The sequence below is a fragment of the Eleutherodactylus coqui genome, chromosome 3 (assembly GCF_035609145.1).
Source record: "Eleutherodactylus coqui strain aEleCoq1 chromosome 3, aEleCoq1.hap1, whole genome shotgun sequence".
NCBI classification, from domain to species: domain Eukaryota; kingdom Metazoa; phylum Chordata; class Amphibia; order Anura; family Eleutherodactylidae; genus Eleutherodactylus; species Eleutherodactylus coqui.
In genome coordinates this window covers 35,968,573-36,040,661 of record NC_089839.1, presented here as the reverse complement: position 1 = coordinate 36,040,661, position 72,089 = coordinate 35,968,573, and the positions used below count along the sequence as shown (strand labels likewise).

The window sequence follows — 72,089 nt, the reverse complement described above, 5'->3', positions numbered from 1 at the left end:
TAAATATGAAAGACATTCTGGGTATTAGTGTATCTTGACGCCACCGGAAGCTAAGGGTTTGACAGGAGGAACACCCCTCTCACACCCCCAGCTCCCGATAGGTAAAGAGACAAAGGTCCTAGAAGCACAGTGTGCCTTGTATCTTGCCAGCAGTTGTGGCTTAGGGTGCAGGTTAGTTTTCCATGTAGGCTTACATTTGCTGCTTTCAAAAAAAAAACTAACCCTCACCGTAAGCTACCAAATGTCGAGGGTGCACACCGCTGATTGTCAGTGATGGCTCCCATCCGCAGGGAGGATGAGGACTGATTCACGGACGCCAGCTATCTGTTCCCTTCCGGCTCCGAAGATCGTAGCCCCTGTGTGCTCCCTGTGTGCACACCTACTGCCCATGTGTCGGTGCTGCCGCTGAACATCCTGCTGCGGCCCCACAGCACACTGCCATCCCTGCTCTGCTGGTGCACAGTGCGTCCGCCTGGGTGTCACATTGCCTTTTCACCGCCGCGTGGCCGTCATCACTAAGGTAAGATAGCCGAGAACTGCTACAATGTGCCGGCGCTCACCATCCTGCTGCCGTCCCACGGCACACTCCCATCCGTCTGGTTGTGACAGTGCCTCCCGCAGGCGCCATGCCCTCCCAGCTGCGGCCAACATCAGTAAGTTAACAGCTGTACTGCTGCGCAATCCCATCTGGCTGGTTTGGACAGCGCCTGCCACGGTGCCCTCCCTGCTGCGGCCGACATCAGTAAGTTTCATGGGGGGAGATGCAATAGTGGCCTGCAGGATACGACGCCATAGTTATTAGTAGCCCAAGCAGTGGCCACCACTCTATGCCTTTTTTACAACTTTCATCACCTTCCAGGACCTACTGCCTGCCACCCCCCTGTCAATCTTGACTCCACCATGACTTCCTGGAGGCGTCAAGATACACTAATACCGACATTCTGAAGTGGCCTATAGGTCTGGGCCACTGCACTTCCATCCTTAGGTGAGAAGATGCCTTAACTTCTTCTATCCTTGGGTGAGAGGATGCCTGAACTCCTTCCATCCTTAGATTAGAGAACGCATGAACCCCTTCCATCCTTAGGTGAGAAGATGCCTGAACCCCTTCTGTCCTTAGGTGAGAGGACGCCTGAACCCCTTCCATCCTTAGGTGAGAGGACGCCTGTAACCCATGCGTCCTTAGGTGAGAGGGCGCCTGTAACCATTCCGTCTTGAGTAAGAGGACACCTGTACCCCTTCCGCCCTTAGTTGAGAGAGCCTCTGATAACCTCTTCCATCCTTAGGTGAGAGGGCTGCCGTACCCCTTCCGTCCTTAAGTAAGAGGATGACTGTGCCCATTCTGTCTTTAGGTGAGAGGACGCCTGTACCCCTTCCTTCTTTGGGTGAGAGGACGCCTGTACCCCTTCCATCCTTAAGGGGGTTCTCTCAGCAAAATAAAAAAATCTATACTCACCTGTGCCTTACCGAGCCGTTTACCAGGAAGCTGCTGCTCTTTCGATGTCCCTCCTGCAGGCTGTCTATCTGCAGGCTGTCTATCGCAGTGCAAAAGGTGGCAAAGTGCCAGCTTCCGCCACTGCTTGGACTACTGCCGGACGGCAAGTACTGCCGCCCGGGTCAGTGGTTGACGCGTCACAAGTGACATGTCACCCACTGAATGGCCTGGCCACGTTTAACCTCTGACATCCTCGGAGAGTCAATGGCGAGTGCACATGCATCCCCCTTCCCGGTGGCTTGCGTACTCACTGTCAACTCTCCGAGGACATCAGAGGTTAGACACAGCCAGGTCAGCGTCAGCACACAGGAGCCGTTGGGAGATGACCCCTCACCTGACAGGTAAACAAGGGAGGGAACACATACAATGGGACTAGGTGAGTTTACTTTGTTTTTTTAACTCTTTTCTTTCAACAGGTTAGATTGTACAGGGATGCAGGACCCAACCTAAAAAGTGATTTAGCTGACAGAACCCCTTTAAGTAAGAGGATAACTGTATCCCTTCTGTCCCTAGGTGAGAGGACGCCTGATTTTCCTCTCCATCTGTAGGTGTGCAGATGTCTGGTGTGAACTATGTCCTGTTTGAAGCTGTGTTTGTATTTGTTCTGTCTTTATTTGGTGTTCCCTGTCTCTTTCCCTATTTTCTTCTAGGGCGAGTCAGGTTTCTTAGATTCCTGTGTGGGGCTGTCCTTTTTGGGACGATTGCCCCGCTTTTAGGCAGGGTTCCCCGACTTTGGTGGTATAGGGTCAGACTCCCCCTTTCCCTTAGTTTGTTTCACATTTAGTCTGGTGATCTCTATGTCAGGATTTGAGTGAATAGTCTTCTCTTTCAGCCTTAAATATTCGTGTAGGTCACTGTTCACGGTCGCTGGCCTGTACGAATGTAACGCTCATAACATAGTTACAGTAGCAGAACTAAGCAATTGAGTTGTGGGGGTGCAATTAGGCTGGCAGTGGCATTTTGCAATATCAGAGGGGAAGAGATAGAAGTCACAAGAGTACAGAAAGCTAAAGTCGTCCACGATTGAAATCATCTGCAGAGATATAGCAGAATCTTCTGGTCCCCCACTTCTATACAGATATATCCCCCATGCCTATTTGTCATTCTTGTGTATGTTACATATCCCACTCCATCTGTACCGGCCTTCCTACAAAGAATCAGGAGTACCTGCAAGTATTTTGGGACATAGAAATGAAACCCCTATGCTTTTCTAGATCCAACATGTGATGCGTACTACTGACAGTTAATGGACCCTAACGAAATCTAATAAGGTCCACTTGGTTCTGCCATTCTGCTTGCCTTTTTGACAGAAAAAAAGGTAAGCCTCTAACACAGTTAGGGCCAAAGGAGCGTCACTAAATATTATCATATGGAAATAAATACTACTTTTGATTCTTAGGGCCCATTTACACGGAAAGATGATGGCTCAAGCGGCAGTTTGAGTGACAGTTTTGAGCGATCACTTTGCATAAGCTCTTAAGTAGCTAATTAGCTACTTAAGAGTTTATTAGTGTGTAAATGAAGGTGACCACTGTATGCAGAAGGCAGCGGGAGTGCTGTTATCTGCATATAGCTGCTTTATTCTCGGAGCTAGCAGCTGGTATCCTGCTAAGCTGATAGTTCCGAGAACAGCAGGAGCTCTGCCAGCTGCTTTGTTCTCGGAGCTATCACTGAGAGCTCCGAGTGGGATACCAGCTGAAAGAATAGTATCAGCATTATCCCGCTGAGAACTTAGTGCGCGGGTGAGTGTGCAGTAAGATGTTAGTTGTCATGACACAAGCCTGTATATGGGTAGGGACTAGAGATGAGCGAACCTACTCGTTTCGAGTAATTACTCGATCGAGCACCGTGATTTTCGAGTACTTCAGTACTTGGGTGAAAAGATTCGGGGGGCGTCGGGGGGCGGGGGAAGGCGTGGCGGAGCGGGGGTAGCAGCGAGGAACAGGGGGGAGCCCTCTCTCTCTCCCTCTCCCACCCACTCCCTGCTGCAACCCCCACTCACCCACGGCGCCCCCCGAATCTTTTCGCCCGAGTACAGAAGTACTCGAAAATCGCGGTGCTCGGGCAAAAAAGGGGCGTGGCCGAGTAGGTTCACTCATCTCTAGTAGGGACCCATTCCAGACAAAAATAATAACCATAAAAATTTGGAGAAATAAACAATAATGGGGTAGAAGTCCTTGCCCACCTGTAGTGTCATGTGGTACCTCAGTGCAGTTGTTGTAAGTGATGGGAAGCACGTCAGAAAGCAGACTTTAGATTAAAAACAATTCCGACTTTATTGGAGAAGTACTTCAGCTCCAGAGCGGTGACACAATTCCCATTACAAATACATTATTGGGATCACAAAGTCCATGTGCATCATTCACTATGGATTCCGTTAGCTGACGTGTACTGACAAAGAGCTAACCGATGACTGTCTTTTTCTTACTTTACCTTTCTGCTTCATTCTCTCTCTCCTCTGAACGCTCTGCTTCTCTCTCCGCTAACCATTTCTTAGTATTTGTGTACTCACAGTTAGATATTCTGGCTTCCCACTGCACTGTCTATTAGTAAAGATGCTCTTCTTGGTACTCCCTGGTCTCTATCTCAGCTTCCTTTGGACTACAGTTTCTCCAGGCCTGGACTAGACTGCCTAACCCTGCCCTTTCTCTGTTTTTTATACTCTCCCTACTAACCAATCCTGAGCTAGGGGAAATCTGACTATCCAATTCGAGGCTAGCTAGTGGTGACTGACAAATGTGAGATCAGTTTAGGTGTATGCACAAGCATGCAGTGTTAGGTAGCATAAACACATCCAATTAACACTTTCTTATCAATTTAAAGTCACATAATTACACACATTTTCCATATTTACAGATACATATACACGATTTACATGAGGTAGCAGATGGTAATACTGTGGGACCCCAACTCGGGGGCACTACAGCTACAGAGTGCACCCTTAGTAGTTGTCCTAATATATAGGGGGTTCGGACATGGCTAGACAGTGCACCCTTAGTACTTGTCCTAATATATAGGGACCCAGAGATGGCTACATAGTGCATCCTTAGTACTTGTCCTAATATATAGGGGACCCAGACTTGGCTACACAGCGCACCCTTAGTATTTGTTCCAATATATAGGGGACCAGGCATGGCTGCATAGTGCATCCTTAGTACTTGTCCTAATATATAGGGGACCCAGACATGGCTGCATGGTGCATCCTTAGTACTTGTCCTAATATATAGGGGACCCAGACTTGGCTACACAGCGCACCCTTAGTATTTGTTCTAATATATAGGGGACCAGACATGGCTACACAGTGCACACTTAGTACTTGTCCTAATATATAGGGACCCAGACATGGCTGCATAGTGCATCCTTAGTACTTCTCCTAATATATGGGGGACCCAGACATGACTACACAGTGCACCCTTAGTACTTGTCCTAATATATAGCGGACACAGACATGGCTACACAGTGCACCCTTAGTACTAGTCCTAATATATAGGAGACCCAAGCATGGCTACACAGTGCACCCTTAGTACTTGTCCTAATATATAGGCGACCCAGACATGGCTACACAGTGCACCCTTAGTACTTGTCCTAATATATAGGGGACTCAGACATGGCTACACAGTGCACCCTTAGTACCTGTCTTAATATATAGGGGACCCAGACATGGCTACACAGTGCACCCTTAGTACTTGTGCTAATGTATAAGGGACCCAGACATGGCTACACAGTGCACCCTTAGTACTTGTCCTAATATATAGGGAGCCAGACATGGCTACACAGTGTACCCTTAGTACCTGTCTTAATATATAGGTGACCCAGACATGACTACACAGTGCTCCCTTAGTACTTGTCCTAATATATAGGGGACCCAGACATGGCTACACAGTACATCCTTAGTATTTGTCCTAATATATAGGGGACCCAGACATGACTACACAGTACACCCTTAGTACTTGTGCTAATGTATAAGGGACCCAGACATGGCTACACAGTGCACCCTTAGTACCTGTCTTAATATATAGGTGACCCAGACATGACTACACAGTGCACCCTTAGTACTTATCCTAATATATAGGAGACCAGACATGGCTACACAGCGCACCCTTAGTACTTGTCCTAATATATAGGGGACCCAGACATGGCTACACAGTGCACCCTTAGTACTTGTCCTAATATATAGGGGACCAGACATGACTACACAGTGCACCCTTACTACTTGTCCTAATATATAGGGCCCAGACATGGCTACACAGTGCACCCTTAGTACTTGTCCTAATATATAGGGACCCAGACATGACTACACAGTGCACCCTTAGTACTTGTCCTAATATATAGAAGACCAGACATGACTACACAGTGCACCCTTAGTACTTGTCCTAATATATAGGGGACCCAGACATGGCTGCACAGTGCACCCTTAGTACTTGTGCTAATGTATAGGGACCCAGACATGGCTACACAGTGCACCCTTAGTACTTGTGCTAATGTATAGGGACCCAGACATGGCTACACAGTGTACCCTTAGTACTTGTCCTAATGTATAGGGGACCCAGACATCACGTAGGCTGCTCACAAATTTTCTGGTGTAAAACAGGCTGCATGTATGTATTAAGAAAAATTAAAGCAGATGCCAAAACTGGGGGAAAAAAAGTCTGATGCACAAAAAGGAGCTTTTATTATGGGCCCTCAAAATATATTAGGATACGTAAACTAATAACATTGCATTCGAGAATTGTTTTATAAGGGCATCTGTAGGGGCATTTGAGGACTTGGATGGGAAAAAGTAGCTGTGCTGCAGATGGACGTAAATATGTTATTTAACCAGACAGAGATAGCAGAGTTTACACAGATCTATGTCCTTACTGGAAATGTAAAAGCAGCTGTTACACAGGAGTACGGGGCCAGCCTTAACTACATGCAACCCACGTCGTTGCACATGGTACTGGCTGCCAGCTTGTGGGGGGGAATGGCACCAGGTGGATGTTGGCTGGGGACAATCACGCCTCTTATGCCCACCTGGCCAGATGATCTTCCTCCATGCAGCAATGTCTTGTGGGGCTGCATGAATCATCCTTTTCCTGACTCTGTCTCCTTTCTGATGTTCCAAGCCACCACTTTTAGCCCATCGGTTCCCCCACAACACAATTGCTTAGTTGTGCTACTGTATAAATGTTATGAGCTTAGTTCTGGTGCTGTATTTATGAGTTTGGTTGTGGTGCTGTATTTATATGCTGAGCTTGGTTCTGGCGCTATATTTATGATATCAGCTTGTTTCTAGTTCTGTTTCTATGTTTGTTCATTTTGTATTTGTTATGAACTTGGTTCTGGTGTTGTATTTATATACTGAGTTTAGTTCTGGTGCTGTATTTATGTTATGAGCTTGGTTCTGGTGCTGTATTTATATACTGATCTTAGTTCTGATTCTGTATTTATGTTATGAGCTTGGTTCTGGTGCTGTATTTATGTTATGAGCTTAGTTCTGGTGCTGTATTTATATACTGATCTTAGTTGTGGTACTGTATTTATGTTATGAGCTTGGTTCTGGTGCTGTATTTATATACTGATCTTAGTTCTGGTACTGTATTTATGTTATGAGCTGTTCTGGTGTGTGTAAGCTACTATCTAGATGCCTTCTGCACAAGCTGAATACAGGCTGCTTATCAGTATCAGTGCAATGTGTATTGTTTTTTTTCTCCTGACGGGGGGACATCAAACAAATTCCGCACGGAGTGCCATCTACCCTAAGGTTGCCAATGTAGGGGTATGCTTTGAACTATGACTTACAGTATTATTAATGGTAGTGTCATTTCTTCACTGCCTGTTCTGTGACAGCAAATCAGGGGAGAATCTATAGGGAGTGCAAAGGTTGCAGTTGCACCTGGAATCTGAGGGGTCACAAAACATACAACTGCCCCAATTCTGAGGACATCAGTACTATAAATGGCCGGGATATTTTGGGACTATACTTAAGATTTTGTATGGTGGCCCAGAGGTTTTAAATTACCCCTCTGGGCAGTATGTCGTCCCTCTTCTTATGTCACTTAGCAATCTGTTATTGATGCGGGATTAGCAGCCATAGGAATTTTGGAGTTGTGATTCAAAGCATATCTGACCCATTAATCATGAGTCCCGCTGACTGTGTGTTATAGAGCTGTCACTGACTGACCACTTTATTAGAGACATTAGACCTTTCACCATTCACAATGGACAAGTGACAAGTTTTCCACTGATCAGTTTCAGTGTGAATCCACAATAGATCGGAAAATCCAGCGATCTCCATGCCTTCCAATAAGTCCTGGTCATCGCTGCCAGACTAGACGGGCCAGGACTTCAATGCCAGCCTTGTGGGGTTTCTCGTGAAATGGTGTCAGTAGTAAACCAAGAATAGTTGATTAACCCTTTCCAATCCAATTTTGAATTCAGGGTCTCCTAAATGGCTTTCTCTTCTTGCTGTTATACAATGGTGCCATCTGCTGGCTAAAGCCAGTGTGTGTCTGTCAGAGAGGCTCCGATAGTGGAGTGGCTGGCAATAGATGGTGAGAATACCCTGTCGGACGTCTTCTGACATTGGAGCTGTACAAGCTTCAATCAGGATGTAGCAAGACGTCAGACAGTGGATTGGAAAGGGTTAAGGAAAAACATCCAGTGAGGGGGGATCTTGTGGACATAGGACGGCTTCTCTCGGGTGTATGCGTATTTGCACGAGCCTGAGCGCTGCATTTTTGCAGAATGAATATACCTTTTTGCACGCATATTGGCGTATTTTCGCGTACTTTTTGCGCACACAAAACATGTTCATTTGCGTGCGGCACACAAAGGCGACTAATCAGCCGATTGAAATGGCTGATTAGTCTTAATGAGTTCCAGATGTGTTCTTTTTCCAGCGGACTTAAGCAGTGTTTCACACATCTCCTTACATTTGCGCCCTACCCGTTGACTTCTATAGGAAGCTTTGTTGTGCAAATATACAGAAAAATAGAGCATGTTCTACATATTTATGCAAGACCGAAATACACGTGCAAAAAAACGGAAATGTGGACAAACCTATTTAAATCAATGGGTTCTATTCTCTGCGTATGTGCAAATCCTGCGCATGCATATATGCTCGTGTGAAGGTTGTCAGAAGTGGTTGTCAAGAATCGTTTGGATGAACGTAGTCAAGCAAATTACAGCTAAATACTCTAACGTGTCCGAATGTACAACTCGTTATATCTTAGTGCGGATGGGTTATAATAGCAGACAACCAATTTTAATGCCATTACTGTCTAAAGGCCCATTTAGACACAACGATCTTTTGAGCAATAATCGTTGCGTCTAACTGCACTGGACATTGTGCAGTTTTCATTAAGCCGTTGCTGATCGTTGTGTTTCTGCATGCTGAAAGACAACCATAAGCCTTATCAGGAGTTCACAGCGGGATACAGCTGATACTATTGTTTCAGCTGTATCCTGCTCCCTGAACACAGCCGGGGTATGAAGAACAGAGTTCTTTGTTCTTCATACCCCGCTCGGAGCGCTCGGCTGTATAACAGCCAGGCGCTCCGAGCAGAGAACAGCTGGAAGTGGCCCCACTTGTCTTTTGCATCCCCCGCTCAGAGCGCAAGATGATCGCTCAACATCTTTTGAGCGATAATCGTTGTGTCTAAATGGGCCTTAAGACAGAGAGGCGAGACTCCAATGGGCCTATGGATCCGTTTCACATATACTCCGGGAGCCTTCTCCTTGCTTATGTCAAATGGATCACTAAAACACTGTGTGAAAGAAATTGAATTGTGTTAGTTGAGCAGATATTGTGACTTATCAATATAGATATCCAGGCTGTAATCTGTGGGAAAGTTGGAATGCAACACAAAAGTCAGATAGCCAAGACCTTGAGCGTTCGGATCTGCCTACGCCTGACATAGAGTCTTCAAGCAGATGACACCGTTCACATGGACTTCTCATGAATAAGCATTATACAGGTATATATCATGCTGGAGAACAAAGCTGGTTCATTCCAGCTAGGAAACTGCAAGCAGCATCCAGGTCCAGTACTGTGCATGGTGGAGTTTCTGTATCTGTGGTTTGTTAACTCAAAGAGGTTATCCAGGAAGCAGCTGCCTAAATACAATGGGGTCGGAGGAGTAGCACTGCTCCAACCCCTGTGTAGCAGGCGGCACTCGTAATTGCAAGAGCACCTCTCATTGAAATGAATGGGAGCCGCTCCTGCATTCACGAGCACCGACCACAACACAAGAGCAGTGGCTCCAGTCCCATCCTGGTAGCCACTTCTGGACAGCCCCTTTAGGGCGACTTCGGACGAACGTGTTACGCAGCTATTTTGCATCTTGGAACATTCCACCCGCAAACCGTGGAAAATAGAACCCATTGATTTCAATAGGTTCATTCGCACTTTTTTTCTAACCTATCTTTCGGAGTTTTGCGGATACCCACACCTCTTAGGCTAGTTAGCCTTTTAAATACGCTCAGTATTTGCACAGAATCGCATGCAAATACACTCATTCACTTTGCAAAAAATTGCGTAAGAGTGAGCATATTACATACCATGTTTATCTGACGCCGCCCTTAAAGTTGAGTGATTGCGTATATCCAAATGTCTATTCACATTGCTGTTCTCAGTCGGCTGTATTATGCATGAAGGGTTGGATCAATACAATAAAGCGGATTTATCAAATTAAATAGACCGGAAAAAGTGGAGTAACACGCATTACAAAACGTTACTGAACCAATTGCAATGGTGCCGCCAAATTCTCGTAGGCTGATGTTAATGTTGAATGCTGCAGAGGAAGAATTTCCTTTATGTATACTACCCTATTTATATAAGAGATGGCCGGACCGTTATACAGAACAAGCACTTGTGCCTCTTGTGTCACCCCAATTTCCTCATAGACTGTAAGCTCTTGTGAACAGGGCCCTCACTCCTTTTGTTTGAGTTGTTTCTTAGTTTATAACTATATGTAAAGTCTGATTTTGTCTGTACATGAACCCTCTGATTTGTAAATATCTGCAGAATATAAAGATTGTGTAGGTAACATAGGGAACACAGACTTGAGCCACGAGGTGAAGTTACAGAAGTTGCATGTTGGAGGCCCAAGCTAAACTTTTGCGCCAGGACCCATGGGCCTTTAGTTATACCCAGGGACATAACTATAGAGGATGCAGGGGATGCAGTTGCACCCGGGCCCAGGAGCCTTAGGGAGCCCATAAGGCCTCTCTTCTCCAAATAGGGAACCCAGTACTATGAATAAAGCATTATAGTTAGGGGCCCCGTTCCAGGTTTTGCATTGGGGCCCAGAAGCTTCAAGTTACGCCTCTGGTTATACCCCTATTTCTCTGCTCACAGTTGAAGGAAACAGTTGGGTTTAATGATTGTTAGGGTATCAGCAGACAAAACCCCACAACTCAAATGTCTGTCATGCCACTATGACATATCAAAAGTTTGTTCAAAGGTTTAGTAACACATTAACAAAATTATCAAACTATATAAAACTGATGGGAGAACTACAGCTGGCACTAATGTGACCATGTCACTGATCCTGATAGGGACACTATGTTTGGTACCTGTTTGGGCACTATACCCCCTTATAGTAGCACCAATGTATGGCATTTACTCTACACTTTTTGAATCCAGTACTATTTGACATAATGTAACCGGAACAAAGCAACATACTTTGTAAGACTAAAAAGACTCATACGCCCATCTAGTTCTGTCTATTATCCTGAAATGTTGATCCAGAGGAAGACAAACAGAACTTATGAGATAGAAGCCAATTTTCCTCATTTTAGGGAAAAAAGTTCCTTCCTGACTCCAATCTGGCAATAAGAATAATGCCGGGATCACCAACCCTTCTGAAGTAATCAGTGATATAACATGTCATATTGTATCACTCAAGAAAGGCATCCAGGACCCTCTTGTACTCTATTAGTGAGTTCACCATCACCTCATCCTCAGGCAGAGTGTTTCATAGTCTCACTGCTCTTCCATTAAAGAACCTCCTTCTATGTCGGTGTAGAAACTTCCATTCCTCTAAAAGAAGAGGATGGCCCCTTGTTACAGTCACAGTCCTGGGTATAAACAGATGATGGGAAAGATCTCTGTATTGTCCCCTGATATATTTATACATAGTTATTAGAGCGCCCCCTTGTTACAGTCCTGGGTATAAATAGATGATGGGAGAGATCTCTGTATAGTCCCCTGATATATTTATACATGGTTATTAGGTTGCCCCCCAGCCGTCTTCTTTCTAAACCAAATAATCCCAATTTTGATATCATCTCTGGGTATCGTAGTCCGCCCATTCCATTTATTACTTTAGTTGCCCAAGCTCTGATATGTCTTCCTTGAGTATCAGTGTCCAAAACTGTTAATACTCCATGTGTGGTCGGACCAGTGACTTTTAAAGAAGTGATAATTGATGGTCACTTCTTTGCAGTCTCAGGAAAAGGCAGAAAACTGTTAGGTTTTTTTTTTTTATTGGGAAATATGGAGGAAGGTTAGGGAAAGTTTGAGCAAAGGGAAAACTTTGTGAAAGTTTTCCCAGGATTAGGAGAGATTTTGTGTTGGTGTTGCCATCATGCAATCGTCATCGCTGTCACTAATGAGCACTGAAGATCGTCACGGCTTAGAGACATCGACAGCTTCTGTATTAGAAGTCCTGAGAATAACACATAACAGTAGAGAGGAGTAAGCAATATACTATGTCCAATACCAGAAATCTGGGTTGTGTCTATAAAACTTGGCTAATTACTCTTTACTTTGCGAATTGATGTTTCCTCGCTTGTAGAATCATCATAATCAGAAATCACAATGACATCGTTGGATCTGTGAAAACAGTTAAAGACACATAAATCAGTGGATAAAACCGTAATAGTGAAACCTGCCAAGTCTTATTAACTAGATGGAATCATTGATATCAGTAGATGAGAGAAGATGAAATAATCCAGAGCCCGGGACCCAGCAGGATCCTATATGATAATAGACGCTGATGGACCTGAGCTCAGCACCGAGAAGATGTCATTCATCTCACCTGTAGAGGTCATCGCTGGATGATGGAATAGGTTAATCTATCTGATAAAGAGGGAAAAATGAATGTATTAGCTAAATATTAACATGTGGATGAGGCAGTTTACATACTGGACCATTGAATATTGTTCACAGTATCAAGTAATTGTTATTTATGCAGTTATCCAATATACCCTGTTTCCCTGAAAATAAGACATACCCTAAAAATAGGACATAGCATGAATTTCCAAAATTTTTGAGGATGCAAAATGATTTTTCAGGCTTTTTGAGGATGCTTGAAATATAAGCCCTACTCCAAAATTAAGCCCTGCTAACAGTTAATTTAAAAAGTCAATTAAAATAGTGTCCAGGCAGCTATACATGTAAAAAAGTTAAACCTTTTTGAACAAAAATTAATATAAAACCCTGTCTTATTTCGGGGAAACACGGTAGTTTCTCGTATCAGTTCCTCTTGCTCTTCATGATCTCTACTTGCTGTCATTCAGGATCTTTACTTCTATCCTTGATGGTATTCTGTGAACTGTGATAATTAGCATGAATTCTAAATCACATATAACATTTCTATTTTACATATTTACTACATGAATACATTGCAGGAGATCATTTTAGGATAAACTATGACATTTTAAGACAGAATAAACTATAAAAATGATCAGAAAGCCTCCAATGCTGGCCAGTGCCGGGCCAGGAGATGCAGCCTTAGATTATCCAGGTAACCAACGCTTGTGTTTTACGGAACAGCCAGGATTCAGTCTCATCCTGCATTTTGGTTGGCTTGTTCCAGATGTTGATCTTCTAGTTGGACCGCAGTTCTCTGTGTACATGGATGACTAGTGGATGGTCCGTCCTCGCTGTCCTCATCGTGGCTGAGCAGTGGACTCCTACATATCTGGCAATGTGTTGTCTCATCAGCAAGACTTGTGAAGGATCCATATCTACAGAGACAAAAAGAACAGTGATTAGTAGGCAGGTATTGGCCAAGAAGACCAATTAGTGGAGGAAGAACTTAGTTTTAGACTATAACAATATAAAGCTATTTCATGGAATTTTTAGTGTGATTTTGTTATGCCTAACATTTACTATACTCATTTATATAGTACATACATATCCTGGAGCGTTATACATTGACTGTCGTCACTTACAATGGGACCTCAATGGGGACATCTTGATCTAGATTAGCTTATTGGTTTGTCTTTGGAGTGTAGGAAACCCAAGCAAACACAAAGGAGAACATACAAACTCAATGTGGATATTGTCCTTGGTCGGATTTCAACCTAAAGCCCCAGTGATGCAAGTCAAACATGGGGCTTCAATTGGGTGTTTTTGCTAGAAATCCCCCTCTCTTTACAAGTACATAGAAATAAAATATCCCTATATCTTTTTTAGACACCATGTGTACATGTAGTTGAATGTGTAATTGGTATGATAATTGTGATACTTGGTCACTGGTGGTAGCTCAGGATGGACAAGGGTGACCTTTTGAGCATAGGACGTCCACAGTTGATCATGTCCATCTAGTTGCACTCCATCGATGTGCCAGCAGGCTGCATGACACATCTTGTGTGCTAATGTATCTCTCACAGGGTCTAAAGATAAAAATATGCACAGTAATAAGGATACAATATATCACAATATAAGTATCATTAATGTAAACCTCAAAGCAGCACCGGCAGAGTCACAGATGATTTCAGAGATCTCAATAATGGAATAGCAACCCCCATCATCCTATACATTACGACTAGAGATGAGCGAGTATACTTGCCAAGGCACATTACTCGAGCGAGTAGTGCCTTAGCCGAGTATCTCCCCGCTCGTCTCTAAAGATTCGGGGGGCGGGGAGCGGCGGGGGAGAGCGGGGAGGAACGGAGGGGAGATCTCTCTCTTGCTCTCTCCTCCCCCCCCCCCCCCCCCCGCTCTCCGCCGCAACTCACCTGTCACCTGCGCCGGCCCCCGAATCTTTAGAGACGAGCGGGGAGATACTCGGCTAAGGCACTACTCGCTCAAGTAATGTGCCTTAGTGAGTATACTCGCTCATCTCTTATTACGACATAAACCAGATGCTGTCATCAGACTTGTCTTCCACGTTACTTGTGGGGGAGCTAAAGAAGCAGGTGAAAAAAGTCCATTAAATCTGCATTTCCATCACCACAGAGATAAATGCAGTTGCATCATCCCAGAGAGGCGTAAATGTCTCTTTTTTCCTATCTGTTATTTCCAACCACTCAAAACTGAAGCTACATGATGACTTTATAATTTTACATAAAGTGGTAATTCAAGTTAATTTTAAAGACCTTTTTCACCACAAATCAAGAACATGTAGTTAAAGCTTGGCAACCTCATTATTGGGCCTAGCTATAGGGATGCAGAGGTCGCAGACACAACCCGGGCCCTGGTGCCTGTGAGGGCACAAAACCATTGTGTCGCATGTCAAGATACCAGAATTATAATGGGCACAGGGTAGGTAAAAAGCTCTAATACAGATTTTGCATTAGGGCCCAGGAATTCCAAGTTCTATGTCTGATCCCATTTAAAGTTGATTTGGAGCCACCAATTGCTGCTAGAATTAAATCCAAACTTTCGCAAATTATGACTATATGACTAGAGTTTAAAATGAGAAGATGGACATCAAGACGTGGAACCCAGAGATTAAATACTGTATAGGGTACCTTGTTCTCAAACACGGTTTGGCTATATAGGTTGAAGAGTCATGTCACCAGATCCCATTTGTTCTCCTGGAAATGTGGGGCATATGGGGATGTCACTGCAGTAATGTCATTGATGAAGCAGTTACACGTAGCTCTCCTGGAAATAAATTTAAAAAAAACATTTCAATCAGTCCTTGATTATATCACAATCTAATTCCAAGGAAGGGGCGATATAATGAAAGGGTGGACCTGCCATTGGGATAATATCAGTAAGAAGTGGATCTGCCATTGGGGCAATATCAGTAAGAGGTTGACCTGCCGTAGGGGTATTATCAGTAAGAGGTGGGCTTACCATAGGGGCATGAAGCAGCAGCTATAGGTTACGGACAGATGGAGACAGGAAAGTCCACCTTCCACAAGGCTAATTACAGGAACATGAAACTTCATATAACTTACCTTTAGGGTGAAGTCACACGAACGTATATCGGCTCGGTTTTCACGCCAAGCCGATATACGTTGTCCTCGTGTGCAGGGGGGGGGGGATGGAAGAGCCAAGTGCAGGAACTGAGCTCCCGCCCCCCTCTCTGCCTCCTCTCCGCCCCTCTGCACTATTTGCAATGGGAAAAGGTGGGACGGGGGCGTGGCTAATTCTCGGAACTTAGCCCCGCCCCGCCTCTTCCCATTACAAATAGTGCAGAGGGGCAGCGAGGAGGCGGAGAGGGGGCCGGGAGCTCAGTTCCTGCTTCTGGCTCTTCCATCCTCCCCCCTCTGCACACAAGGACAACGTATATCGGCTCGGCGTGAAAACCGAGCCGATATACGTTCGTGTGACTTCACCCTTACTCTGAGGTGGGTTCATCTCTACATTCAATTGCTTCATTATCTGTATATTAATATAAAGCGGTGAAAATCTTCCACTATGATACAATCAGTACGGGAAGGTTTATATTAACGAGACCTTATGATTCAATAAGACAAATGCATTATAGTGTGCACAGCTAATAATGTATATTGGAAGGGCAGCTACATACAGGACTGTCCATCAATAACTGGTTATCAGCCAGTATGATGGACCAGTTTATGAGGTTATTGATGGGAAGCTGTAAAACAGATGAGCAGGTGGATGCACTTGTACCCACCAGTGTCAATCTGGGGGCTGTAATCTCACTCATGTATGGTGCATACCACCATCAGAAGTATTGTCAGGCCTAAGTGTAGTTCTATCCTAACCAGGGAAACTTTTTGTCACTGCAGTGAATTTTTGCCTGATCAGAACTTTAGGAGAACATTTTAGCTTCTCTGCATTCAGACACCCTGAAGAGGACCTACTATTAGATGTGTCCTAGTGACTAACTCCATGTTATGTTCCAGGCAAGAGATATTAATTATGTCTGGATTTAGCAGAAGAAACATCATGAGAAGATAATATTTTGAGCTCCTATTGGTGTCCGGTACAGTTTAAAATATATAAAGTCTAATTGAACTTTGATTAAAGTCATCTCTAAAGTTTCAAAAAACTTTGAAACAGTTTTGGAAACTGACCAGTGATATCCGTTTATGGTGTTATTACGGTGCGATCGTCATCATTGTCACTAATGACCACTGGAGATCCGCTCGGCTTATAGTCATCGACCTCTTCTGTATCAGAGGTCCTGTGAATAATATGTAACAGTAGGGAGGAGTGACCAATGTACTATGTCCAATACCAGACAATTTGGGTTGTATCTATAAAACTCAGCTAATTAGTCCTTACTTTTGCGAATTGATGTTTCCTCGCTTGTAGAATCATCATCAGAAATCACAATGACACATTAATCAGTGGATGAATTTGTAATAGTGAAACCTGCCAAGTCTTATTAATTGGGTGAGATCATTGATATCAGTAGATGAGAGAAGATGAAATAATCCAGAGCCCGGGAACCAGCAGGATCCTATATGATAATAGACGCTGATGGACCTGAGCTCAGCACTGAGAAGATGTCATTCATCTCACCTGTAGATGTCATCGCTGGATGGTGGAATAGGTGAATCTATCTGACAAAGAGGGGAAAATGAATGCATTAGCTAAATAATAGCATTAATCAAAAGAAAGCAAATAGTTTCAAACATCTTATCTACCAGGAGAATTTGGACCTGAACTCAGATGTCGACCAAATCTGCTAAACCCGGATCATGCTGCTATTGTCTTACATCCAGATATTGTAAAGGCATAGAGCAGCGTAATAGAAACCTTATTATATAGGAGATCAGTACTTGGTTCTCCGGGTGTTAACCTGGCTGGGAAACCTCCTTTTTGTTCTTCATCTGGAAGTTTTGTTTTCTTGCTGTTTGAGACTAGAAGATAAGAAGATGAAGTGTTCAACATCATAACTAGTATTACCCAACTATTTGTAACTAATAGGCAAAAATAAGAAAATGTTCTATAATAAGATTTACTTATTATAGGGGGTCGGATTATACATCAGGTTGGGTAGAAGAAGAACCTGGAGAAGGACACTTAGCCATATTCAGAGTAATGAGACTATAAAGAAGTAAGGCTCACCTGATGGAAATCCTCATCCCCGCTGCTGTCGCCCGAGTTGGACAATACAATAATATGTTTAAAACGCTTTTTTTCGCCATTTCTGTAACCGCAGAATAGCGCGATCCTCTCTTTATAACCCAGAATTATCCGTTACATGGCATTCAGAACCACCCGATATATTGTGGCATCCTAATAGTAACATCACCAGTTGTGTGACAACTAAGTTTTGTGGCATCATTAGTCATGTGACATTGATGTTGTAATGTCATTGGTCGAATATTTATATATGAAACAGATGTATAAGTATGAAAATAAAAATATACATAAAAAAAACGCGACATGCTCTATTTTGGTGCGCAGTTGCGCAAGTCCCGTCTGCACAAAATCGCGCACTGAAATACGCGATTTTGCATGCAGAAATGAAAACACCAGGGACCTAGTTGGCTGGCCTGCCTACTCAAACTTGGCGCTACTGAGACCGCCCTGATGTGACAGTCCCGACAGCGCAAAACAGTACAGTTAAAAGCGCTGATAGATGGCACAATAGCACGTGGCGTAAATTCACAAAAATTGACAACTTTCCACGATCAAGTCCCAAGCTTAACCCCATTTCCGCTCCAGGACGTAAGGGTACGTCATGGAGCGTCGGGGTATGTACGAAGAGAGGTCGCGGGGTGACCTCTCTTCATACAGCGCGGGGGCGTCAGCTGTTTATTACAGCTGACACCCACGGGCAATAGCCGCGATCGTCCGTTCGCGGCTATTAACCCTTCAAATGCCGCTGTCAATTCTGTCAGCGGCATTTAAATCCCCTGAACATCGTTCAAGGGTCCCGTAGACCCCACCCCTCCGCGGTGAGATCGAGGGAGCCGTGCAGGTGTCATGGCAGCAGGGGGCCTAATGAAAGGCCCCAGGGTTGCCTTAGACTGCCTGTCAAATGGCAGTATTACATAATGCTATAGCATTACGTCATACTGCAGGAGCGATCAAAGCATCGCTGGTTGTAGTCCTCCAGGGGGACTTCAAAGTAATGTAAAAAAAATCAATAAAGTTTTATTAATTGTAAAGGAAAAAAAAAATTTTATAAAACTTTAAATCACCCCCTTTTTGCCATATCTATTATTAAAAAATCTAATTCATAAAATAAAAATATGTATTTGGTATCGCCGCGTCCATAAAAGTCTGATCTATCAAAGTAGTGCATTATTTTTCCCGTACGGTGAACGTTGCCCGAAAAAAAAAAAAAAAGAACGCCAGAAATGCACTTTTTTAGTTACCCTGTCTCCCAGAAAAAACGCAATAAAAAGCGATCAAAAAGTCGTATGTATTCCGAATTGGTACTATCGGAAACTACAGAACATCCCGCAAAAATGAGCCCCCGCACAACTACGTCGACGGAAAAATAAAAAAGTTATTGTGCGCACAAAATGACCGCAGAAAATAATTGAAAAAAATTAAATGTCTTTGAAAAAAAAAAGAAGAGTATAGTAAAAAAAAAACTATACAAATTTGGTATCGTAGTAATCGTACCGACCCATAGAATAAAGTTATCATGTCATTTTTGTTGCAGTTTTTGCGCCGTAGAAACAAGACGCACTGAAAGATGGCGGAATGTCGTTTTTTTTTCCCTTTTACTCCACTTAGAATTTTTTTAAAGTTTTTCAGTACATTATCTGGTACTTTAAATAGCACGATTGAAAAATACAACTCGTCCCACAAAAAACAAGCCCTCATACAGCGACGTCGATGGATAAATAAAGGAGTTACGATTTTTTTGAAGAGGGGAAGAAAAAACGAAAATGGAAAAAGAAAAAGGGGCCGCGTCATTAATGGGTTAATTAGCGTTTTCTCGTCCATTCACACGGCTGGGTACAATGATTTAGCAAAAAAAATATGTCACAGCCCGGAAATCCTTTGCTCGGCTTACATCCTCGGAATGACTTCAAATGCCTAAATAGAGGCACCTGTAAGCTTTCCGCAGTGTTGAACGCTGCAAAACTGCCTCCCCCTCTCTTTTGTTCCCAGCTCCTATAGGAGTCTATGGGAGCAGCCAGCGTATATCGGTCGAAACATAGAAGCAGAACTATCTTTTTACCCAGTATATAATAGCAGGTGCAGATTTCAGTCGCGTATGTGCTATTTTTTTACAGTGCATCATTTTTACACGCTGCAAATTCACCCATGTAAACGGAGGCATTGCAATCCAATGCCTCAGGTGGTCGCGTTGATCGGGCAGGCGTGAAAACGCGGCTACATAGCTGCGTATATACGCTCTTGTGAATAAAGCCTGAGAAAGAAACGGCAGTATCTATCTATCCGGGGTTTTTTTGTTTTTTTTCAAACATGCGCGCAATAACGCGGCGTTTGAATAGTCAGGAAAAAAAACCAAACCCCGGTTTATGCGCTAAAATGCTCCATAGTGGCGAGAGTACTAGCGCATGTGTCCATGTGTTTAAGCCCTAAGAATGCATTCTTGCAGAGAAGACAAGAATGATTTTGATCTACTGTAGAGACATCTTCAATGGGGTCGTTATTCATGTTTGCACTATGCAGAAAGCGATCTAGTAAGCGCACTTTTTTTCGTATATATTGCAGTTGTCGTGTGCATTTATGATCATTTATTAGGTATTTTTCTTCTTCTTTCTATGTTCTACTCTACATATCCCATCCTTTGTGCGATATAGCTGTATTTGCCATGCTCATGCATCCCGTTACTTGGCTTATTGTCACCAGACGGTGCATACAGATTAAAGGGTTGGTGGGGAGGACTTGGCACAGCCGTAGAGCAGGAGGGAGGGATATTCAGATAGAGATGGGTGGGAGGGAGAGGAGGAAGCTCTGTTGCATCAGCTGCAGCTCTTTTAGTGGTTGCGAGAGCTTCATGAGTAGACCAGATCGAGTCTGGAGCTCACAAAACCCTGACAGCCGTATACGCTGCCATTGTGCGGACCTTCATACACTCAACTGTGGCACAGCCAGACCTGCCGAACCACCGTGCATCATCACCGCTACCCCACCATCTAATTATGGAGAAGTCCTGTGAAACCAATGGCCACATTGACAAATACCCTGACTACACCGCGTGCCAGGTGGAAGATGCTGACAAACCTAGCAAGAGGAAGACAGGACAAAAATGTGGCCAGTTCTTGAGAAAGAATGCCATAGTCATCCTCACTGTGTCTGGGGTGCTGGTAGGAGTTGGGCTTGGCACAGCGGTGAGGAAGATGAACTTGACCAAAGCTCAGATGACCTATTTTGCCTTCCCCGGAGAATTATTACTGAGGATGCTGAAGATGATCATCCTTCCGCTGGTCGTGTGCAGTTTGATCTCTGGCGCCGCCAGTTTGGACACTAGATCATTGGGCAAGTTGGGTGGTATCGCTGTAGCCTACTTTCTTGTCACTACTCTTATGGCATCGGGCTTGGCAATTGCCTTGGGATTCATCATTAAACCAGGAGCTGGGGCAGGTGCCCTAAACTCCAATGCACTGGGCATTGAAACCACCATCACTACTAATAAGGAAACGGTGGACTCTTTCCTGGACCTTGCCAGGTAACTTTTTTTCTCCTTCTAGTGGCGTGCGGTACCATGTGTAGTTTGATGTGTCAGCCCTGAGCAGGGAGCAATGTTTTCTATATCTAGTCAGCATATAAATACTAGCAAGGCATGCTGGACCTTAAGGTACCTTTACAAGGAGCATCTATCTTCAGATATCGTTGATATCGATGATGTCTCATTAGTTGTTTGCAGAGATATCGTACATAGAGGGGATCTTCACGCAAATTTGTTCGCAAGTCGTTCAGATATGAGCGACTGTGACTTTACACCAAATGACTTTTGAACAACAGCGACTATTTTTTTTTTTTGGTAAGCTGAAACGAAATGACTAGCAACTTATCTCTTGCCCCCCCCATTGGTGGTCATGTATACACTGTACGACTGTTATTTGAATTCGCTCTTTCGAGCAATTACTCGGCTGATAGTCATCCCCTGTAAAGGTACCTTTATAATTCGTCAATGCCTAGTCAAATACAGACTGTTTCTACTTACTTAAAGGGGTTGTACCAAGATTAGAAGTTATTACCTATCCACAGGATAGGGGACAACTTGCTAATTGGTGGTGGTCTCATAGCTGAGACCGCCGTCGATCTCGAGAATAGGGATCGAGTATCCCTGTCCCCCTCATTGGTTAGTAGGGAGGAGACTGAGTGCAGCGCTGGTCGCACAAGAGTGCTAGCACTCCATTGACTTTGAATGGGACTGGGGAGATGCACCCGTTCAGGTATCTCCGATTGCCCCCTGAAATGAATAGAGCGCCGACCGCATGTGCTCGGCCAGCGCTCCATTCCCAGTGACGTCACTGTAGAAGCAACCCCGCAGTGAAAGGCAGAGCAGGACTCGGAAGTCCCGTTCTTCAGATCAGCGGTCAGACCCCCATGATCAGCCAGTTATCCCCTATTCCATGGATAGGGAATAACTGGAAATTCTGGTAAAACCCCTTTAAGAAAATGGTATATTATTTTTTTTCTGTCTTACGCTAATGTAACGGTGAGTTTCGCCATATGACACACCCAACACTGCTAGATACATCTATTCAAGTACCAGCTTCCATCCTTTGCCTATTCCTTCATAGACTTTCCAAGAAATCATATAGTTTGTTAGCTGTAATTAATGTAAAATCTATTTTTTCATTATGGATATAGTTTCCCTTATAACAATTAACCCTTCACCATTCTTCTTCATGTAATATAGGATATAGCATATAAGGAGGCAGTTTAAATATACAGTATGACCTTATAGAGCAGTGCGGTCCGGCACATGGAGCTGCACGCTACTGCATTTAGTGCTACTATATAAAGAACATTATTATGGTAGCTGGCATGTGCAGTCCCTCTCACATGATGCAACACCACCGGAGATTTACATGCCCACCGTGCGGGCAATGCCTCATTGGTATCTCAGGAAATAGCTGCTATCATCTAGTGGTTCTAGGTAGTTTCCATACATCCTCTGCTGGTATCGAGATACAACATGAAACGTTTGGAATAACTATAAAGAAGAATTGCAAACAAACTAAATCTGCCCATAAACAGAGCAATAAATGGTAATGGCAGGAGCAGCGTTATTTCCGTGCAGCTAGAAGGGGGCCCATGCAAAAGAAATCCGGACAAGTATTCGACCTAATCAATGATTTGTTTTACAAACGCCGCATTCGAGCGATGGTCTGCAAGGTCCCATTCAAATCAATGGCGGCGTTGTACCGCGTCTTGTTGGTGCTCAGGACTCTGCGCTAATTGAAGTAAAAAGCGGCAAGTGTGAGAGCGGTCTAATGGTGGGAATGATTTTCCATTCCTCTGCATGGATGCCCTTAATGGGCATCAGTAGAGATGAGCAAAGTTTTTAAAAGTTTGTTTCGGCCGCGTCACTGAAATTCCAAAAAAAACTTCAGTTCGAAACTTCAAATAATGATGATGGCCAAATGGTGGTGGCTCAGTGGTTAGCACTGTTACCTTGCAGTGCTGGGGCCATAAGTTCAAATCTGAGTAAGGACAACATCTGCATGGAGTTTGTATGTTCTCTCTGTACCTGTGTTGGCTTCTTCACAATAATAATTTGCACATTCCAAAAAATGTGAAGAACGACCTATGTATTTGCTGAGCAAATATGCAGTGAATACGTGTTCACTGCGTACGTGCGCCGGCCCATTCTCCTCAATAGCCTATTGCAGTATGTGATACACACCAAAATAAGACGCGCTTGTTTCATGCGATAGAAGATCACATGAAAAATACGCTCATGTGAACAAACCCATTAAAATTGGTCATGTAAAGAAGCCCAAATAATGTATACATTTATTTACGGAGAAGGCAGAAGAAGCATGGTGGCTCAGTGGTTAGCACTGTTGCCTTGCTGGGGTCTGAGGTTCAAATCTGACCAAGGGCAATATCTGCATGGAGTTTGTATGTTCTCCCTGTGTTTGTTTTGGTTTCTTCCCACAGTGCAGAAATATACTAATAGGTGAATATAGATTCTAAGCCCAATGGAGACAGAAAGTAATGTAAAGCGCTGTATAATATGCACATGCTATATAAATAAAGGGGATTATTATGAAACACAGTGAGAACATATGAACTCCATGCAGATGTTGTCACATTCGAATTTGGGACTCCAGCAAGGCAACAGTGTTAACCACTGAGCAACAGGACCGCCATCACCTTTTTTTTTCTTCTTCTGTGGAGGGGGTCGAAACGAACTGCTTGAGGTTCGGGTTTGTCGCAAACCAAACTTTTAGTAATCTGATACAGGATTCGGCCAGTTCGGATCGCTGAACACTAAGTATCAGTAATATAGGATCGTCACCTGTGATGGGCCAATCTTACTGTATAAGGGCTCAGTCACACGGGCGTTTTTACTGCGTGCATCAAAAAAAATTCTCACCTACAAAAAGATAGAACATATGGGTTGCAATGGACATGGTCACATGTTTTTTTAACACGCGCAGTGACTAAACCCTAAAGCAGCCTTATAATAGCCATTAACTCTTCATTGGATTAGTGACTTTTCACCACCCACATGGTGGGATAAGAACTTTCTAATATTCTGAATGTAGATTAAATATGATTGCCCTCCAACCTGCAGATGATGACAGTATGATGTTTGTCATTGACTCACTTTTTTGCTATTTCCCAGCAATATTATTAATGTTGCAAATCGCTTATTTCAGCTCTAAACTAAAGACAACCCTGTGTTAAAATTAATTGATCCAAACTGAAAAAACACAGTACCAGAAATATAAACACAGCACCAGAACCAAGTTCCATACATAGATGTGCAGCGTCCCGTAGGGTAACTCAGAACACGGGCATACGCTGAGGTGCTGGGAGGGTAGAGTGGTCACTTGTCACGATGGCAATTACCAGGCTCCCACACGTAGCCTCGGCCAGAGCAGCACTGGGCCTCTTCCAGACACCCCTAGGAGTGAAATGGCCAATTTAGATGGAACAGGAATACATCTTTGTCACGCGTGACGCCACCGTTCCTTTTACCCACCAGAATGACCCTCGGCGGTAATAAAGAGAACTCACACACAATGTAAGGTTGAAGTACCTCAGTCCCTGGGAACGGTCAGGGCCTGGCAAAACTTTACTTGAAAACTTCAATGTCACACAAATCAGGAACACACTAGTGCAGGTAAGAACAGGCGGTAGAGGACAAAGAGGAAACTCAGGATGACACTGATCCTGCAGGTCTGCATTATCTGTCAGGTCCTGCTCCTAGAAGAGGAACTCTCCAGAGAAGGATAGGGGTAGGGTGACTCCACAGACACTCTTGTAACACCGTACCTCTGCACGGTGGTCTTGGACTTTCTTTTCTCCTCACGCTTTCTCTCTCTCACTCTCTCTCTCTCTTTTAATGGTTCCTGGCATTAGGGTCCTAAGGAAACCTTTCTTTCTCTTCCATTCTTTACCACATGAGGGTTGAAGGTACCCTCATGTGGCTGGCACTCTCTCTTAGGAACCCAGAAGAACTGCTCCTTGCTCTCGGTCACTCATACTTATAGAATCTAGCATACCACATGACTGGACATAAATTGATACATTTGCAGACATCTCCCAGTCTTATGCAGACATTAACCTCTCAATTGCTGCAGCTGTGCAATACATATAACAAGAGAATAGACAATTTGCACAGTACATCTACACAAAAGACATTACATGTATGACACTTATGGAGGGGCCAGGAATAGACGTTCTGGGCCACTACAGATGCAATACCAGAACCAAGCTCATAACATAATTACAGCACTGGAACAAAACTCAGTACATCAATACAGTATGAATCAACCTTAGTATACAGATACAATACCAGAACCAAGCTCAGTACATACAAAACAGCACAGGAACCAAGCTCATAACATAAATACAGCAGGAACCAAACCCAATACATATACAATAGCAGAACAAAGCTCATGACATAAATACTGCACCGGAACCAAGCGTACATAAATACAACACCAAAACCAAACTTATAACATAAATACAGCACCAGAGAGAAGTTCAAAAAAACATAAATGCAGCCCCAGAACCAAACTCTTTACACAAATACAGCCTGAGTAACCAATTCATAACATAAACACAGCACCAGAACCAAGCTCATAATATAAATACTGCTTCAGAAGAAAGCTCAGTAGAAGAACTAAGTGATTGTGTTGCAGGTCTGCTGATGGGCTGACAGAAGGGTTTAGGAACATCAGAAGGGGGGAGACAAAGCCAGGAGGAGGAAGGTTCATGTAACATAGTATGCTAGGCTGAAAAAAAGACAATTGTCCATCCAGTTCAGCCTGTTGCCATCCTCCATGTTGATCCAGAGGAAGGCAAAAAGTTAGGCTAAGCTTCAGAAGACACTGCTGCACAGAGGAAGAGGATCAACTGGTTGGGCTGACCTTGGGGGGGGGGGGGCATAACTTTCAGCCTACATCCAACTGTGCCCCTCTACAAGCTTGCGGTCAGTGCCCTGTGCAACCACATGGGTCCCACATCACTAAGGCCAACCATACCTGTAATATGTTAATGTGAAACTGTCCTAACGGCCTTGGTAGGGCATGTGGAAAGAGGTTAGATGCAGACGGGAAGATCCCCTTTATAAACTACTGTAAAATGCTGATTGCTGTAGTTTCCGTTACAGCTCTGATATGTGATATTCCTGTTTGTTTCTAAGTAATAAGAAAAATCTGTCCTCTATGGGAACCATTACCTTTAAAGGAACCTCTTTTTGGAACATTGCTTTAGATATGGTTATGTTAGGAGCCCTTGAAGACATGATAAAGATTTTGTCATATGTTGAAAGAGCTCAGGAAATGAAGCTTTATGTAGATAATAACGGACGTTTCTAAAACTCTGATCACGTGATGCCAGTTTCACAGACATTTTTAAAGCAGAACAGAACTTCTAGAAAACAGATAGAAAAGCTGAGTGATAGGTACAAGATCTCAGCATCGGGATTGGGAAGTAGTAATATAGGTCACCCAGTACATCGTCCTTGAATCCAAGGAGGGTACTGACTAAAGGGGTTCTTCCCTTTGGATGATCCCTACTTCTAAACAGAATCACTTGATAACAAGGTGATCACAAAGTGACACCTGCGATCAGCTAAAAAATCTGTGGGGAAGCCTGCTATTAAATTTCCCTGCAGTGCCCCCATAGGACAAAGGACAGGCCAAGTCTTCAAGAACAAAAGATGCTCTTTGTAACCACTCTTCAAAAAATGAAGATTCTCAACAGAGGATCCCCTTCTATTAACTCAGAATTCTCTAATATGGTATATGAAAAATGTTTTTTAGCCACCATAGAGGAGTTCTCTGGGACTTTTACTATTGATGACCTATCTTTAGATTAGGTGATCAAAAGTTGATTGATGGGGATCTACCTTTTGGGATGCTACCAATGAGCTGTTTGCTGGGGGTACTGTCAGTGCTAATAGCACTGGAAGCAGACAGCGCTGCTGTATTGCATAAGCCCTGGTTGGTAGGGTAGGCACAGCTTCTATTTAGCCCAGCTTGCAGTACCAACCTGGGCTGTTACAATATTGTTAGCAGTATCTGTTTCCAGGACTGTCCACACTGACTGCGGCCCAATGAACAGGTTGATCAGCTGGGATCCCAAGCAACGGACCCTTGCCGATCAAGTATTGAACACCTATCTTAAAGATAGGTTATCAATAGTAACAGTTCTGAACCCCTTATATTAATAAAGGCCCTTTTAGACACAACAAGAATCGCTCAAAAATCGCTCAGAGCCGTCTTTTGAGCGATTCTCGTTCTGTCTAAATGCAGGGGCATCGTGCAGTTTTTGTGCATGAGTCGCTAATTGCTGAATTCTAGCTTGCTAGAATTCAGCGATCAGCTGTTATCAGCGGAGCAGGCTGTTATCAGCCTGCTGCACTGATAAGATTCTCTGTGCCTGTGTCCTGCTGTGAATTCACAGCGGGGCACGAACTGTAAGCACAGAGAACACTACAGCTATTTGCATATGCAAAGCAGCTGTAGTGTTCTATTAGCGACCGTGGCAGTGTCCCACTCCGGCTGCATATTCTATAGTAGCTAATTAGCTACTATAAAGTACGCAAAGGTGATCGCTCAAAACTGTCACTAAAACTGTGTAAATGGGGCTTTAGTCCCATCCTATTGTGCCTTTCTGCCTGAATGTTATTGCTATTTCAACGTCCCAGTTTCCTTTCTCTGAAAGCCTTTCTCTTGGAGTATCTTAAGCTCATGTATGGGGGCACACCCCGGGCTCAAACTTTCTGATATACTGTCTTTATATATTTGGCACCTGATCACTCATCTATAGAGGAATCCTGCAGTGAGTTCTAGGGTTGTTTGTCTATATAGATTGTCTATGGACAGGGAATAAAGTCCTTGTGTGCGTTCCTCGCCCACGACGTATGTAAATAAGCCTTGTCCCCATCAGCTGAGGGCACGACCGTTAGCCGCTAAAGCGTAAAAGACAATACATTACTAAAGCACATCTTGTATTCTTGTTCAATGAGTCCCTTTTGAGCCCGTCTTACAGCGTTATGTAGTAAAACAAATGGTTCCCAAGATGTTCCTAATGTGGAAACACAAGCCTGCGATCACCTTCATGTATCTGATTCTACTTTGCTGATATATAAGCATATGGTGTCAGGCTGTTCTTCAATTGCGTCATCCAATCAATGCTTCTATAATACAAATGCTCCCCACCACCTATGGTATAGTTGTTGACATGGGCAAGGCATATGTCTAAGGCCAGGCTCACACGAGCGGGTCGGATTCCACGTTAATTACATATGGGCTGTGGGTTGGACGGCCTCCATTGACTTCAATGGGGGCAGTCTGCGGCAAAATAGAGTATGCTGCAATTTTTCTTCCACTTGCGGAATACGGAGTCTGTGCGTGTGAGACCCCCTTAGTATGTAGAGCTTGGGGAACAGTCAATATCTTCTTGTTTTTTTTAAACTTTTAAGTCTTACTAACCTCCTATTAGAACAATGGAAGGAGCATACATTCAGTAGTACAGGGTGCAAGCTGCAAGCTTGTAAGGGGTACTATGATGATCCAGGTCAGCCCGGCCAGAGGATCTTCTTCCTCCATATGGTAGCATCTTGTGGAGCTACATGAATTTTCCTCCTTCTGCCTGTCTTCTTATCTCTGATATTCTGAGGCACTGCTGTCAGCCCATCGGCATCCCCACAACATAATCACTTAGTTCTGCTACCGTATGCATGGTACCAGCTTGGTCCTAGTATTGCATCTGTGTACTGAAGTTAGTTCATGCTGTATTTACGTACTGAGCTTGGTTGTAGGGCTGTATCTATGTCATGAACTTGGTTCTCGTGCTATATTTGTGTAAGGAGCTTGGTTCTGGTGCTGTATTTATGTGCTGAGCTTGGTCCTAGTATTGCATCTGTGTACTGAAGTTAGTTCATGTTGCACTTACGTACTGAGCTTGGTTGTAGGGCTGTATCTATGTCATGAACTTGGTTCTTGTGCAATATTTGTGTAAGGAGCTTGGTTCTGGTGCTGTATTTATGCACTGTGTTTCGTCCGGGGGCTGTATTTATGTTATGAACTTGGTTCTGGGGTTGTATTTATGTACTGTACCTAGTTCTGATGCTGGATTTGATTATGAGTAGAGATGAGCGAGCGTACTCGGAAAAGCACTACTCGCTCGAGTAATTTGCTTTATCCGAGTATCGCTGTGCTCGTCCCTGAAGATTCTGGTGCCGGCACGGAGCGGGGAGCTGCAGGGGAGAGCGGGGAGTAACGGAGGGGAGATCTTTCTCTCCCTCTCTCCCGCCCGCTCTCCCCTGTTCCCCGCTGCGACTCACCTGTCAGCCGCAGCGGCACCCGAATCTTCAGACCCGAGCACAGCGATACTCGGATAAAGCACATTACTCGAGCGAGTAGTGCTTTTCTGAGTACGCTCGCTCATCTCTAATTATGAGCTTAGTCCTGGTGATGTAGCTATGAACCAAGGTTGGTTTTGGTGCTGTGTTTATGTATTGGGTTTGATTCTGATGATGTAACTGTGCACTAAGGTTGGTTCTGGTGCTGTATTTATGTAATGAGCTAGGTTTTGGTACTGTATTTATTCACTGAGCTGTTTTAGTATGGGTACACTGCTATCCTACTGCCTTCCGCAGAAGCACAATACAGACAAACTGCCTATCAATGCAATATATGTCCTTTTTTTTTCTTTATGACCGAGAGAGGGTGCCATCTAACCTGACTGAAGTGCCATGGATTCCCACGCTGTTGCTGGTCTTAATAAAATACCTCTCCACCTTCCCCTAGCCTTACAAGAATATTCCTTATTGTACTACATTGTCTTATTTATGACACCTTGGTCAATATTATATGGAGTTAAGCATTAAATTCAAGGAAAAGTAAATCCACCAAGTAGCCCTTCCCTACCCGTCCTCAACACAAAGCTGCTGGCCAGATACTTGAACACAGGGTGCAGAACTACGAGGGCACATTATACTTTATGATTTACATCCCAGCTGTCTGCAAAGGAGAGGAAGGAGCTTCACTGAACTCCTCAAGGTCTCCTCTCCCCTACAGAATTCTGAAGCAGCTGGTGTCACTATGTTGTGGGACCGCAGGCTGCTGCAGAAACTCTTTGAGAAGAAAGGAGCAGTTTCATGTCAGTTAATTAGTGATTGATCTAAAGCTTCCCTTGCCTTTTCCAAATTTGCTCATTAAGTGATACATTGTTTTTAGCTGCTACAAAAATAACAGTAGCAGGAAGACATCCTCTGATTTTGGTTGCAGCACTAATTGGTGGGTTCTTAGCTGTTCCTGGGATTCACTGCCCGAGCTGTGGCCCGCAGACCCGAGATCTACATCTATAAGCTTGGCTGAACTGGTGTAGAACCCTCCGCAGAGAAGCAGACACTCTCTCGGGGGTCTCTTCGCCATCCTGCAGTCTCCTAATCTGAAGTGATGATCTGGAGACGACTATTTCTTGGAGCTGATAGAGTTAAACGTTCCAAACTCTGCAGATGTATAGAGCCGTTACTGAGCTTCGTAATCCTCAGTAAGGGCTTATTCACACGAACGCATCTGCACTGCATATTATGTTACCAGCTAGCCCATGTTAAACGTAATTGGCCATTGAAATCAAAGGGAGCATACCTACATACACACGCAAAAAATACAGTAAAGTACACAGACACGTGCAAAAATGCAACACCCATCGCGCAAATATGCTGTGTAAAAGAGTGGAGAGAAAGTATAAATGGAAAGATTTGTAGTTCTTCCATATTTTGGACCAGCACTTCATTCTCTTTCAACGGGCCACTTCAAAGGCTCCATAGAAAAAGAGTGGCAAGGAAAAAAAGGCTTATAGCAGCAAGATAGCACATGCTGCAATTTTTTTTTCACGCCACTTTGCATGAGGGCTTATTTACACAAGCGTATATTGGTCAGGTTTTCACGGCAGGCCGATATATACGCCCCTCCCCACCCCTTGTTTCTAGCCAGCAATGGGAGTTGGCGGGACAGAGCGGGAGCTCTGCCCCTTCCCCGCCCCCTCCCATTGCAAACGGCAGAGTGGAGGAGAGAGGCAGAGAGCTGGTGAGGGGGAGAGAAGGTGGGAACTGCTTAGATTGAAGCATAGATCAGCCGGGCGTGAAAACGCTGGCCGATACACGCTCGTGTAAGCAAGCCCTGAGTGACAACATCGCACATGTGAAGGAAGAGAGATGATACCCCTCCCGACCCATGTTACAGGTCTCTCACCAGCCGAGCAGAAACCTACTACACACTGATGAGGGGCAAACACCCCGAAACAGCTGTCTGTGAGTAGTTTTTCTGGCTTGGTTTCCTATTCCCAACCACTGTTTTACAGACTTGGTAAAAAGTTGTACATTGATTTGAAGGAATGCTGCCATCCAATAGGTGGCGCTGCAGAGGTATCGTTTCAGTTTCCTTATTTGCAAGGAAGACTCTTACATTGCCTGTGTTAAACCGGCCTAAGTTCAGTGTGGCAACTAAAGTAGCTCCAAATCATGCACACTAGTGCCTTAGGGCTCACTCACACTAATGCATTTGTGCAATACACAGTGAATAGAGATATTATTGTATCTTGACGCCACCGGAATCTAGGAGTTTGACAGGGCTTCTATGGAGGAACGCCCCTGTCACAGCCCTAGCTCCTGATTGGGTCAAGCCTTAAAGCGTGGGGATTTACTTCATGCTGGGATGGAGGCTTACGTTTAAGGCTTATTTCAGTATTAACCCCAACACTGAAACAAACACTCACCCTAACCCTTCACCTCAGCCACACTGTCACCCAGCGCTGTCCCCGGAGTTTGATTGCAGTGTTCCCGCTCCCCTCCAGCCTTCGCGTCCCCCTCCCTCCCTGACTCACTGTCACCCAGCGCTGTGCTAGCGTCGCCGCAGGTCCCCCGCTCCCTCAGTGTCCCCGCCGCTGGGCAGTTCAGGGAGTCTGTCGGGGAAGCCGCTCTGCCTCCGCTGCTCCCTCAGTGGCGGCCACCGCTGCCCAGTGGTGGGAGGCCGCCAGGGAAGGCGGTCTTCCACCGCTGCTCCCTCAGTGTCCGGCACCGCTGTTCAGTGCAGGCAGGCCATCAGGGAAGCCGCTCTGCCGCCACCGCTTCCTCATTAGCTGCCGCCGCTGGCCAGTGCAAGCAGGCCGCTGGGGTAGATGCTCTGCCGCCGCAGCTCCCTCACTGTCCATCGCTGTTGCCCACTGCAGGGAATCTGCGCCAGGAAAGCCGCTGGAGCACTAGGTAAGCCGCTGTTAGTGACTGCCAGGACCTGAGAGGTCAAGCAGCCTGTATCTTGTCACCCCCCACACTTCCGGTGGCGACAAGATACAAGAATACCGTGAATAGAACCCATTGATTTCAATAAAGTTGTGACATGAGCATATTTTCCTTGCGCATTTTGTTCCTGCAAAAAAATATGCATGTTCTATTTTTGCACGTATTGCGCACAAACACCACATATTAAATCATTTACTTCATTGACGATTTAAATGAATGGGAGCATAGTTATGTGTTTTTTTGTGCACCCAAATACGCATGACATGCATACTTAAAAAGTACATTAAAACATGCACAGACACACGCAAAAATGCAAGCCCATCATGCAATTACACAGCACATATGCATATACGTAAATGCAGCCAGATTTCCGCTAACATATTTTTGCAGCACAAAACAATTGTCACACACAGTATGCCGTAAATAGAACCCATTGATTTCATTGGCTCGTTCACATAAGTAGTCTGCGCGCGCATTTTGTTTGTGCCAAAAAATACGCAGCATGCTCTATTTTCCTGCACAGGGAAAGAGCGGATATGGAACTAATTCCACTAATTGCCCACTTCATTGAATGGGAGCGCGCTTGTGTGTTTTTTGCGCATGCAAAAAGTATAGTAAAACACGCAAGCACGCAACGCCTTCATACGGTCGAGAATTTGGGCCAAGGATACATAGCAACATGCAGCTGCTGCTGCGGAGATCTGCACCAAGATTCGCACACCTACATGCAGACTTTGATGCAGAATTGCTGGCAGAATTAATCCATTCTCATTCTGCATTAAAATCCTGCGACGAGCCATGTGGATTTTGATGCAGAATTATCTGCCATGTGTCCTGTGACCAAATTCTGTCCGTGTGAAAGTCCTGGAGGCATTTCTTGTATCAGCCTTGTAATGCCAAGTATTGAAGAACATATCAGACAGAACTCTGGAACCCAAGCAATGAGTTGTGGAGTGCTATAGTGCAGGGGATGTGTAACCCATTCTTCATCTATAAGGTCACCTGTACACGGGCGGATTTGCATTGCGGAATCTGGAGTGGTTGTCCGCCTCCAGATTCCCCAGCAAATTCTGCCCATAGCATGCTATGAAAAACATGTTTTCCTCTACACAAATCAATTGCGAGAAAAAATCGCAGCATGCTCTATTTCTGTACGGATTCGGCATGGAAGGCTTGCATTGAAGTCAACGGAAGCAGTCCGACCTGCGGCCGTTTCACAATGACATTGCGGAAAGGTCGCAGGTACCTGCATCAAAACTATCCTGGGGATGTCCGGGGCTCGCCATGCGGACCATCCGCAGTACAGTTAGAAGAAATGTCATGTACACGTGCATGCCGGCTGCTGCCAGGGCTGGATTCTGCAGCGGGATGTTCTCCTGGATTAACCCGTTTAGGACCAGCCACAGTAAATTTACGGCGGCTGGTCCTGGGCTTAGAGCACCGCCGATAGTAAAATTACGAGGGTGCTCTAAGTCTCCTGGCTCTGCAATCAGTCAGAGGCAAGAACGGGTTATCAGCTGTTAGTGACAGCTGATAACCCGGAGCAGAAGGCAGGAGGGGTTTTTAACCCTTCCTGCCTTCTGCTTCCCCGATATACAGTGCTCAATGATCACTGTATGGGGAAAGTGAAAGTAACATGTACTTTCACTACGGGAGCCTCGGGGGGTCATGTGACGTCCTGGGATTCCCTGCTACTGCAGAGCTGGAGGGTCAGACTAGACCCTGGCAGCTCTGCAGGTGACTAATGTCACCACAGGGGTTGCTTTCCCCAGTAACTAGGGCTCCAAAAAATATGTGAATGTCCCCCAGAGGGATGACGTCATAGGGGACATAGATAGTAAAAAACACAATTACATAAATAAGTAAAACAAAACAACAGAATAAAACAACAATACATACAAAAGAAGACGCCAACCAAAACCATCGCCGTATGCGCCCAATAAACCAAAACCATACATACTATATATCAAAATGTCCGAAACAAATAGAGGAACCCGTTCCCATACTTTATTTTAGTGTAAATATAAAAATCATTTTTTTTTAAATTATAAATGTTAAAAAAATGATTTTTTTAGCTTCTTACCCCCAATAAAACTAAAAAACGGGAAAAAAAAGTCAGTGAAAAAGATATAAAAAAATAGTCCTATATGTCACGGGAAAAAAAACGCAGCAAAAATAATTTTGGTAGCTGAAGGAAAAAAATAGAGCAGTAAAACCCCCACATGGGTAAAATCCCTAAAAAGTGTCTGGTCCTTAAGGTACAAAACAGCTTGGTCCTTAAGGGGTTAAACAACATATAAATGTAAATATAGATGGGCAATATTCATACTGATCATATATAATCCACTCCTTCTCGTCTCACTGACCATTAGAATAACGTAACATGCTGCACTATTATTTCCAGTATTAATCAATAGGATCCATCAGATCCATCATGGCTCTTGTAGTAATGGAAGCCATGATGCTGATGATGCAAGAGCCTCACCAGTGAAGTCCCAGAATACGAGGCTCACAACACTTCTTCCTCATCTTAAAATTTAGCGCGTCCTCATCTGTGATCAGTATGGTTTCCGGCACGTTCTCATTATCACTGGCTGGTAGTGGGATGACGGTGGGGGAGTTTTTTTGTTCATTGACAGAAGCCGCATACAGTAATGTGCAGTAATTGATTTGCTCGGTGGACTAGCACAAGGTTCTTGGAAGGGAAGCACAAATCCCAGAGTCTCGTGTTCAGTACTAGTGTATTATTTATCATCGATCCCGCTGGATATCCTATCAAGTGCTGCTTACTGATAAAAAAAACTGAAATGCACCAGCAGCACAACTTCATCAGTTGTAGATATATACACTGATGTGCCAAAAGTCATGGGACAAGATCTAATATTGTGTAGGACCAAAGTTGCTTGTGTGCTCCCACAGACCATTCTAGCCAGACACCGATCATGATCATTAAGCACTCGTAGGCAGCCACTACGCTGTCCGCTGTGGGTAGTAATGTCTTCAGTGAGGTTTTCCTCACTGTCGATTTAATTAATGCCCGCACAATTACATAAATGAAATATCTCATCCATCTGGCACTTACTATCATGTCTCATTCCAACTCGAATAATTCACATCACTTCGCCAAGAGCACGCTGGCCAGTGTTCAACCTCACTCACCTTATACAGGTGTAAGCGCCCCCAAGCCATCACTTAAAGTAATGCAACTTCATGATCAATTTACATACTGCTATCCCATGACTTTTGGCACATCAGTGTACATAGCATCCATTGACTTTCTGACTGCTGCTTTCCTCCAATGACTATATGGTATAAGCGGTAGTCTTAAACACTTCCCTCCAATAGGCTGAAATGTTATTAGTTCTCAGTTCCTCTTTGTACCATCTGTATTCTGATTGTGCATGTATGATTGGCGCATGTGTACGTAGGATTTGCGTTCCATCTTGCACTTCCTATAGACTTCCACCTGTAATCATGTGCTTTTGACTGACTATAATTGGCGCTCTTATTTATAGGAGCATATGTGGATGGGTATGATCACTCTTTTATTCGCACAGCATTTGCTTGTCATATTATGGCAGCAGCATCAGACTTGGGTAAGGATCCTGTTATCTTCTTTAGGCCGTCTTCACATGGCCGAGAAAATTGTGCGAGATTTGTGCGTTGGCGAGACGCACAAAATCACACTTGAATATAAACCCCATTCTTTTGAATAGGTCATACATATGAGTGATTTTCTTTTTCTGCATCGCACATTGCAGCATGTTCTATCTTTGGTGCACGGGGTGCGATGCAATGTGAGGTTTCTCCATTGAAAACAATTGGAGAGACTCCAAGATCCTCTGCCAAAGTGATACGAGGTGGTTTTGATATAAAAACGCCTCGCACCCGCGGGGATATCGCATGTTGGCAAGTGCAATATTGGGCTGTGATTCACAGCCCAATATTGCACTTGCCCTTGTGAAGGTAGCCTTACAAGCACTGTACTTGTCCTATGTTAGATGTCATATTGCTACCATTATCCTTGTCTATAAGGTATGTCTATACATAGTCTGACACTGTCAGCACACAATGCAATCTTGTTATTTCATGGGAAATACAAATCACCAGAATAACCTACTGGCCCAGGGGCGTAACTAAAGGCTCAGGGGCCCGGGTGCAAAAGTTAAGCTGGACCCCCCTCCCTCCTTCTGTACCCATACCCAGAGTCGTAACTTGAAGATTCAGGGCCCCAATGCAAAACCTGTAACAGGGTCCCCAAACTATAATGCTTTATTCATAGTACTGGGGACCCTATATGGAGAAGAGAGGCCTTATGGGCCCCCCAAGGGTCCTGGGCCCGGGTGCAACCGCATCCCCTGCATCCTCTATAGTTATGCCCCTGTAGAGGTCCTCTTTAAAGGGAGTTTCCATGAGTAAACTATTGGTGACCCAATCTTAGGATAACTTATCAATAGGTGATTGGCCGGGTCCTTTCTTTTTGGATCCAAACCAAACAGCTGATTGAAGAGACAGCGACGCTCAGATGAAAGCAATCATCACTTCAGTCCATATCAGGCACAGCACCATGCATTGTATAGCAGCTCACTGGACACCCGGCAGCAAGGAGGAGGTTGAATAGAGCCGCAGTCACGCATGTGCAGTGCCCCTTCATTAATTTTCAATGGGACTGCCCAATTGAAATGAATAGTGCAGCAGCCACATTTGCGCGGCCAGTGCTGTATTCAATCATTGCACGTGGTAGAAGACATCCAGGAGTGAGGAGGACCCCTGTTCTTGGGATTATTGGAGGTCCCAGTGGACAGACCCCCACCAGTTTATCAGTTTTCACTTATGGATGGGTAAAAACGTGAAAAAAACTTTCCAGAACTCTGGCATACACCTTTAATATTAGCTGAACTTACCAATTCCGGCTGACTATATAATATGTATGGGGGTGTTCTGACTTTCCCCTCATGACCCAATACTTTAGTCCTAAGGGGAATAAGCCATCACTAAAGGTGGCCCGCTGCAATTAATTCCTACCCCCATTGGGAACACATACACCTTCAGTGAACCTGTAGAAGGTCGGGAAAATACCTGTTGACCAAACGAGCATTCGTCCAGCAGCTATCTAAAGTGTATGGCCAGCTTTACTGTGTGGCTATCCTCTAAGGGCCCATTTACAGGGGCTGAGAAATCGTCAGATTTCCGAGTTAGCTGTTCAGTTTCCACATACATAAAAACTGAATGATGGATCTGCCATGTAAACAGGCCATCTTTCATCTGTGAATGACTGCCTGTTTACTGTGAATGGTGGTGGACAGGTGGGTCGGAACGATCCACTCTGCCTCCATTCACTCAGCGATGACTGTCCCTATGTAAAAGTTAAGAAGTGAATGAGGAATAAAATGCCATGTAAGCCGGGGGTGTCAAACTCATTTTCACCGAGATCCCCAAGAGGTCAGGAAGGGTATCGTTTCTCCTTAAGGAGAGCATCAAGAAGGGGTGAGGAGACTTTTAGGGTCACCCATGCTCCTCTGTGAAATATGCAAATAGAAAGATGAAACAATACCTCTACAGCACCACCTATTGGAAGACAGCATTCCTGCAAGTCAATGTCAGACTTTTTAAACAAGCCTTCTAACGATGACTGGGAATTGTGGGCCGAAGCCAGAAAAACCATGTGCAGACAGCTGTTTCAGGGTGATTGCCCCTCATGAATATGCAGCAGGTTTCTGGCTTTGTTAGTGAGAGGCCTATAGATGTGGGTCAGGAAGGGCATTCTTTCTCCTTTTATTGCACACGTGAAAAACGCTGGCGAGGGTGCCAGGGTAGGGCTGTCAGAGCTGTGCCACCGCCTGTGAGTTGTTGAACATAGCAGTATGGAGATGGGTGCGTAGATTAGAATTCACGATCGCACCCACTCCCTGTGCTGGCACCAATCCCTCTGCCCAGTGCTGGCTGCATTCTCCGGGGAAAGTGGAGAGCTGGTTCTTCTGTATCCGGACCTCATCGTGAGCCACATAAAATGACATGGTAGGCTGGATTTGGCCCACGGACCTTGAGTTTGCAAAGTATTTACAAAGGTATTCAACTTCTTATGTGGATTTTAGCTCTGGAATGTTACAAATAAGTGCTGTTATCTTCCTGGAGGCTGAAAGTGTTTTCTGTAAGACCACACATGATTTTCCAGTTATTAGTTCCATGCGATGGTCCCATCATTCTGTGCATGAGCTCCTGTACCAAATACTGCAAGAATATTTGTGCCTACAGTAGCTTAGCATTAAGAAACTTGATATCTTCTGTTTAAAGGAGATATTGCTAATCCCAAGAGCAAAATCAATGAATGGAATGGTCAGGTCCACCACAGTAGCTACTAGTTCTCCATAGCAGCTCTCTATTCATATAGATAGGGTTCCCGAGAAAGCAAACCGCTCTATGACATCCATATGTACCGTGTTTTCCTGCAAAAAAGACCCTGTTTTATATTAATTTTTACCCCAAAAGAGGCACTAGGTCTGATTTTTTTAGAGAATGACTTATTATACTTACTTAGCAGGCTCGGTCCAGGTCCCTCCAGATGCTCTCTGGAGATCCGACATGCTGAGCCATGGCACTGATTGGCCAATTGATGTCCCACCCCCACAATGTGATGCTTGGTTCTTTGACTACTGCTCAGCGAATCAATGCAGTGCTTGATCAACCAATTACAGCCATCATATTGGTTTATCAAACGTTGCATTGATTGGCTGAGCAGTGCTTGAGAGCCAATCAAAGCCATCGCTTCCGGGAGGTGGGATTTGAAGTGATCTTCTGTGGGTGAACGAGGACTGCAGGACACATGGCAAAGCTCTGGACATCAGCTAGGGCTTATTTTCAGGGTAGGACTTATATTTCAAGTCTACCCCAAAATCAGGGTAGGGCTTATTTTCAGGATATGTCTTATTTTTCTGAGAAAACAGGGTAGTCTTTGGAATACCCCTTTAACGTTTCTGACCCCCTTACAAGTTGCTTCTGCATCAATGGAGTCAGGTTTGGACTGGTCCACCAGATGATCCTCCAATGGACCCAGGCTCTAATAATGGGCCTTCTTCAGTACAACAGGGCTCTAAAGGTCCAGCAGAAGACACCTCCATTTGGAGGTGACAAAAGCCCACAAAACCCATAGGCAAAAGTAGCGCTGAAAGAAAGCGGCCATGTTTTTCTTAGCTCATACAACCCTTTTAACAGTGTAGTTACAAGGATCTTCTTGTTTAACAAACTCCTATCAAAATCTGGACAGGGCTTTACAGCAAAAATGTGAATTGTGCCCCGCTGCTGTTGCTGGTTCATTAACCACCATTAACCATGGCCAGCCCCATACTTGTTTTCTTCCTTCTTATCCTTTGTAGAAAAGTAGGTAGGCATGAACCTCTAGTCATTCCTCACATGTTTGCTAATGTAGCTGTAACTGTGGACAGGGGGGCCTTGTGTATGCCTATGGGAAAGGATAATGACTGTTAAGAACTTGGCTTCTTCTCAAGAGACCATAGCAACTGCATGGGCTTCTTCTATAACATGTATGACCTTGCCAACATCCTTTTGACCGCCCCAAAGCTAAAAAAAACTACAAAAGATGGTCACTATTGACATCTAACAAAAGTTTAAGTCATTGAATAAACCTCTTTTCAAATAATGTACCATAAGAAGCCCCAGCCAGGTTTCCATATAATATATGTATATAATATAAGTGACTTAGGCTATACAGATATCGTATAAGTGAAATGTGTAGAGAAGCAGAGAGCTTGGGATATTTTAGGCCTTTGAAAGGAGAAAATGTGTATAAAGGGGACTCATGTACAGGAACACAAATGCTTCCAAGTTCTAACCCAGCGAGGGCCAAGCAACTGATAAAGAGCTTTTCAAAGAACTGGAAACTTGCCAGATTGCTTCCAAGCTCCCGGCTCTTTGTTCACTAGAAAGCAAACGGCTACTGTATGAATAGATGTCCAAAATGCTGCTGGGAATGTCCAAACTTTTACAGAACTTGGAGAAGAGAGATTCTAGAAGGAGAAGTTTTTTGTTTCCTACTGGAATCCTTCAGCAATCCTGCACCACTCCTACGTAGCAGTGCTGTATTTGTCGATCGGGCTATATTATGTATCGTGATAACTCTTTTCTTCATCCCCTTGGTGTTTTTCCTGCTTTGTGCAAATAATGAAGATGGAACACTAGCTCTGCAGCGCCACCCATTGGATGGCGGCATTCCTTCAAATCAATGTACAACTTTTAAGTCTGTAAAACAGTGTCTTGAATAGGAAACCAAGCCAGAATCCATACACAGATAGCTGTTTCGGGGTGATTGCCCCTCATCAGTGGGCAGTAGGTTCCTGGCTTGGCTGGTGAGAGGCCTGTGATGTGGGTCAAAAGGAGTGTCGTCTCTCTTTAAGTAGAGTACCCAAAAAGTGTGCGGAGACACCTAGGGGGTGAGTGGGTCGGGGATGGCATTCTCTCTCTCCATCGTGAGCTCCCAGAATGGGTGTGAGGTTTGTTCCATTACAACCTGGAATTGACAGTTTGTTCACATCAGCATTGGAGGTTCCGCTCAGAATCTTCATCACTGATTTCTGCTAATAAGCAGGATGAAATAGTCCAGCATGCGGCGCTATTTCATCATGTAAAATGACGGAAGTAGGAATGAAAACCGGTGGCGCCATTATAGTTAATGTGGTCCATTCAGTGCCATTTGGTTCCATCAAACGCCAACGGATCAGTTTGGCCAAGAGATGCCATTTTCCTACTTCCTGAACAGATGGGGAAAACGGAAACCAAAGCGATAGTATGAACAAGCCCGTAAAAAGATTTTAGAGGGGTTGTCCTGCTGTAAATTATTGGTGGCCTATCCTCAGGATAGGTCATTAGTATTAGATCATTGGGGGTCTCTCACCAGGGACCTCCAGATCCATTTGCAACCACATACTGGACTTTCAAAGCCCCGTGTGGGGAAGAGTGTTAAGGCAGCAGAAATGCAGTCCTAAGCTCTCGCTCATGACTGGAAGGTTGCAGGTTCAATCCCCACCCAGTTCAGCTCAAGGTTGACTCAGTCTTCCATCCTTTCGAGGTTGGTAAAATGAGTACCCAGCTTGGTGGGGGGAGGTAAAAGATGACTGGGGAAGGCAATGGCAACCCCCGCAAAAACAGTCTGCCAAGAAATGTCACCGTAAGGGTCAGTCATGACTCGGTGCTTGCACCAGGGGACTTTACCTTTACTGGCCTCTCTTGTGTTATTTAGTTTGAATAGTTTCATATCATCTGCAAATATTGATATTTTACTGCACAATCCTTCTACCAGGTCATTAATAAATAGCTTAAAAAGAATCTGTCAAGAGTCTCTTATGCAAAGAGTGCATTTTTTCAGAATGGGACATACAGAATGATAAAACATGAGTCATACATTGATTTGAAGAAATGCTGCCATCCAATAGGTGGCGCTGCAGAGGCATTGTCCCATCTTCCTTATTTGCAGATTTTGGATTATTAATGGATCCGTATCTTATCATTTGGAGTCATCATTCGGGTCATACTGACCGGAACTCTACCACTTTATACTTGTTCCAAGGTAAATAACTAACTCACTGAAATGTATAACCTCATAGCCTATGAATGGAGTTTATCATTTCTTTCATTATTGACACTTTTTTACTATTTCGATCCCACATAAGGCACGGAAAGTTTTGAACTGCCCAGACGTAAGAAAATCAAAAAAGAACTCCAGTGAAATAGAGAAGTAATTGTAATCATGACTGGCCTTAGCTATGTGTGATCCATGTAGTCACACAGGGTGTTGACCACCAATTTGTAGGAGGAGCCTCAAAAGGAAGTAGGCTGGGGCTATTGCCCCCTTAGGACTACCAAGCCAGACAATCTTCTTCCTCCATGTGGCACTGTCTTGTGGAGCTACATGAATCATCCTTTTTCTAGTTCTGTCTCCTACCATGATGTTCTGAGGTGCCACTGTCAGCCCATCGACACTCCCACAACACAATTGCTTAATTCTGAGTGTATTAAGTACGTGCTTGTAGTTATATTATGAGTATGACCTAAGTTCCAATATTGTATCTATGTACTAAGGTTGGTTTGTGCTATATTTCTGTTGTGAGCTTGTTTCTGGTGCTGTATTTCTGCTAGGATTTTGGTTCTGGTGCTTTATTTAGGTACAGAGCTTGGTTCTGGTGCTGTATTTATATTATAAGATTGGTTCTCATGCTGTATTTAGGTTCTGAGTTTGGTTTTGATGCTGTATTTGTTATGAGCATGGGTCAGATGCTGTAGTTATATCATGAGCTTGGTTCTAGTACAGTATTTATTCCCTGATGTGTTCTGATGTGGGTATTCTGCTTATCAGTGTAATACATATTTTTTTTCTTATGAATGTGGGTGGACGTCCCCAAAAGGTTCCGTGCCGTCTAACTTAGGGCCGGCACTGATTGTAACAATTATCTATTTTGCCGAAGAGTTGGAGTTAGACCATCAGCATGTCCATAGTGTTGCAGAATTATGGGAGAATTGCTAAGCAAAGGGTGAAATGTGCAGCTGAATCTGTATGTAACACATCTCCTAGTCTACAATGTAACTTGGAGGTTTGTTTTTTTTGTAAAATCAAGTTAACTCTTAGCTACAAGATAAGCAATAACTACTTGATTGGAGTTGAACTGCTGGGCCCCCACCAATGGCCTCAATGGGGGTCCTGTGTCCCACTGTGTGACTAAACATTAATACAGCAACCATGCTCAAGCTTGACCACCGCTTCAATCATATGAGTGGGACTGACGAAGATAGTCAAGTTCAAACACTCATACTCCCACTGATCAGGTAAATATCCCCTATCTTGCCAATAGGGGATTACGTGATTTTAGTGGAATTGCCCTTTAAGAACTAATTATTACAAGATGTAATGGCTTCCCCCTGTATATGTATTATTACAGTAAAACTCGAGTAGCTTCTAAAATCTAACTTTTAAAAATATATACATACAATGAAACCCAAAAGTTCAAAGTAGTGAGTAATTGTCATCTACAGTATAGTAGTACAACTAAAGCCATTTTCCGTTTGCTGTACCGCATATATGTCTTGGTTTCCGTCTTAACACATAATATGGAGTACCTGCACTCAACAGTGATCCCATGCGGAACCTTACCCTTAGGCCGCTTTCACACAGCCAAGAAAATCATGCAAGATTTGTGCGTTGCAAGATGCACAAATCTTGCACAAATATGAATCCCATTCTTTTGAATATATATATAAAAAATTTTTGATAAAAATCACATCATGTACTAACTTTGCGCGTTGCCTTTAAACACGTCGCCCTTTGTTTTCAATGGGGCCGGCAAAGCATCGCACAACGTGCGAGGTGCACATGATGCAATGCAAGGTTTCCCATTTCCTACGTGTTTTGTCTGTGATTCTTGACTGAATCATAAAGGAATAAGCACGACCCTCAAGGTTCAGTGAATCATCAGGGGATAAGACCCTCAAGGTTCAGTGCTGTGAAAGAACTGAGGTGTTTGGTAGCAGATATGCCATTTCACCTATGACGATAGTGCTAATCTCTTTGCACCTAGGAGATGCTAGGATTCTAAGCATTGGCATCACCTGAACCTGAGTAAGATGCTTCTACTAGAGACCTTGGTCTGTGAAATGGCAAGCAGAGTTTTTTTTAAAGGGGGGGTAGAGGTTGGGGGGAGGTTATTACATTTATAAAAGGTTTCCTACCTCTCCCCCAATTACCCAATACTTCTCTTCATAGTCTACAATTCCAAGTGTAAAATGTGAAAAAAGCAAAAGAAAACATTATTGCAGAAATAGTATAAAACTATAGAAAACATAACAGAATTTTCCTATTATTTCTACAAGATCGTTTACTTAATTTTGTCTTGGTTTTTTCCTTCTTCTTTCATTTTCAGAAACCTGATGCCTGCAAATCTTGTGGCCGCAGCCTTCCGATCGGTAAGACACATAATGAACTGTAAATAAAATATGGGTAAAAATGTATCCCTCGTCCGATACTGGGATTGTCAATTTCTGTGAACCTGTATTTATTGAGAACATTGGGGCATATCTATTATGTCCGGTACTTTTATGGATTTAAGCCAGGCCCTGATGTTTTTTGCTTGCAGCAAAATGCATAATGTAGCTGCAAGGGACTGGGGGGCAGAGAACAAAAGGGTTAAGTGGGAGCGAACCTAGTGGGGGAATGGGTGGAGTTAGGAGAGGAAGTGGGAGGAGAGTCAAAAGAGAGGAAGAAGAAGGAAGAGGGAGGACTGTAGCAAAGGAGCACCACGTGGAAGACGGAGAAAAAAGGATTTGGAAGACACCCGCCTACCCACCCTTGAGGGTTTACTGGCAAGGTTTCGGTTATGAGGACATATGGAAGTATTGAGTTGTTTCAGAAGTCATCATAGCTGGGTTAGAGGCGAAGAGCTTTCCATGCTAGCTGCGATATAGGTCGAGGAAGGTTAGCAAGCCTGAAGGAGATCGGGGCTTACGAACGCCTGTGGTATTTTTTACAGATTCAAGAAATCGTGATGTATCATAACATGGAAAGAGTTTATAGTTTTTGAAAAGTTTTAAAAGAGTTAATATGTTTTTAACGTTTTTTAATAAAGCTGCGGCCTACCCCACGTTCTAACACCAAGAACTATTACGAGTTTTTGTTATAAGTAGTAAGGGAGTGAAACGGTTAAGGTAAGTTCCCCCAGTCTTCAAATGTGGGTGGAGCCTCGCATTTAAATACACATAAGAAAGCTGTTGGCTGATTAGTTGGCTGATACAAGCTTAAAGTATTCCCGCCAATATCAGACATCACAGAGCTACACTCCCTTTTCCCTGCACTGATCTCTTTCTTCCCTGCTCTAGGCACATGAAAAGTTCTGTTCTGTGTTTTACTAACTTTTCTTATACTTTTTTTCCAGTATGTAACTGACTATGTGACCTACACAAAGAACACGACCGATGGAAACGTCACCATAGAGCGGGTGAGCTTTTCCCTCTTCTTGTGCTTTTGCAAGCCCTACTTTTCTTCCTCTTGCTGTTGGGGTTCCTCAGGGTTCGCTTCTCTTTTCCACCTACATGGCCCCTTTTGGACAAACTGTGATCAGATTTGGCTTTTGGTACCATCTCCATGCTGACAACACCCAATTATACACTTTTTCCTGTGACATCATCTCTTCACTACTACAAACACCAGTGATTGACTGCTGTCTCTAACATCATGTTGTCTCTCTATCTGAAACTGCATCTTGCAAAAACTGAAAATCTCGTGTTTCCGCCATCTACTAAACGACCTAAAAAAAATATTTCCATTTCCGTCTGTGGTACCGCCATAACTAATCGGCAGCACCCCCGCTGTCCTGCTGTCATTTTTAACTCTACTCTTTTTTTCACTCCCAGTCTTCCATCACTTGCACACTCATGTCACCCGAACCTCAAAAACATCTCCAAAATCTGCCCTTTTCTCACTGTGGAGACATCAAAAACTCTTATTGTTACTCTGATCCATTCTCAGCTGGATTACTGTAACTCACTACTGATCGCTGTTCCCCTCACCAAACTCTCCCCTCTCCAATCTATCCTTAAAGGGGTTGTCCCGCGAAAGCAAGTTGGGGTATACACTTCTGTATGGCCATATTAATGCACTTTGTAATGTACATTGTGCATTAATTATGAGCCATACAGAAGTTATCAGAAGTTATTCACTTACCTGTTCCGTTGCTAGCGTCCTCGTCTCCATGGTGCCGTCTAATCTTCAGCATCTAATCGCCCGATTAGACGCGCTTGCGCAGTCCTGTCTTCTGTCTTCTGAATGGGGCCGCTCGTGCCAGAGAGCGGCTCCTCGTAGCTCCGCCCCGTCACGTGTGCCGATTCCAGCCAATCAGGAGGCTGGAATCGGCAATGGACCGCACAGAAGACCTGCGGTCCACCGAGGGCGAAGATCCCGGTGGCCATCTTCGCAAGGTAAGTAAGAAGTCACCGGAGCGCGGGGATTCGGGTAAGTACTACCCGTTTTTTTTTTTTTATCCCTGCATCGGGTTTGTCTCGCGCCGAATGGGGGGGCTATTGAAAAAAAAAAAAAAAGTTTCGGCGCGGGACAACCCCTTTAATGCAAATGTCAATGGGACTTTCTAATGTTAAAATCGCATCGCACAAAAATCGCAGAAGCACAAACTTGCGCTTTTTGTGCGATGCGATTTGACCATTAGAAAGTCCCATTGACATTTGCATTTTTTAAAAAACGCTGCGATATCGCAGTGTTAAAAAAGCACTAGTGGGTAGAAGCCCTAATGCAGTGGTCAGGCTCATCTTTTTGTCTACTTACTACACCAATACCTCCATCCTGTGCCTGTCAGTGCACTGATGCCTCCATCCTATGCCAGTTACTACACTGATGCCTCTGTCCTGTGCAAGTCACTGCACTGATGTCTCTGCCCTATGCCATTCACTACACTAATGCCTCTGCCCTGTGCCAGTCACTGTACTGATCTCTCTGCACTGTGCCAGTCACTGCACTGATGCCTCCGTACTATGCCAGTCACTACACTGATGCCTCCACCATGTGCCAGTCACTACATTGATGCTTCCACCCTGTGCCAGACACTACACTGAGGCCTCCATTCTGCGCCCGTCACCACACTGATGCCTCCACCCTGCACCAGTCACTACACTGATGCCTCCATCCTGCACCAGTCACTACACTGATGCCTCCACCCTGTGCCAGTCACTATACTGATCTCAATGCACTGTGCCAGTCACTGCACTAATGCCTCCGTACTGTGCCAGTCACTACACTGATGCCTCTGCCCTGTGCCAGTCACTACACTGATGCCTCTGCCCTGTGCCAGTCACTACATTGATGCCTCTGCCCTGTGCCAGTCACTATACTGATGCCTCCACCTTGTGCCAGACACTACACTGATGCCTCCACCCTGTGCCAGTCACTATACTGATGCCTGCAGCCTGTGCTAGTCACTACACTGATGCCTCCACCCTGCGCCAGTCACTACACTAATGCCTCTACCCTGTGCTAGTCACTACACTGATGCCTCCACCCTGTGCAAGTCACTATACTGATCTCTCTGCACTGTGCCAGTCACTGCACTGATGCCTCCGTACTGTGCCAGTCGCTACACTGATGCCTCTGCCCTGTGCCAGTCACTGCACTGATGCCTCTGCCCTGTGCCAGTCACTACACTGATGCCTCTGCCCTGTGCCAGTCACTGCACTGATGCCCCTGCCCTGTGCCAGTCACTACACTGATGCCTGCACCCTGTGCCAGTCACTACACTGATGCCTGCACCCTGTGCCAGTCACTACACTGATGCCTCCACCCTGTGCCAGTCACTACACTGATGCCTGCACCCTGTGCTAGTCACTACACTGATGCCTCCACCCTGTGCCAGTCACTACACTGATGCCTCTACCCTGTGCCAGTCACTACACTGATGCCTCCACCCTGCGCCAGTCACTACACTGATGCCTCCAGCCTGTGCAAGTCACTATACTGATCTCTCTGCACTGTGCCAGTCACTGCACTGATGCCTCCGTACTGTGCCAGTCACTGCACTGATGCCTCTGCCCTGTGCCAGTCACTGCACTGATGCCTCTGGCCCTGTGCCAGTCACTGCACTGATGCCTCCACCCTGTGCCAGTCACTACACTGATGCCTCCACCCTGTGCCAGTCACTACACTGATGCCTGCACCCTGTGCCAGTCACTACACTGATGCCTGCACCCTGTGCCAGTCACTACACTGATGCCTGCACCCTGTGCCAGTCACTACACTGATGCCTGCACCCTGTGCCAGTCACTACACTGATACCTCCACCCGGCGCCAGTCACTAAACTGATTCCTCCACTCTGAACCAGTTATTATTCTTATGCCTCCACTCTTTGACAGTCTCTACACTGCTCCCTTTACCCTGTGCCAGCCACTATTCTGATGCCTCCACCCTGTGCCAGTTACTTCACTGATGTATCCACGCTGTGCCAGTCACTTCACTGATGTATCCACCCTGTGCCAGACACTATTCAGATGCCTCCACCCTGTGCCAGACACTATTCAGATGCCTCCACCCTGTCCCAAACACTATTCAGATGCCTCCACCCTGTGCCAGTCACTGTACTGGCTGCCCATCCAATATAGAATACAATTTAAACTAATGCCTCATCCCTAACGCTCTCCACAGTGCTGCACCTCCCTGTATCTCTTCCTTCATCTCTGCACCACACAGAAAAATCACTTGTACCTCTTATGCCACCCCTATTTTCTCATAGATTGTAAGCTCTTGAGAGCAGGACCCTCAACCCTGTTGTTCAACGTCTGTTGCTTTAATACCGCATGTCTTATTTTGTCTATGTTCCCTCTGACTTGTAAAGTCCTGCAGAATACATGGGCACTATATGAACATGGATGATTATCATCATCAGGTGGACAGGCCCTAGAATAAGTAGGAGCACTTTGAAAATCAGCCCCTAACAGGATGAAAAGGGGGTCAGAGTTTGTACAGGAATGTTGCGCCGGGAATTATTAGTGACCAAATATGGTGGCTGATTTTATATGCGTCCGTAAAAGATAGGTCTTGTCCTATCTGTCGGCCGGTATACACTGGCGCCTCCCATAGGCTTTTATGGGAGCTGCAGAAAAAGGGAGGGACTTTAGCTGCGTCCAACTCACAAAAACATTACAGCTGGCTCTAGTTCCGTATTAGGGCGCCCACCCACTGGCGTTTTTTTTCCCTGCGAAATTCGCAGCATTTTTTTCTCTGCAGGGGTCTATGGGACTTGTAATGTTAAAATCGCGATCGCGCAAAATCGCAATTTACCGCGAAATCGCGATTTTGCGCGATCGCGATTTTAACATTACAAGTCCCATAGACCCCTGCAGAGAAAAAAATGCTGCGAATTTCGCAGGGAAAAAAAACGCCAGTGGGTGGGCGCCCTTAGAAGGCATTTATACCGACCGAGGGATTTCCGGGCTGTGGCGCATATATTCGGTAATACGCCACAGCCACCAATGTGAATGAGGGAGAAAACGCAACTTTTGGCGTTTTTTTTCTATCCACACGTCTTTCGCCTGCGATACAGACAACGTAAGAGGCCTAAGGCCTCATGTCCACGGGCAAAATATGATTTAAGATCCGCAGCGGATCTCCCGCACGCGGATCCGCACCCCATAGGGATGCATTGACCACCCGCGGGGTAGATAAATACCCGCGGATGGTCAATAAAAGGGATTTTAAAAAAAATGGAGCATGAAAAAATCTGGACCATGCTCCATTTTCGTGCGGGTCTCCCGCGGGGACGGCTCCCGCGGGCTTCTATTGAAGCCTATGGAAGCCGTCCGGATCCGCGGGAGACCTAAAATAGGAATTTAAAAGAATTACTCATCCGGCGCGGGCGGGGAAAGCCTTCTCTTCCTCACGGCCGCATCTCCCTTGCTTCGGCTCGGCGGATGTGCCCGGCGCATGCGCGCGGCACGTCGCCGACGTGCCGCCAGCGTGACGAATTCATCCGCCGGCCAGAAAAGAAGATCCGGCCGTGAGGAAGAGAAGGCTTTCCCCGCCCGCTACGGATAGGTAAATGCTTTTAAATTCTTATTTTCAGCGCTCATGTCCGCGGGGCAGGAGGGACCCGCTGCAGATTCTACATGGAGAATCTTCAGCGGATCTTATTTTCCCCGTGGACATGAGGCCTTAGTGTGCTGTCACGACATATCAGGAAAATAGGAAAACTGTTATGATTATTCCCATCACTATCATGACAGAAAATGGCGAAATCATCCCAGTGATTCTCCACGTGCTCCAATATCTCCTCCTATTAAATGTTATCTATTGTTCCCTGTTATCAGCCATTTCAGAATGAGGAAAAGATGGTTCTAGTGGGGTAACAAACTAAATCATAATTCCGTACATATGTGTGTGACTGATAATACAGGGTCGGCCATGGAAGAGTAGGCCGGAATCATTATGTAAGTTGTCTAAAAGAAAATCTGTCTTTGTTGCCCATAGCAACCAATTACAGCTTTCACTTTACCTCAGCAGTATAACAGCCAATCACAGTGCAGCTTTCACTTTACCTCAGAAATAAAAGCTGCAATGTGATTGGTTGCTATGGGCACCACACCCTTATGAAAGCTGTCTAAATTGAAATATGTCTTTGCTGCCCCTAGCAACGAATCGCAGCACAGCTTTCATTTTACCTCAGTGGTATAGCAACCAATCACAGAGCAGCTTTCATTTCTTATACTGCTGAGGTGAAATGAAAGCTGCACTGTGATTGGTTGCTATGGGCAACAAAGACATATTATTTTAGATAGCTTTCATATATTTCATCTACAATGGTTGTTGAAGTTTTAAACCTAAACGCCAAAATGGCGCCTCATTCCGTCGTACCTATTATTGGTGACGGCGCTTGCCTGTTTAGAGTAATATCCTATACTTTGTACCCTACTCAGGTCATGGCCGAAGATTTTAATCAAAAGATAGGTCAAGATTAGAGATGAGCGAACCTACTCGTTTCGAGTAATTACTCGATCGAGCACCGCGATTTTCGAGTACTTCCGTACTCGGCTGAAAAGATTCGGGGGGCGCCGGGGGGCGGGAGGAGGCGTAGCGGAGCGGGGGGTAGCAGCGGGGAACAGGGGGGAGCCCTCTCTCCCTCTCCTCCCCACTCCCCGCTGCAACCCCCCACTCACCCACGGCGCCCCCCGAATCTTTTCACCCGAGTACGGAAGTACTCGAAAATCGCGGCGCTCGGGCGAAAAAGGGGCGTGGCCGAGTAGGTTCACTCATCTCTAGTCAAGATCTATGTGTTGACGCAGTGTGAAAAATAGGCGACCAAAAATGGTTGCCAATTTGTTTTTTTATTGGTACGATTTTTTGATGCGACTGAAAATCGCCCATGTGAATGAATGCATTGGAATGCATTTGTAAAAAGCTTGTCCACATGCTGCGGAGAAGCAGTTGTGGCCAAGCTGCGATGAAACTGTCATGCCGCACGGAAATTCAAAGCCACGGCATGTCAATTTTATCGCCATCTCCGCTGAGGCCATCTCACCTTTCTATGGGGAGAGATGACCACAGCGGAATGCAGGCGGCAAAGCCGCTTCAAAACCCCTTGCTGAACGATGCGAGTTTTGAAGCTGCATTTCTGCCGCAGAAATCTCGCGGTATTTCCGAGAAGTCATTCCGCGAGATTTCCACGAGCTTTATGCCCATTGTGACCGCAGCCTTAAGGGATTGAAGTTGCAAAAATCCTTTCTTAATGGATCTCTATGTTATACAAGGAAGCTGCTGTCCAAATTTCATGCTTCGGCTCTGCGTTGATGGTTCAGTCAGGGTGGTTTCACACGGGCAAGAAAATCGCGCAATTTTCATTTGATGCGGGAGTCAGTAAAAAACAGATTATGAAACCAATAATTCACAATGGTTTCCTTTCCATCTGCGATGTTTGCACTGATGCGATGTTGAGAGATCAAAAAATCGTGGCATGCTCTGTCCTTCTGCGATGTGCGATTTTTTTTTTTCTTCTATCTCACGTTTCTTTCTTACGCTTCTTTTTATCGCAACGCACGAAACATGGGATTTTAACATTAAAAAGTCCTATTGACTTTTGCAATAAAAACGTTGCGCAATTTTATCGCAGGCAGCAGCGACGCGAGATTTTTCTAAGAAACAGCATCGATGGCGCTCAAAAATCGTGGAAACAAATATGCGATTTTGCCCCGATTTTCTCACGGCAAAATCGCGATCGCCCATGTGAAACTAGCCTCAGTCAGCCCGGACATTTCTTAGTCGGAATAGACTTGAGGCAGGACTGTTTTTCACGTGATCAGTTCTATATGGCCGGTTCCAGAGTGAGTTCCGCTCACTATCTAGTGATCCTCGCACCTAAGGACTCATTCACACGGGGAGCTAGGCGCGCAAAAATCACGTGCTTAAAAAACACGCGGCTATTAGAACCAATGGTTTCCTATGAGAATGTTCAGATTCCTCCATCCTCACCTTCTAATAGCCGCGTGTTATCTACATGCGTGATTTTTTCTCGCCTAGCTCCCCGTATGAAGGAGCCCTGAAGGTAATACTACGAATGTAGTTTACAAAGAGATCCTTTACTAATTAGCAATGAGTTGGCAACGTAATAATTATGAAAATAGTTATAATTGGTATCACGAATTTAACCCTTTCCAATCCAATGTGTATTCTGGTTTTCCTAGGGGGCTTACTCTTTTGCTGCTGTTATACAACGGCGCTATCTGCTGGTTAAAGCCAGTACTGCATGAGGTGACACATTGGATAGGCTCTGACAGCAGAGAGGCTGGCAATATACAGTAAAAGAACCCCGACAGACGTCTTCCAATATCAGAGCTGTACAGCCTCAAATCATAATGTCTTCAGAGGTCAGACAGTGGATTGGAAAGGGTTAACACAGATGAAGTTGCAGCAGCAAAAGCTACTATTTAATATATGGAATTGATACAATCTCTTCATTATTTGTGATAATTCTTCATTAGTAATTTAGTAGCTAGAAGTCATCTTCCAATAAAAGTATAGTAAAACTCATATATCCCCTTAATTCACCTCCTGATCCCAGTAGTTTTCTCGTATCTGCATACTAATGACTGCTTTAGCGTGCAGACCGACATCCGACATATCTCATTAGATCCTCCTGGAATGAACTACTGTCTGGTGTGTTACAGGAAACCGGGTATTAACATGCATTTGATAGCATGATGTTCTTGTTTTTCCATCATTAGAGATTAGACAGTCATTTTTATATTTGTAAGAACTGAAGAGTTCATGGAAGGTGCAGACCTGATTACCATACAGGATAATTTGTTCTTCTGGTAAATTTCCAGACTTTTTAATTACTTGCAGCTTCTTATGAATTCCAAGCAGACAGACTTATTTATCAGACTTTGTAGCGAAGACTCACATGTAAGGATGATGGAGTAATAATTAGTAAACACCTTCAGATGCAATCCGTAGCACTCAGAAAGAGTTTACTAAGGGCTCTTTCACACGAGCGTATATCGGACTGCCGTTTTTATGGTTGTCCGATATACACTATGATCTGATGCATTGGATTCCAATTAGAGATGATCGAGTATACTCGCTAAAGGCAATTGCTCGAACGAGCATTGCCTTTAGCAAGTACCTGCCGCTCGAGACGGAAGGTTCGGGTGCCGGCGCGGGGGAGCGGTGAGTAGCGGCAGTCAGCAGGAGGGAGCGGGGGGGAGAGAGGGAGAGAGAGATCTCCCCTCCGTTCCACCCCGCTCTCCCCCGCAGCTCCCTGCCCGCTGCCAGCACCCGAACCTTCTGTCTCGAGCGGGGAGATACTCGCTAAAGGCAATGCTCGCTCGAGCAATTGCCTTTAGCGAGTATATTCGCTCATCTCTAATTCCAATGTATCAGATCACATGGCCATATTCCCGCCATGTAAAAGCGACCAGCCGGCCAATATAGTTCCGGGCGTTTTTATATTAGGCCCAAAAGATAGTCCTGGAACTATCTTTTGGTCCGGAATACGTCGGCCGCTGCATGGGGTCCTATGGGAGCAAATGACAACAGCTGGAGAAGGGAGGTGAGAAGGAGTTTAGCAGCGTGACTGCTAAACTCCCTCCTCAACCTCTCACTGATTGCAATGGGAAGGGGCAGTGCAGGGGCAGGGCTAAGTGCTGCCTCGTCCCGCCTCCTCCCATTGCTGGCAAGGGGCGGGACGGGGCTGAGCGCGCCCCCTCCCATTGCAATCAGCCGGAGGGGAGGAGAGAGGAGGTGAGCCAGCAAGTGGGAAATAAGGAGAAGAGGCAACGGCATGGCGGCCTCGGCGTATATGTGCCGGGGCCCATGCTATCTGAACTGGCGCACAATTGTTAGATTTGAGCGCCCATTCATGAGTTTTTACACCTTACATCGTAGCGTATATATATATATATATATATATATATATATATATATATATATATATATATATATATATTTCATGTGAAAGTCATAGCAAAGGGAAAAATTGTACCCGTGCTATGCTGGTGGCATCATCATTAAAGCAGGGGGTTCAAAGCATGGGCAGGTGTGTTCTCAATGGGAGGCATTTGATCAACCTCATGATCAGTTGCAGTGGGTACTGTGTGTAGGAGGTGCAAGCGTACTTATATGAATATATATTAATGCAACCCTCTGGTTTCGGGACAAAATGCTGACCCCAAGCAGGAAAGTACATTACAATACCTGCTGCTGTTCTTCTCTGCCGCCCTTCCGGAGTTGGGCCTTATTTTCAGCTGTTTAAGATGGTTGCAGCAATTTTCTGACTACCTAATGCACACTGTACACTGCTCTATGATTGGCCAGTGCTGATCATGTGAGCAGCTCTGGCTAGTCAGAGAGAAGGTACAGTGAATTGGTAGTCTAATACTATCAATGCACTTAAGGGTCAGTGATCCAGGGATTATTCTAGAGTCGAGAAGGAATTTTTCCCCCTAAAATGAGTAAAATTAGCTTCTACCTCATTGGTGTTTTTTGCCTACCTTTGCATCAACACTGCAAAACAGGCTGAACTGGGTGGACAAATATCTTTTTTTTGGCCTTTCATAATATGTTACTATGTAACACTCTGTGGAGATTAGGTAGTCTATAGGTCGTGTTGGCCATTTTGGATGGCTGAAAATGGGACCTGGAACTGGCGGATTAGAGGGAGAGCAAAGAAGAACAACTCCTCCATGCGGATGCAGGCATGTCCATTTAAAACCGCAAACACTCACTCAATGTTTGCCAGGACCAATTGCACCTCTCCTGGCAATGATGAAAGGACCTCTGTCCCTTACTAACCAGGGAAAGTGGGGAACCCCTCCCTAAAAGTGGGGTAATTGTCCTGATAAGGTCGGCCCCACTGTCTTCTTCTAGGACTTGGCTATCCCTGATTAGAGACCAGGAGAGATGCACTAGACACACATGGTTGGGCATAACTCTGTTCCTCCACACTGAACCCAGAGCAGGTCAGCTCACACCGCATCTCTAGCCACCAGCACAGACATACAGAACATGTCGCTGTTCACACCAACATACAACAGGTAGTGCATATGACACACAACAGGAACCCTACTCAGAGCTCACATGCATAAAGATGCCACCGTGCTGACATAAGCGGGCATAGTGTCAGGCATCACACATCTGACACACACCTAGGACATAAGACGTCTGGAGGCCGCACCTGCCAAGGGATAAGGAGTACCCTGGGAGGGCCTGCATCTGCATGGTCAGCGTACCACACACTACTCAATGCACGCACCCCAGAAACCACAAGGAGGGGAGGGACAGCAGGTGTCCAGACAGTCTTTAGGGATGGAGTGAGACGCTTCAGACAAAGCATGCACACACCTGCTCTGAGTGGGCTCACCACAGAGTAAAGCATTAAAATGACCAGCGATCTTTCTCAAGAGTTTGCTGGTATTTATCTGCTGCAGACCAGGAGGATTGGCTGGTGGAGAATACCACACCCAGCCAGCTTAATTAACCCCTACCTGTAAAGGTGTGCACAAGGGAACCTGTAGAACCACAGGTCCCAGACGCACAATCATAACAGTGAGGTACTTCCACTTCTCCTCTAGACCCAGGGCAGAATTTTGTCTCGAAACTGGATGGTCATTTTTAAGTGTCATTATTAGAGCCTCACATACCATCCAGCAGATACAAGCCCTGACGGGGTAGTTACTGTATAATGAGTGAAGGCAGCATAAATCAATAGCTCACAGACAAAAATTAATTAATTAATTAATTAATTAATTAATTAAAACATAGACTTTATTTAGCCTATATAAAATATACAAGTAAAGAAAAAATGTGGGGGGGAGAGAAAGATGAACCTGCTTAAGCCCTACACCATCTTAGGTCTATCCCTAACAGCAAGGCACCTGCCCCAAGAAGGGCAACCCTGCCCAGTGTCACCTGTCTAAGGGCAGTTGCCCCGCTGTTAGAGATAGACCTAAGAAGTAGGAATAATAGGGCCTGAGCTGGTTCCATCTTTCTCTTCCCCTTCCTTTTTTTCTTAACTAGTATATTTTTTCTATGAGATAAATAAAGGTTACCTTTTATTTCTTTATAAAAAGTGGGCTTTTTGTCTGTGAGCTAGTCACGAGTATCGAAGATATAATATAATGCTAAAAGCATAGGAAAGGAAGACCTACATAGTTCCCCAGACAGAGGACATGATGTCCACTTAATCCATGTCTGATCACCATCTAGCATACAATTCATTTGTTTACTTGGTTTACTTCTTGTCATCCATGATAATCCTCTTATCAAAGGTGTACATACCATAGAGGCAGTCCATTAAGTTGCTATGGCCCTAATGGAAAGAGGGGCCCATCCAAGCTTGGGTACATCCCTTATTTTAATTACTCATGAGAACCTGAGCAGGGATACCCTATTCCTGATCCTAAAAATATAAGCAAACAATCATATGGGGATCATGGAAAGGAGTTACGGGTATAAGTATTTCTCCTGTCTCAGGCGGTTGGGGCATGGTAATTTTAAGAAACACCTCTTGGAGCCTCATCTATTAGGATAATAGGTGCACCTTGAGCCCTATGGCAGCTCTACCCATAGATTTCAGTTGAGACCACTCTTCTTCTGATAGGTGAGAGTCCTAGAGGTCAGACCTGCAACTATCCGTTATTTATACATGTCCTATGGCTATGCCATAAAGGTATATTATATTATACCCTTTAATATAATGCATATAACTGTGTTTTGTTGAATTTCAGGTGCCTGTGGGGTTGGAAGTTGAAGGAATGAACATTTTGGGACTGGTCCTCTTTGCACTTATATTGGGAGTGGCTTTAAAAAAACTGGGTCCAGAAGGGGAAGAGCTGATTAGATTTTTCAATGCATTTAACGAGGCCACAATGGTTATTGTTTCTTGGATTATGTGGTAAGTACAGCAACTTTTAAAACACTACAACTAGAGACCCAAAGGGTTCACAAGATCCCTCCTGTATTACACCTATGCCTTTATGTCCCAGCAGCGATCTCAGGATTCTCAGTAAAGGTCACTTTACACAAGACAACTACCTTCCGAACAAATTCTTGAAACAGCTAATTCGAACGGTAGTCAACCAGTGTAAACATGGCCGCCGATAGGGTGACCAGGATAAATCACAAGTCGGTTCGTTTCAGCTTACCAAAAAATAGTCATCTTTTGTAAAGTCGTTTGTATTGAAACGACTTGCAGACAAATTTGCATGGACATCCCCTCTATGAACGATATCTTGGCAAACAACTAATGAACAATCATTGCTCTGTGTCAACTGCCAGAATTGCGTTTTTTGGTGAGACCATCTCTACGCAAAAGATTAAATAAAAAGGTATCAGACAGTCATATGTACCCCAAAATCCTGCCAATAAAAACGACAAGTCACCTTGCAAAAAATGAGCCTTCAGGGCTCAGTCACACAAGCGTTTAATCGCACGATTTTTTGCGTGAATAACTGATGCGTTTAAAAAAATCGCATGACCTAAGCCGGCGGCATGGGGGGGAAAAAAAGGCTGCTATCAGCGTTTATCCGCACAAAAGGGCTCGGTCATATGGGCGTTTTGACGCTCAAAAAGAGCTGCCCGCTATCCTCTGCCACAGCTGTCACAGAGGAGTGCAATGTTCTCCCATTGAATTCAATGGAGCTGGCAATACAGCTGGCTCCATTGAAAGCAATGGGCTGCCGGCAAGCGCTGTAGTAATTTTCGGGGAAGGGCTTCAAATATAAGCTCTTCACTGAAAACCATCCTAAAAAAGTGTTAAAAATTTTTTACAAACCTATACTCACCTCTCTGCAGCTGCCGGGGCTCAGCCACGTCCAGCCGGCTCTTCTCCTGAACTGCTCTCAGTAGTATTCAGCAGGCGGGTATTTAAAATCCCCGCCTGCTGAATGGGCTGCCTCTGATTTGCTGAGCACTGTAACCAATCAGAGGCAGCTCTCAGCTATTGAATAACAGCTGAGAGCTGCCTCTGATTGGTCCCTGCGCTCAGCCAATCAGAGGCAGCACTCACCCATTCATGAATTCAATTAACGTATTATGCCCCAGTGATCATTGCTCAGTCTGTCTCAGATATCCATAGATAATAAAACATCACTGAATCTTTAACATATCTAAGCATGAAACGGGATAATCCGAACCCCAAATGTTATTTCATGAAATGTAATTGTCAATTCTCGCCGTATGGCCAGCGATTCCGATGCACTGAGCCGCGCTGTGTGTTTGTGATTTAGGTACGTCCCTATTGGAATCATGTTTCTTGTCGGAAGCAAGATTGTTGAAATGGGAAACCTTGTGCTCTTGGTGACCAGTCTTGGGAAGTACATCATGGCATCTATCTTGGGTCATCTAATCCATGGAGGAATCGTTCTTCCACTTATTTATTTTGCCTTTACACGCAAGAATCCCTTCACATTCCTGTTAGGATTGATAACTCCTTTTGCAACAGCATTTGCAACATGTTCAAGGTAAGCAAATATTAAACCTGTTAAGCCTTTTAGTAATTTACCTCTAGTTCACTTTTTTTCTGGGACTTAAATATCAAGGCCCATTTACACACAAAGTGTTAATGGCCATTATTAATCTTCATTTGCATGTAAAAGGGCCTCCTTGTACTGTTTGCAGAGCCCAGCATGTGATTAATCACAAGCCCAGCTGTGCATACTGCTGCATTGTTCTCGAGCTGCCATGTAATTTTCCGACTCCCGCAGAGAACACAGCATGCGCTCTATTAAGAAATACTTTATTTCTCTGACGGTGAACAATGGATTTTAAGTTCACCTTAGAATCATCATTCAGATGAAAAGTGCACAATGGCCGCATTCACATGTAACGAATATCGCTCATTTTTGGTTGTCTGAACGCATTTTGAGCGATAATCGTTACGTGTAAATGGGCCTTTAGTTTGGTGGAGGTCCAATCTCTGCGATCTGCAACCTTTGGTATCACCACATCCCCCGCATTGTATACAGAGGCACAGTGGCTCATTCATGAAGTGCTTATAGCTCCTGTTTGGTGGCTGTGCCGGGTACTGCATCTCAGTCAAATTGGTGGCACAAAGATTATGATGCAAAAACCCCCTTCCTGACGTGCGCCATTCATGTCTGGTGCACGTCAGGTATCTGTGTATGGAATGGGCTTGGAAGTCTACATGGCTACACGGTGGGTGTTGTCCATCTTTGACAGTCAACACTTGCCCACAACAGATTGAAGATAACACCAGCCATGACTGATAACCTTTGAAATGCGCAATACAATTGTGGGAAGCTGTCCGAGTGTCATGGCAGCCAGAGGCCATCGGATTGATTGCAGAAGCAGGGATACTTTTTTCTCGTACCACTGAAAAATACAACTTAGTCTGCCAAAATCAGGCCCTCGTGCAGCTATGTCACAGGGGAAATAAAGTAATGAATTTTTGAAAGCGGAGGAGAAGAAAAAAAGAAAATGATAAAAACAAAAAGTTCTGCAGCAGGACAGGGTAAAAAAAAGAGATGTTCTGCACATGACTGTTTTTGTGCCGCCCTCTGAAATTTTTTAACCAACTGTATCTCTCTGTTTCTTAGCTCTGCCACTCTTCCCACCATGATTAAATGTATAGAAGAAAACAACGGCATCGACAAAAGGATCAGCAGGTTCATCCTTCCCATCGGGGCCACAGTGAATATGGACGGTGCAGCGATATTCCAGTGCATGGCAGCAGTATTCATCGCCCAGATGAATAACTATGACCTAAACGCTGGACAGATCTTCACAATTCTGTAAGATATTAGTCATTCCATGTCCGTAAATGTAAGGTCCTTTTACAAGGACCAAGTTCTCAGGCCGATGATTTACTGTTACATGGGCCGAGAATCAGCCTATGGGATAAATGATTGCAATTATGATTGTTAGTCCCTATAAGCTGGTTGGGCATCTCCTGGTTCACATGGCCTGATTGTCGGGCAAACAAGCGTTTGGAGGAACGTTCTGCCCAATAATTGGCTCATCTAAAAGGACCTTCTAACCAGATATGCATGTTGTGAACTGAAACCTGTCTACCAAGTCTGAACAATGACGTACTGTGTATTTCTGTAATGATCACATGATTCTATTGAAGTATTATAATTTATTCTTTGAAGAATGCTTTATTATTTTTGCTTAATTCACAGTGTGACTGCCACTGCCTCAAGTGTCGGTGCTGCTGGGATACCTGCAGGGGGTGTCCTCACCATAGCAATTATTCTAGAGGCCATTGGACTTCCCACTAATGACTTGTCATTGATACTGGCTGTAGACTGGATAGTGTAAGTATGGCCAATGGTTTCATGGCAACTTCATCTTCCATCTTAGTAGCTTTACCTAATTTTACTGATATGACCAGATTACACAGTTACATGTACGCTGTTATCATGAACCCATAATTGCCTTTATCAGTTTCCAGTGGGTTACCATTCCAGAACTATCCCTCCTCAATAGTGTTGTGTGCCATATGCAAATTAACCCGGGACCATCTGATGGGCGGTCCACCTCTGTCTTTGGACTGGGCTCACTCTCCTCCAATCTCCTGAAGAACCGCCCCTTTCTGTCTTTAATGACATCTTCAGCTCCACCTGCTGGAGACATCATGCATTGAACTGCACTGGGTGTGTGCCACTCTGAGCTATCAGGTGCATGCGTCTGTGTGGCCGAGAAGCAGTCACCGCGCATGCACCTGATTCCCGCACTGTCACTTGTGGAGGTCAGTGACTTAAAGGGGTTGTCCCGCGCCGAAACGGTTTTTTTTTTTTCAATAGCCCCCCGTTCGGCGCGAGACAAACCCGATGCATGTGTTGAAAAAAAAAACCGGATAGTACTTACCTGAATCCCCGCGCTCCGGTGACTTCTTACTTACCTTGCGAAGATGGCCACCGGGATCTTCACCCTCGGTGGACCGCAGGTCTTCTGTGCGGTCCATTGCCGATTCCAGCCTCCTGATTGGCTGGAATCGGCACACGTGACGGGGCGGAGCTACGAGGAGCAGCTCTCTAGCACGAGCAGCCCCATTCAACACGGAGAAGACCGGACTGCGCAAGCGCGTCTAATCGGGCGATTAGACGCTGAAAATTAGACGGCACCATGGAGACGGGGACGCTAGCAACGGAGCAGGTAAGTGAATAACTTCTGTATGGCTCATAATTAATGCACAATGTACATTACAAAGTGCATTAATATGGCCATACAGAAGTGTATAACCCCAACTCTGTTTCGCGGGACAACCCCTTTAAGTCTGCAAGCTGTCTGCCTGCACACACTGTTCTCTATGGGAGTAGTGCCAACTTCCACAGGTGACAGCTCGAGAATAGGGAGTTGGGTCAGTATAAAAACTACATCCTCAGACTCCTTGGAACCTGTGTTATGAGCACCATAGTTTGGCGATAGGTTCCTTTTAACCCTATTGAAATCCCGAGCCTTAACCTACACCATCTCAAAAATATTGATGAACTGATACATATTTTGCAGGCAGGAATCGTCCTAAATTCCTTCTCACCGTTGTTCATATCTTATTTGCAGCTATAGGAAACATTTTGTGGAGGTGATTGTTGCTAAATTGAGATCTAGATGTTATTAAATTCATGGGTTCACTTACTTTTTTTTTCTGCACTGTGGATGATTATGCAATATATTCCATAAAATGCATGAACAGTACAACTGTGTATGTAATTACCGTATTTTCCAGCATATAAAAGACGACGGGGCGTATAAGACGACCCCCGACTTTTCGTCTTATATGCCAGGAATACAGTGTGAGAAAAAAATTAATACTCGTCTCCGGCGGCACTGCTACAGGCTCTCGCTTCCCCGTGCATGCTGGCAGAGCATTGCTTTCTGCAAGCGGGGCTTGAATGCCCCGCCTCCAGAAAGCTAATGCTCTGATTGGTTAATTTAGTCTGGCATTAGCCAATCACAGCCATTCAATGACGTCATGAATGGCTGTGATTGGCTAACGCCAGACCAAGTTAGCTAATGAGAGCATTAGCTTTCTGGAGGTGGGGCATTCAAGCCCCGCTTGCAGAAAGCAATGCTCTGCCGGCTTGCATGGGGGAGAGACTGCCTGCAGCAGCGCCGCCGGAGGTGAGTATTCATTTTTTTTCTTTGGACAACTGTATACCCAGCGTATAAGACGACCCCCGACTGCAGAGCAGATTTTTGGGGGTTAAAAGGTCGTCTTATACGCCGGAAAATACGGTAGTTTAGTTACATTGTGTTTGTCTATAATTATGACTTAGATAACAATCGGAACCCATTTTATTAGTAGTCAAAGCAGAAATCCAAGTAATTCTAAAGGGTTAATTCAAACATCACATATATTTTTCTCCATAAAGAGACGCTGTCACCTACTTTTAGTTCTATGAGCTAAGCTTATGGGGAAAAAAAGTAGTTGACCCGCTGAGACCGGGCATATAAGGGTTATACCTACCTCTGATGTCGTTCCCTCGGTGTCAGCGCTGGTAGCCACCACTGCAGCGCATTAATTGGCGCTGCTAAGTAGTCCTCCCACTATAAGATAAGAGCTGGCGGACTACTTAGCAGCGCTGCTCAATTCACTGCAGCGCTAACATTGGAGAAACGATGGGGGAGGCAAGTCTAACACTTACATCTCCGGACTCAGCGAGTCATCTGCTTTCAGCCCATAAGCTTAACTCATAGGACTAAAAGCAGGTAACAGAGTCTCTTTAAATCCTTAAAACATCCCAAACGGCTCGGATTCTAAAACAGTTATAAGGTATTCTATCTGTGTATATTTATAGCAGAAGGGGTCCAGGTTATTCCATCATGGCCCGATGTTCAGATTCAGGCGTCAGTCAGACGGGCAATACAGCCGGCTCCATTGAGAGCAATGGGCTGCGGCGAGTGCGGGATGAATTTTCGGGAAGGGCTTGAAAATATAAGCCCTTCTCTGAAAATCATCCTAAAATGTGTAAAAATAAAAAAATATATATATACTCACCTTGTCCCTGCAGCCGGAGTTCAGCCACGGCCGGCAGTTCTCCTGAACTGCTCTGTGTAGTATTCAGCAGGCGGGGATTTAAAATCCCCGCCTGCTGAATGGGCTGCCTCTGATTGGTCACAGCCCTCACCAATCAGAGGCAGCTCTCACTCACCCATTCATGAATTCATGAATGGGTGAGTGAGTGCTGCCTCTGATTGGCTCAGCGCAGGGACCAATCAGGGGCAGCTCTCAGCTGTCATTCAATTGCTGAGAGCTGCCCCTGATTGGTCCTTGCGCTGAACTCCGGCTGCAGGGACAAGGTGTGTATATATATATTTTTTTATTTTTACACATTTTAGGATGATTTTCAGGGAAGGGCTTATATTTTTAAGCCCTTCCCGAAAATTCATCCCGCGCTCGCCGGCAGCCCATTGCTTTCAATGGAGCCGGCTGTATTGCCGGCTCCATTGAATTCAATGGGCGAACATCATTCTTCTCTGCCACAGCTATTACAGCTGTGGCAGAGGAGAATGATATTTGTAGTATATGTTCTCAATGGGGTCAGCGCTGCTGCCGCCAGCCCCATTGTACGCATATATTAAAACACAAGGAATCGCAGATCGCAGATAGGCGCGATCTGCGATTCCTCGTGTCTGCCAGTTTCGCCGAAAACGCTGCTAGCTGCAGATTTTTTCGTCGATTTTTCGGCCCCGGTCACGCGATTTGCGGATGCGCATCCGTCATGCAATCTGCAAATCGCGGCAAAAAACGGTCGTCTGACCGAGGCCTCATCCAAGCCAATAGAGTAGATGGTTATGCTCTGGTGCACTGGAGATTATGCATCTTTACATGTGACTTGTGGATAAGTTCTCATGCATCCAAATCACTTCCTTCATTGCTTTATGTAAAGGGATCGGACGACTACAGTGGTAAATGTTGAAGGAGATGCTCTTGGAGCCGGAATCCTCCATTATCTCAACCAAAAAGAAGCCGCGAAGAACCAACAAGAGCTGAACGACGTTTACGTAGAAGCTGTGCCAAACTGCAAGTCTGAAGAGGAAACCTCACCCCTCGTAATGCCCAGGGACCAGAGCTCCAATCCTCACAACCTATCCGTGCCCGAATCTAAGGAATCCGTACTGTGATGAGTGTCGTGTTGTCCTAATTGTATTGGTTAGACTGCTGGTCGGTCCTTAAGACCAGGCGTTGCTCACTGCCAGTATGAGCTGCTAGAGTCTAGAATAGTGACTCCTTCCCAAATCCTCAACGAATCCCCAGATTGCTTAGTCTCTGCCGATAACCACTAATAAATCTCACTAGAGTTGGATGGTGTCGATATTGAAGAATGGAAATTATTATTTTTTTATTACCTCCAGTAAAAGTAGATTGCAGATCATATTATCTTGTTGGGGTAGTTAGAACATCCCAGTGTTAACACGACATCAGGAGAGTAAAGGTAGCAGTTGAGCTTGAGTGAGCCTAAAGGCCGCTCTACTGCAAAACGACGACACCAGTGTAATGCATGGTAACATAGTATGTTAGGCTGAATGAAGACAATGTCTATCTAGTTCAGCCTATTTCAACCCCCTAGTTGATCTAGAAGAAGGCAAAAACCCCAAGAGGCAGAAGCCAAGTAGCCCATTTGGGGGAAAATTCCTTCCCGACTCCATAACGGCTATCAGAATAATCCCTGGATCAACCTTTGATAGTTCCTACTTGACCGTAAGACCCGGAACTACAAACCTGCCGGTCACCTAATGTCTATATCTGGACCAGTGGGTCCAGAAGCTCCAACATACACCCCTGCATGACACTTCACCCCTTTTAAAGTCTTGGTACTTATTACGACGCATGGTTTTCCGAAGGGCTTTAGTCTCCATAAAAATACACTCATTGACAAAAAAATATATAATGAACCAAAAAGGCGTTGTTGGAATCTGATGAAACTTTATATACATGTAAATGTAGTGATGATGTAAGTAAGTGACTACAAAATTAGAGCGAAAGGATGAGTTTAATGGGAAAATTTGTACAATTCAACGGAGGCTCTATTACCCTGTTGGGTCACCTTTGGTGGCAAGACCCAGTGTCTAATGATACCACAACTGTAATCATATCTGTATACTGAGTTTTGCAGCAATTTGACGTTTCTATCTGGGTGCATGATTGTTTTGTCAATGAGTGTATGTGACATTAACTTGAATTTAGTTGCCAGGACTGGACCACACTCTGCCATACATTGACAATTTACCATTATTTTAAACCGAGGATAAGGTTAGTAGTAGAGATGAGCGAGTATACTCGCTAAGGCACATTACTCGAGCGAGTAGTGCCATAGCTGAGTATCTCCCCGCTCGTCTCTAAAGCTGCGGGGGGCGGGAAGGAACGGAGGGGAGATCTCTCTCCCCCCCCGCTCCCCGCCGCAACTCACCTGTCACCCGCGCCGGCCCCCGAATCTTTAGAGACGAGCGGGGAGATACTCGGCTAAGGCACTACTCGCTCCAGTAATGTGCCTTAGCGAGTATACTCGCTCGTCTCTAGTTAGTAGTAACGGACTATGGGACCCGGGATGTGGGGAATTTTGTCATTCATGTTTACTATTGATACGTTTTAGTGTAGTTGGCATTCATGTGTACACATAGCTTGTGTTACTTTCTACCGTTGATTCCCACACTTTGGGTTACGGCCAGGGCAGTGCCCCGGCAGCATTACTTCTCATACCTACCGTGAAAGCTTGTACTTGTCCTGTGGGCACCGTGTAAAAAGGATTGTCCTTTTCTGCTTTGTTAAATGTATTAGCAGCAAACTGTAGATGGTTATTTTGTAACAATTTGTTTAGGTCACTCGATAAAAACGGCATTTTTCAATTTGTTGGGATACTTTATCCTTCGTTTATCTGTGTGTATTTACAAGAGGATTTCCCCAGTGAAGATCTAAGATCTGGAGATGTTGTCCTCCTCTGAGGTTCTGCCTAGGTTGTTTCTTCTTTAGGTTCTGTCCATAAGTGACAACAGGAAATTAATCCATTACTGATTCAAACAGACAAAGAAGGAAAGCATCTTTGTAGCAGCCGTGTTGACTCAGAAGGTGTTTTTTTTTATAAAGATACATTAAAGGGGTTATTCAAAAATTTAAAATTTTTCCCTATCCACAATATAGGTGATAATTTTATGATCGTTGGGAGTCTTACTGCTGAGACCCCCACTGATCTCCAAGATGGTGGTCCCATGTCTTCCGTGTCTGTAGGAAGGAGAAGATTGAATAAAACGGTGGTCAAGCATGCGTGGTACTGCTCCATTCACTTTCAATGGGACTTCCAGAGATAGCAGAGTACAAGCGCTCTGCAAATTTCCATCAGCCCCATCAGAGGCGTAGCTAAAGACTCAAGGGCCCGGGTGCAAAAGTTTATCTTGGGGCCCCCCAACTTCTCTTAACCCTTTAACGCAGAGGCGTAACTTGAAGCTCCTGGGCCCCTGTAACACGGCCCCCAAATATAATGGTTTATTCATAGTAATGAGTCCCCCACATAGAGAGGAGAGGCCTTATGGGTCCCCTAAGGTTACAGGGCCCGGGTGCAACCACATCCCCTATAGTTACGCCAGTGATTGAAATGAATCAATCAAGTATGATTCATAAATGAATCAAGTATGCTTGGCCAGCACTGCATTCAGTCTGATGTCACTGTGGATGGGAGAAGTAACTCCGCAGTAATGAAAAGAGGGAGTCAAGGGGCCATCGTTCTCAGGATCCGTGGCATCTCAGCGGTGAGACCCTCACCAATCATAAAGTTAGGGTATAACTTTAAATTCAGGGGTATCCCCTTTCAGTTGGAGAACCAATTTAAAGGGGTTGTCCCGCGGCAGCAAGTGGGTCTATACACTTCTGTATGGCCATAATAATGCACTTTGTAATGTACATTGTGCATTAATTATGAGCCATACAGAAGTTATAAAAAGTTTTATACTTACCTGCTCCGTTGCTAGCGTCCTCGTTCCCATGGAGCCGACTAATTTTCGCCCTCCGATGGCCAAATTAGCCGCGCTTGCGCAGTCCGGGTCTTCTTATCTTCTCAATGGGGCTCCGTGTAGCTCCGTGTAGCTCCGCCCCGTCACGTGCCGATTCCAGCCAATCAGGAGGCTGGAATCGGCAATGGACCGCACAGAAGCCCTGCGGTCCACGGAGACAGAGGATCCCGGCGGCCATCTTCAGCAGGTAAGTATGAAGACGCCGGACCGCCGGGATTCAGGTAAGCGCTGTGCGGGTTGTTTTTTTAACCCCTGCATCGGGGTTGTCTCGCGCCGAACGGGGGGGGGGGGGTTAAAAAAAAAAAAAACCCGTTTCGGCGCGGGACAACCCCTTTAAAGCCTACTCCTTCATGTTTTATAGCTTATGTATCAAATCAACCTACACAGAAAGATTAAATTATTATTATTAAGTATTTTGCATTTGTATTAACGGTCTGTATAATATTCCAAAGTTGCATTAACTATTCTGCAAGCTTCAGAGCTGCAATCTTCCAGTATTGTCTGCACAGTGGTGATTTACATTTTAGGAAGTGCAATCTTTACACCAGCCTACAATATATTGCTCAGCTAATCTCAGGTGTTATGACATCTGTCTATAGATAAGCTTGTTGACTATTTCCAGTAGCACCGAGCAGAATTGTGAATGCAGCTCTGGAGTAAAATACAGGCTGTAAGTCAGTATCAGTACCAACACAAGTAAAGTATTTTCAAATATGCCTTTCATATAAAAACTTTTAAAAGGTGCTTGATGTGGGCATAACATTTAAGTTATTGTCTCCGTAAAATAAGTGGCGCCGCGGCGATCAGCAGGTTGGTTATTGAGCCTTTGCTCAGATTCCATTTCATCTCCCCTATGTATGTCTAAAATTGGAATTAAAATTTGACCTGGCTGTATATGAAGGGAATGTCACAGATAACAAAGTGACCTTAAAAGTAGTGAATTAGGATTGTGAGGCGATATTGGGAATGCATGCCCAGGACCTGTGCTATCCGTGTTCCGTGTCCTTGTGTATGATATGTATACAATGTAGCAATCACAAAGTAAACGTGTTGCATTTAAAATAAACAAAACCTTTTCTATAGTAGCGGTGCCTTATTTCCATGTGACCAGGGTATGATGTGTACAGGTTTCTATACATTTTCCTGCAGTTTCTGCATACATACAGAATCCATAGACTTCTATGAGGCCGTACTGTACCGCCCCCATGATTTCATAGTGATGCTTTTTCTTCTGGGTTCTGCATGAATGTGACCAAAAAAAATCATGGCGTTTCCGTAATACGTTCCTTAGCATAAGTCAACAATAGCGGATAGACGGAGATCCAGTGCTCAAGATCCCTACTGAATAGCTGATCGTCCGGCCCGCTGCACTGACATCGTTGTCATTGGTGGTCAGGGCCAGACGTCCACATCAGTGGTCAGGGACGGAAATGTAATTGCTTCATTGATTTCAATGTGAGCGAAGCCGGCCATTACACTTCTGTCCCTGACAACTGATGACGATGGTTCTGCCCGCTGCAATGACAGTGGGCCGGACTATCAGCTGATTGGCAGTGATCTCGAGTGGCGGATCCCTGCCAATCTGCTATTGATGGCTTATCCTGCATTTTGGTGTGTATCCCAAACCTTAAATGGAACCTGTCAGGTAGTACAAGCTCCATAAACTAAGGTAACGGTCTCATAGGACAAGGGCCGCTGAGTCTGGGGATGTGACTTTCATATTCACCGGTCTACCTGTTCTCTCACTGTCCACCTGGGAAGCTGCTGCTTGGTACATGCAGCAGACATATCTCTTCATTGTGTATATATTCATATACTGTCCATAATGATAGGCGGAGAGTGAAGGAACAGGGAGTCAGGTAAGTATATAAAGCAAACCGCTGACTCTGCAGTCCCTGTCCTATGAGCCCATAAGCTTAAAGGGAACCTGCCAGGTTCTGTATGGCTGTAAGCAATAAGGAAACCTGGCATCAACTATAAGCACCATAAAGTAAGTTATGGTGCTTATAGTTGATGACAAGTTCTCTTTAACACACCATGAATTCCCCAGCTGCTAGCGGTTTATGTATGGGTCACCTAAGAGATTCAGTAATGCAGATGGAAGTTGTGGGTGAGTCAGGCCAGTGGCCTAAAGAGAAATGGAGTAGGGGCAAGTTGGTCTCTATCACATGGTCATACCATTAAGTACAACCATGCCCCCTCTCTTCTGTGTGTGCCACTGAATGTATTTCTGCTACTTTGGACAGTTTTTCCTTCCTCCTCCAGAGAAGCAAATTGGGGTCCCTCCAGGCAGGGCTGTGGTCCCTTCGGGTGATGCCAGCAGTGAGAAACAGGCAGAATACAGCAATACTCTTGATAATGGAGGCTTTAATAAACTAAGGATTCTCACAAGTATGAGGCAAGACAGACAGGACACTCACAGGAACAAAGCCGGGTACAGCAGGGTGGCTGAGGACAGAATACTCAAGAACAGAACAAGTAAAGGCCCATTTAGACACAACGATTATTGCTCAAAAGCCATCTTTTGAGCGATAATTGTTGTGTCCAAATGCACTGCCATCGTGCACTGTTCATTCATCGGTGACTCTTATCAGCGCTGCACGCTGATAGTATTCTTTCAGCTGGTATCCTGCTCGCAGTTCTCAGCGGGACACCAGCTGCAAGCTCCGAGAACAATGCAGCTATTTGCATATACAAAACAGCTGCTTTGTTCTCGGAGCTATCGTGGCGGTATCCCGCTCCACCTGCATTAACTCTTAAGTAGCTAATTAGCTACTTAGAGTTATACAAAGATGATCACTCTAAACGGTCACTCAAACTGTCGTTTGAGCGATTATCTTTCAGTGTAAGTGCCTTAAGACGGGACAGAAAACACAGGAGAACACTGACCAACTAGCAAGGTCCAAAACAAGTGCAAGTATATATAGGAACCGAAGGAGAAAGAGGTGATCGTGCAGAGTCCAGAGGTTATGGGTGTATTCACAAGGGCGATGTTTCTTTACAAGTTCTGTTCAATTCCACGACAGACAGAACTCGCATGGAAAAAGAACCCATTCATTTGAATAGGTTAATTCACACAAGTGATTTTTCACTCCGAGTTTCAAAAATCGTTGCATATCCTATTCTTGTCCAATTTTCAGACAGTATTAGGGCATGTCATGTGCGGTGTCCTGCACATCGGACGCAAATTGCGCCTGAGAATGTTGGGCGCAACTTGCAATCGCCTGTGTAAATGCAGCTTTACTGTTGGTTAGCTGGATTTAAGCACAGCTGCTTGGGTCAAGAGCCATATAAATGGCATAGCTGGCATAGTTGGTAACACATTCCCATCATTGTTAGATAAAAACATGGGAGAGACTAAAACTCAAAATATGCTGCGCAGGATCGGCACTGTGTCTTCTCATACCGGTGATGGTTACAGCTGCGGATCCGTTCTTTAATCCCTTCTCGCTGGAACAATCTGATAAATGATATCGTGACTTCATGTCCACAGGTGCGGAAACCCAAACAAAGTGCGCGTGCCGAGTTCACACACCACTATTCTCAAAACAAAATCACTGAGCTTTGAGAAGGTACTCACGACGAACAACCACTCCCGTGAAGTTCAAGGTCAGCCGGGGTGTCGGTAGGTTACTGGTCTGGACATTGCAAAACAAACCAGTAAACGTAGATTTATGAAGTTGCTTTCCATTCTGACAGCAGAAAATATAAGACCTGCACCCATATCCAACAAACGGACGCCTTCACCTAGGGGCATAACTATAGAGGATGCAGGGGATGCGGTTGCACCGGGCCCAGGAGCCTTAGGGGGCCCATAAGGCCTCTCTTCTCCATATAGGGAACCCAGTACTATGAGTAAAGCATTATAGTTGGGGGCCCTGTTACAAGTTTTGCATCGGGGCCCGGGAGCTTCAAGTTACGCCTCTCCCTTCACCTGTACATCCTCCAGTGTGGTCCACATGATACGGTGTACAAGGTGCCCTATGGGAGGAACAAAACTGAGCCTACAGTCCAGGATGAATCAGTACACGGACACACAATAAACCATTTCTCCGGACCGGATCACGGTTTAGCGGACCTAAAAGTCTTAAGGTCCATTTAGACCCAACGATTCTCACTTGGATCTAAACACGCGGCCATCGTGCAGTTTTCGTTAACGATTCGCTCATCGTTGTTTTTCAGCAAGCTGAAAGACAACGATGAGTCTTATCAGGACCACGTGCTGAGTTCTCAGTGGGATACCGCTGATACTATTGTTTCAGCTGGTATCCCGCTTGGAGAACACAGCGCTCCAGCTGTATTCTGCACTTCCCGCTCGGAGGGCTCAACTGTATACCAGCTGAGTGCTCCCTGAAGACAACAGCTGTATGCAGAAGATAGCGGTCCTGCTTGTCTTCTGCATACAGCATGAGCCTTCATTTATACACTTATGCAAAGTGAACGCTCAAAACTGTCACTCAAACTGCCGTTTAAGCGATTTCCTAAATAATCATTTTGCCGTGTAAATGCACACATTGATTATCGGTCAAAAGAGGTCTTTTGAGCAAATTTTGAGTGATAATCGTT

General features: G+C 44.9%; 1 protein-coding gene across 1 annotated transcript; it reads left to right on the top strand.

Annotated features, from left to right (window-relative positions):
- Positions 1–20,559: 20,559 nt before the first annotated feature.
- SLC1A4 (solute carrier family 1 member 4) lies at positions 20,560–64,830 on the top strand. Its single transcript, XM_066595483.1, has 8 exons — positions 20,560–21,234; positions 44,436–44,478; positions 45,444–45,506; positions 57,284–57,450; positions 58,784–59,017; positions 60,113–60,307; positions 60,698–60,832; positions 64,409–64,830. The coding sequence occupies exons 1-8, from the start codon at positions 20,708–20,710 to the stop codon at positions 64,641–64,643; spliced, it is 1,599 nt and encodes a 532-aa protein (XP_066451580.1). The 5' UTR covers positions 20,560–20,707; the 3' UTR covers positions 64,644–64,830.
- The last annotated feature ends 7,259 nt before the right edge of the window (positions 64,831–72,089 follow it).

Coding starts and splice junctions, on each gene's coding strand:
- SLC1A4 (XM_066595483.1), top strand. CDS start 20,708: ATGGAGAAGTCCTGTGAAACCAATGGCCACATTGACAAATACCCTGAC. Junction 44,479..45,443: donor TGGCCGCAGCCTTCCGATCG/GTAAGACACATA, acceptor CTTTTTTTCCAG/TATGTAACTGACTATGTGAC. Junction 45,507..57,283: donor GAAACGTCACCATAGAGCGG/GTGAGCTTTTCC, acceptor GTTGAATTTCAG/GTGCCTGTGGGGTTGGAAGT.